Source organism: Schistocerca cancellata, chromosome 6, assembly GCF_023864275.1.
Source record: "Schistocerca cancellata isolate TAMUIC-IGC-003103 chromosome 6, iqSchCanc2.1, whole genome shotgun sequence".
Classification (NCBI taxonomy): Eukaryota; Metazoa; Arthropoda; class Insecta; order Orthoptera; family Acrididae; genus Schistocerca; species Schistocerca cancellata.
In genome coordinates, this window is record NC_064631.1 from 583,559,729 (window position 1) to 583,631,817 (window position 72,089).

Genomic DNA, 72,089 nt, shown 5'->3' on the forward strand with positions numbered 1-72,089 from the left:
TTAGGCCTACTGACAATGACCGAGGGGTTTAGAGGGGCATACGGCACCAAAACATATTTTTTATGTTATGATAAAGTTCAAAGTATGAGGGGCGAGCTACATACAGAAAATACATAGATACAAATATTAGTTTTGAGCAATATGTACAAGCTTAAAACAACTAATTACACTTACTAACTACAGCGTGTAGCCTTTTACAAAACAAATATTTAAAAAGTAAACTGAACTATGCCAGACTCTATCATAATGAAACTTCCCAGCAGATTAAAACTGTGTGCCGGACCGAGGCTCGAACTCGGGACCTTTGCCTTTCACGGGCAAATGCTCTACCAACTGAGCTACCCAAGCACGACTCACGCCCTGTCCCCACAGCTTTACTTCTGCCAGTACCTCGTCTCCTACCTTCCAAACTTAACAGAAGCTCTCCTGCGAACCTGCGTTTGCAGGAGAGCTTCTGTAAAGTTTGGAAGGTAGGAGACGGCCCATGTGGAGTTTGCTGGTCTCCCCAGGTGGTGGATAGGGGAATGCTCACCAGATATGGTGGGTACCGGGGAAATAAAATACCGGAGGTGGTCCAAAACTAGCAACTGCTGCCTTGTAGTATGGTATTGGCTTATCAAAGGCTAAAGGAAGAAATCCTTGTGTAAAAATTAACTGGTCCTCCGGGTTTGGGGTTGTGCAGTGGGCCAGCTCCTCACTCACATAAAAACACAAAAATGCTAAAAAACCTAATAATATGCATCAGAAAAATTGGAACTTTGGGATACGAACTGGTGATGAGAAACGGAAAATGATGTTTTGATGCTGGAATGTGCAAGGTATTTCCACTAAAATAAATTTACTACCTGCATAACTTGACATGTTCAACATGGATGTTATCGTACTCTCTGAAACAAAGAAGAAAGGCCAAGGAGAAGAAGAACTGGATAATTATGTACATATTGGAGTGGGGTATCAAAAGCAGTAAGAGCCAAAGAGAGAGTCTCCATTACGATAAAGAAATCATTGAAAAATAGAATCACAAACTGGACATTCACCAATCAATGTATTATAATTGTTGAAATGACATTATTTGCTAGGGAAGTTGTGATTATTGCCTTATATGCACCCACAAACGACTCAAAAGATAATGAGAAAGATAGATTCTGGTCCATCCTCAGGGAGACTATTGAAAAAATTCCAAGAAGAAAGGAACTGGTTATCATGGGAGACATGAATGGAAGGGTAAGAATTAGAGAATCCTGTAGAGTAGTAAGAAAACATGGAGAGAACGAATATAATGACAAAGGGGAATGATTGATTGCAATTTGTGAACAATTTGATCTAAAAATTACCAACACATTTTTCAGTCATAAGGACAGTCATAAATATACTTGACAAGAGAACAGTAAAGAACTTCATTCTATAATAGATTATATTATCGCTAGTTGTTTTAAGGCAGTAGACCACTATCTAGTAAAAACGAAATCTTGTTGGCCATGGAAGAATGCAAGGAATGGTACAAGTAACATAAATAAAACAACCCAGACTGAGAAAGATAAAAATTTACCTTTTAATATTGACAGCCTACAATCAGAACACTCTTTGCGGCCAGGATGCAAAGGAAACTGGTTGAATCATTTGAAGGAAGGACAGAGGAAATATATGACTATATAAAAGCTAATGTGAAAATCATAGCAACAGAGATGTTGGGTAAAAAAGCTAGCAACCACAACCGTGCAGCAGAGTGGTGGTCAGAGGAAATAGAGAGGTATTTGCATAATTATAATTGTTTTGTATGTGTAGTAATTAGCAGTGTGAGTGTTGTATGACTGATGAAGAAGAGCAGTAAATGAAAATTGTTTTGTTTATTCACGAAGTACCAGTTAAACTATACAGGGGATGTACTATAATTAAATGTGCTGTCAGTTTATGGTACTAATAAATCGTGAGTAGAACACAAATTAATCGGTAATTTCAGAAGGAGTAATTTTGTATTTGATTCTTTTCTAAATTTATTTATTTAGTAATTGCCATAGAAAGAAATGTTTTACTATGATTTGTCATTGAAGTAAAGCGCGGGTTAGCGCGGGATAATACTGCGACCTGATTTGCTGTTTGTGATATCAGCCAATCAGATAAATGCAGGCTCTCGCCTATCTATGCTGGGAACAAAGCCTTTGGTGTGATCTAAGTCAGTCGGGGCTGGGGGTTGGAACTAGTAACATGTCATTGAAAGCAGCTCCGACGAAAGTACTATAAAATCGCGGAAAATTGCTAATTACGAGTTCGCGAAGTAGTACAAAGCGTATTTAAGTGCACGGTATAGTGGAAGTCGTGTGGAATTTCGGCCGGAATATCAAAATTATTGCTTTTGACTCTTAGTTAAAACCGCGTGGCGTGTTGTGCGATCTAAGACTGGAACAGCTATTACGTGTAGAGCAGAGTGCACAACATTTGAGCAAGCATTTTCATAACTAAATGATCCAGTGAACTCTATTAACTTCGGTAATGGGTGTAAATGCCATAAACTGGCTACGTGTGTGATTGTGGTGTGTGTAGGAACTTTACATTGTGTAGCCACTTAGTACGGACTTGGCAGTATTAACTGTGATCTTTATCGTAAAAATACACCTGAAAATTTACATTGCCAAGTTAAAACTTTTAGTTCAGTACTAGCCACATCCCGTCTACCGGACAATTCTATGTATGTTGCGACCTGCAGTAGACAGTAGTGGTCTAGTATTTTCTACTACAGCTTTTAGCTACAGAAATGAACATTGCTGGACACCGGAAGGTCGGTAAAATGTAGTGTGCCGCGCCGCACGTTGAGAACAGGAAAGAATGGTAAATCACCGGGACCAGGCAATATCAATCTGGAGTGTCAGAAATACGGTGGTGGCAAAATTGTGAAACTGATAACACAGCTATTCAACAAACTGATACATGGAGATTCAATACCCAACGAGATGAAGCTAGTTTACATTGATACCAAATTTAAGAAAGGAGATCGCAAAATTTGTTCGAACTATCGAGGAATTTGTAATGACAATTTTTGCGAAAATAATTAAAAACAAACCGAAAAAAATTTTAGAACCCAAGAAGAACAATGTGGATTCATGGCTGGGAGATCATGTGTAGACCATATTTTCACATTATGACCGATTTTGGATAAACATAGGGAAAAATCAAAAAATATAGGATTAATTTCCATAGATCTAGAAAAAGTGTATGATACTGTTCCAAGAAAATTACTCTGGAGAGGACTACATATGGCAAACATAAACCCTTCCTTGATTAAAATAATACAAGAGATGTATAAAGATAACATTTTCCAAGTGTAAGTTAGTAATAAACTTTCACAGAAATTTAGAACAAGCAAAGGCCTTTCACAGGGTTGGCCAATGTCACCATCTTTATTTAAAACCTATATAGATATTAGCCTTAGAACATGATCTCGTAAATGTAATAGTATGGGATTAGAAATAAGAGATGGAGTTTACCTACATCATTTTGTTGTTTGCTGATGATCATGTAGTCGTAGCACAAGATGGGGAGGATGCTAACTATATATGCAATCAACTAGTAGTAGCACACAAAACTTGGGGTTTGAAGATTAATTAACAAAAAACAGCATACTTGACTAATGATTCAGATGAGCTATATATTGAAGGAAAGAAAATAAAAAAGATAAACACTTTCCGTTATTTGGGATCCATTTTAGAAATCGAGGGAAAATCAGAGTCAGAAATCAGTAAAAGAATTAGTAGCAGATGGAAGGTCATTGGGATGCTTAACTCAGTCTTATGGAGCAGGAATGTAATGAGCAGAACTGAAAAATTAATATACAAATCCATATTAGAGAGTGTGGTTCTGTATGGAATGGAGACCTGGACAATTAACCTGAACCACATCAAAAAATTACAAGCTCTGGAGATTCACTTCTGGAGAAGATCGGCTAGAATCTCCAGGAAAGAAAATATAAGGAACACTGAAATAATAAGGACAATGGATATAAAAGAAAGAATATATGACATAATGAATAGGAAGAAATTACAATGGTACGGGCATGTACGACTAATGGAGAAAGCCAGAATACCAGAACTGATACTGGAGAGGGAACTGGAGGAGGACGACCTATGACCACCTGCCTCCAAAATGTACAACACACAATGAGGAGAATGGACGCAGAGGAAGAGGACATACAAGATCGAAACCCCTGAGGGATATTTTGAAAACATAGTTTAAGAACGTTTATTCTTTGTATTGTAATTTCGGAGTAAATTATTATGTTGGAGATAAGCCTCTGTAATGTGGAAAAGCTCAAAATAATAAAATAAAATAATCAAAAAGGGCTAATCCATGTTCAGTGAAAAAATAAACTCTAATAACCAGTCCTCATCCTGTGCTTCAAAAATAAAGAAACATATTCCCAGACCAGGGCATAATTCTAATAAAGTATGCAGAGAGAAAGCATAAATAATCTTGTTTGACATGAAAAAGAGTTTTCTTCTTACATCAAGATAAGATTTTTGTGATTTAAGATGGCTTAGACATAAAATGTGACTTGCATATGTACATTATAATAACTCTGCTGCATACTGTGATCAAAGGACTGAAACGATTGTATCCGGTATCCAGTGGGGCCACATACAATGTATCCAGGAAGGATGAGAGAAGAGAGAGTTTTTTTCTTTTTTTGACCATAAACTTTATTATTTTGTAGCTGCTTATAGTAAATTGTACATAGTCATAGGAACTGAGAAAACATAATACCTTTGAAGTCACAAGCGAAAGTCGAAGATCAGGCTACATTCAACTTTTTTCCGTTAGTTCTTCTGTCTATACAAGATGTTGCTGGAGTATGTAGAGCGAATCAGCTATATTAACGCTCTGTAACAAAAACTCCACTTTCATATGGAAAATATACGAGTCTTCATGAAAATAAAAGTTGTTCAATTGATTTCTTTATCAACCCAACACTACAAAAGGATTTCTAGTGGTTAACAGGAAGAGCATAGCGAGGTGAAAAGGCACGCTGTTCGCCAAATAAAAGCTACACAAGGACAATAGAAGATTCGTTTTGGCAGACCACGATTACATTACAGAGACTGGAAGATGACGAGGTAGAGGTAAAACGTCGATCTTAATTGTTTCCAGAAAAATCAACACCTAAAATTACATCAGAAACGATAATCCATAAAAATATCAGCTTTGTATGAAAACCTTTGTTGAAGATTTTTCATTGTTCTTTCAGTTTCTGGAGGGGATGCTTAATTGATTGGTAAATACTTCAACACTAACACTATACTGTGATCTTCATAGACAATGTATTACTTCAAAATCAAACTCACAGAAATGAAATTCCCATTTAGGTAACCTACTACTCAGATAATTAATTCCTCATAACCATTTGAGTGCTACATAATCAGTTATTATCTTAAAATGGCATCTGTCTATATAATATTTGAGATAAGTTATTTTGAAGGTGTCTGAATGCATATGCAAAGGGGCATTGCTGTCCATCTATTTCCTGACTCCAGATACAAAATAAGGCAAAACTGCTAGAGTCGTGGGACTGTATGAACAGTTTCTGAAAATCTGTGAATATTCTAATTTTAAAAATGTTTCTTCACAATCTGAAGACCAATGGAACTTTGTTCCTTTTCTTAACAAATACATGATGGGTCCATCAATATTAGCAAATTTTGGACTATATTTGTGATAAAAATCTACAAGGCCTAAATATGATTGCAGTACCTTTGCTATAGGGGGTGTCAGAAATTATTTTATGGCATCAACAAGTCATGACTTTGTGTGAATCCCCTGTTGACAGATAATACGGCGCAATTAACGAACTTCTTGTAAAACGAAATGACGCTTTTCCTCACTGATACATAACTGTGCTGCACTGAGACGATTGAAAACTTCCTGTAAACAGACTATACGCACCTGTGTATCTTTGGAATATACAATTATATCATCCAAATACAACCTACATTCCTTCAGTTGAAATCTATATTTACATCTATACTCTGTAAACCACCCTGATGTGCATGGCAGAGTGTACATCCCAATGTAAAAGTTATTAGGAATGAATGATTAATGATTATTTGAATGCCTCTGTGCGAGCATCAGGCATTTTAATCTTATTCTCACAATTCCTATGTGAGCAATATGTAGGGTGTTATAGTACATTCCTAGAGTCATCATTTAAAGCCAGTTCTTGAAACATTGTTAATAGACTTTCTTGGGATAGATTACATCTATCTTCAAGAGTCCTCCAGTTTATTTCCTCCAGTATATCTGTGACTCTCCCCACAGATTAAACAAATCTGTGACTATTCTTGCTACCCTTCTCTGTAGACGTTCAGTACCCCTGTTAACCCTATCTGGTATGGGTCTCACACATTCGAGTAATAGTCTAAAACTCACTCCACCAGTATTCTACCAATAATCCAAAGTCTACCACTTGTTTTGCACATTATAGTTAGAAGAGGGGCTAACACAGCCACAAATTCAGCATAGAATCTTGACAGAGATTCCACTGGGCTCTGGAGCTTCGTTCCATTTTAACAGTTTCAGCTGCTTCTCATTACTGCAGACACTATTACTTATTTCATTCGTCTTTTCAATGGTATAAGGATTAACTTTCGGCTATTCTCCTGGGTTTTCCTTTGTAAAGGAACATTTGAAAACGAAGTTAAGCATTTCAGATTTTGCCCTGCTACGCTCAATTTCAGTTCCTGTCTCATCCATTAGGGTCTGGACACTAACTTTGGTACAACTAACAGCCTTTACATATGACCAGAATTTCTTTGAGTTCTGTAAAAGATAACTTGACAGTGTTCTACTGTGGTAGACATTGAAAGGATCACGCATTGCTCTCTTTACAGCCAAAAACGTTTCATTCAGCATCTCTCTATCTACAACCCTACACTTTGTTTTACACCTATTATGCAGTAGTCTCTGTTTCTTTACAACTTAATAGTGACTGTATACCATGGAGGTTCCCTCTCATTATGAACTGTTCTACTAGGTACATATCTATCCAGTGCATGGTCAACTATTTTTTTAAACTAGAGCCAGGTTTTCTCTACATGTTTCTGCCCTGTGCTGAAAGTTACATGTTCATCATTGAGACATGACACTCTAGATTTTTTTAAAATCTAGTTTCATGAACATATACATCTTTCTGCTTATTTTAGTTGTCCTTTGGTAATCACTTTTGCCACCACCACTTCGTGATCACTGTTACCAATTTCGATGAGGACATCCTCAAAGAGTTTAGATCTATTTGTTACCATTAGATCCAATATATTTCCATCATAAGTCGGGTTCCTAACTATCGGTTCTAGGTAGTTTTCAGAGAAGGCATGAAGTATAGTTTCATGGGATGTCTTATCACACCCACCACTAACAAAATTGTAATTTTCCCAATTAACTGGTGGATGATTGAAGTCTCCACCTATAATTACAGTATGATTTGGGAACTTCCATATGAGTGAACTGAGGTTTTAAGTTTTTGGTTACATCAGGAGATGAGTCTGATGGGCTCAGAAGGATCCAATAATCATTTAATGCCCACACCTGATACTAAGTCTTCCAAACAATCTAACATGCAACTTCAGTTTCTAACTTAGTGGATTTGAATTTCTTTTCTATTGTGGCAAATGCATCAGTTCCATTTCCCATTTTCCTATCCTTTCGATATATACTTAAATTTTCCCCAAAAATCTCACTGCTCTCAATTTCAGGTTTCAACTAGCTTTCTGTAGTTCACAATACACTGACTAACAAATGGTGAAAAGTGACTTGTGCATTTTTCAGTCTAGAAGGCATATGGCAATATTGATAATGGCCAGAAGAGGAGGAGAATGCCGTCTTTGAACATTCCTCAGATCTAATTGATGGTATCCACTTTGTAGGTCTATAGTTGTAAAATATTGACAGTGTTCCAGATTATCTAATAGTTGGTAGAAAGTAGCTGGTGCCTTTTTCAGCCCATAAGACATGCATCAGTATTGATAATGACTAAAAGAAGTTGAGGATGCTGTCTTAGGATGATCTTCAGTCGCTGCCTCTAATTGATGTATCCACTTTGTAGGTCCATAGTTGTGAAATATGAATACTGACAGAGATTTCTATTGTTTCAGGTATATTTGGCATTAGGAAGGCATCTGACACTGTTTTTTGATTTATGTAGTAATAGTTGCAAAAGAACCGAAATGACTTTCTGTCACCTGACAATATTTTCGTCATGATGATGACCAATGGTGACCAGGGGCTATTATTTTTTTCTGTGAACCCATCTTGAAGCTGTTGACTTGTAAAGTCTTCCATGACAGGCTGTAAGGTTTGAGGAGCACAATATGGTTTCATATAAATAGATGCTTCATTTGCAGTTTGCTTTTCCAAAACGGTCTTGAGATGTTGAGTTAGTGAAGTGGCAGCTAATTTCTTCTGAAAGTTTTTCCATGTCGTCCTTGTCCTGTCCCTTTAGATATACTCCTTTATTTCTCAGTGGAATAAAGCTGACAGACTGTCCCAGGGTTGTGTAATTCGACATGAAATCGCTGTCCAGTTCATCTTCATCTGGTATTTCTGAATTAAGTATCAGGGTACTGTGTGTTAGGTGCACCTACTCAGAGCTAAATTTATCGATACTTACTGGCACTGCTTTGTTCTTTTTGCAGTTTCCTGTATGTAGGATAAACCGTGCTGTGCAAAACGCTTCATCGTGTACAATTCTTAATTTTAGATCAAAGTTTAACACTGAACAAAGAGTTCTGCAGCAGATCAGCTCCTATGTCAACCTATATAATCTTCCCAGTACCTTTTGGTATGATATCCCATGAGTTGATTTTTAAGAGGCCTTATATGCAGTTTAGATGGTGACCACTAGCCAAGGGTGAATCTTGTGACAGTAATGGTATTTCAGCCGTATAGCCAAGATGAAGCTATGCTCCATCCAATTCCATTCCAAGTCAATTTTGGCGAGACATGCAACCAGGAAATCTAAACTGAGAATATTTCGCACTTGTGCTAACTCTTACTGGAAGCATTATAGAGTGGACATACTGCCCTCCATTCCATTTATCTGTGAGGTGTGAGGGCTGCCGTGAGGCTTCATTCCACGCCTCTGCGAATTTCTCTCCATACATTTCCACTCAGAAAATCCAAACTGTCCACATATCAAGCTCTGCTATTAACTGCAGTCATGCCTCATATAACCCGTATGCTCCATCTAAAACATTTATTATCTATATTAAATACGACTTTCTTTTCCTGAGGCTTGGTGACCATGTGGATTTTGGTTAGCCCCAACACTGTTTCTACCACTTTGTTTGGAGTCTTTGGAAATTCTATCTAAACTCTTTGAGGCATTTCTGGATGTAAACGACATAAAAATGCGTCAAGTGTTCTCTGCTCAGCTTCCTGCAAGATGGCTTCATGAGCGCTATCATCTTCAGTGAGCTCGTAAGTACTGGCACTAATTTTGCCAAAACAGTCTTCAAAACTTTCTACTGTTTCCCCAAGCTTTTTCAAAACAAACTGTTAAGCTGCTCAAAGTAGTATCTCGGTGTATTCTTCCTCCTATACTTGTCTACCAACCCTTTCCTAAAGATTTAGAACAACTGTGTCCCCTTAACTTTTGTGGCATATCACATATGGCCTAGCATCCATGGATAGTTTCAGTTTGGCTACACTAAAAAATTGCTCATTACTCCGTTTTTCCTAACGTAGTGGCTGTGTGAAAATTATCGAAAAATGCAAAGATATTCTTCCCTAGTTTACCTGAAAATGGTGTAGCCAATGCAGCAGAGTCGATAGCGAGGATAAGTGTACCGTGAAGTGTCTGTTCCCTCCTTTCCTTCGTTACTTGCCCTAACTGTGTCTGTGGCTGATCTATTTGATTCATTAATTGTTGCAGAGACGAACGTTGTCCCTCCACGCTGCCTACTTACTAACAACCCCAATATCAGTAAACCAAAATAATTAAAGGATGAAGAAAGGATAGGAAAACAACCATACAGGCACGGACTAAACATTGAATTCGATACTTACTCGTATTGATATACAGGACGCTCCTGCTGCAGGAAATCCAAGGTTCTGACAGCTGACTTCTAGCTGTCCATGTTTTTATGTTCATCCTCAGCAGTCATCCTGACACCAGTGATAACAGGCTTGCCCTGATAGCTTAGTATGTGCTGCGAATCTTTGCTGACATCTACATCTACATGGATACTCTACAAATCACAATTAAGTGCCTGGCAGAGGGTTCATCGAACCACCGTCACAATTCTTTACTATTCCAATCTCGTATAGCACGTGGAAAGAATAAACACCTGTATCTTTCCGTATGTGCTCTGATTTCCCTTATTATACCGTGGTGATCGTTCCTCCCTATGAAGGTCAGTGTCAACAAAATATTTTCGCATTTGGAGGAGAAAGTTGGTGATTGGAATTTCGTGAGAAGATTCCGTAGCAACGATAAACGCCTTTCTTTTAATGATGTCTAACCCAAATCCTGTATCATTTCTGTGACACTCCCATACTTCGCGATAATACAAAACGTGCTGCCTTTCTTTGAACTTTTTCGATGTACTCTGTCAGTCTTATCTGGTAAGGATCCCACACCGTGCAGCAGTATTCTAAAAGAGGATGGACAAGTGTAGTGTCGGCAGTCTCCTGAGGCAGTCTCCTGAAGGCAGTCTGCTGAGAGAAGATGGTGGGCAGCTGAGGGTCTGACGATGGTTACAATGATTTCTCTGTTGAGGCTTGATTATAATCATTAGTGAGCAGTACAGAGAATGTGGTGGTGTCTCCACAGAGGGTGAACAGAGCCCAATTCTGCCTGCACGAAGATTTCCACAGTGCGTTCAGCAGCTGCATGAGTCTTGCTCTTCAGCATATGTTGACGCATATGTGTGTGGTCTGTGAGAAGCAACCTGTTTTTCCACTGGACCATATGTAACAAGTACCATTTCTGCTGACGTTATCTGTGCATAGTTATTGAACGAATTCCCTGCGCTGACAGACCCAGTTAAAGCATAGGAAAAACGCTACCACAATGCACGGCATCAGTCAAGACCATACCCAGTGTGAGTTGCGGCAGGAGTTCAGAGCGGCAGTTTCTCGCCGCAGAGCACGTGGCTGGCGGTTGCTACAGGGCTGAGGCGAGCGCCTAGTGTCTACGTGGCCTTGGAAAAACCCGAGCGACGGTCGGTGGGGTGCGTATGGCTGTGTTTGGTGCTTGGGGAAATTTATATCCCAGAGAAAAATTGATAAAAACAAAACTAAGACTGGCACGGAGGTGCGAGTTGGCACTCATGGACAGAAAAATATGTAAAATTAAATTATCTAGACAAGCCACAAAAATATATAATAGTTTAAGAGTTATCGTTGTCTTAAAAATTGTAAATTTATGAACGTTCAACAGCTAATATCTGGGCAATGCTTTGGCCAATTAATATGAACAAAGTGTCTACAGATGTGGACAGTAGAGCTGCATCGAGCAATCATAGCCGATTTATCAAAACATGTACCAATTTTGAATAAGAGGTCGGAATATGGGATTCGACTGAGAGAAAATCTGTTGTTGGTAATAAATAAATTTAAAGAGGCGAAACTAGCTGCAGCATTCTAAAGTTTAAAGGGGTAGATGAGTAATCAAGTATGTATTTTTATTTGTTTAATTATGTTTAGTATCAAAAATCTGGGAAAAGCAAAATCACACCACAAGAACATTATTTGTGCAAAAACGGTGGCAGATACAAAAAACTGGACTTTAAATTGGTATTCCCCGGAAAATGTCCATGTTTTTAGTATATCATATATGTTTTTGTGTTTAGTTTTAGAATATTCGCAATTTTTGTAAAATATTGTTTTGAGTTAGGCAGTCGTTTTGATGGTGGATAGGGCAGCGATCTTCGAGGGCAGTTGAGTTTGAGCGAGGCTAAGAGCCGGACATGCCACACATCTGAGGGGAGTAGTGGGTTGGTAACCACATTTGGGAACAAGTATGTATGTAGCGACGTTCGAAAGCGATCAAGTGGAGCGCAATATAGTGGTTTAGGACAGCAGACAAGACTGTATTTTGTGAATTGTAAACAGACTGTCGAGTGCTGTGATCGCAACATATGGATTTTATAGTAGTGTTGTAGTGTCAGTTATTAATAGCCGCCCTTATGTAAGAACCCCTCAGACTGCATTTTGAGTGTTTGTGAATACATTGAAGGAAAATGAACTACTTGTTCAAATTATAGATCTACGTGGGTGACTCAATATTTTAAATTTCACCGCAGTACCTGCCTCAATTGTTTTGTTGTATTTTATTTAAGCTTAAAAAATTGAGTTTACAACAGGTGTGAGCTAGCACCCTATGACGAAAAACATAGCCAGACATTGAGACCAGCCACATCCCTGGGCCACTCAATTAAGGTGAGTGTAACAACTGTATATACACTCCTGGAAATTGAAATAAGAACACCGTGAATTCATTGTCCCAGGAAGGGGAAACTTTATTGACACATTCCTGGGGTCAGATACATCACATGATCACACTGACAGAACCACAGGCACATAGACACAGGCAACAGACCATGCACAATGTCAGCACTAGTACAGTGTATATCCACCTTTCGCAGCAATGCAGGCTGCTATTCTCCCATGGAAACGATCGTAGAGATGCTGGATGTAGTCCTGTGGAACGGCTTGCCATGCCATTTCCACCTGGCGCCTCAGTTGGACCAGCGTTCGTGCTGGACGTGCAGATAGCGTGAGACGACGCTTCATCCAGTCCCAAACATGCTCAATGGGGGACAGATCTGGAGATCTTGCTGGCCAGGGTAGTTGACTTACACCTTCTAGAGCACGTTGGGTGGCACAGGATACATGCGGACGTGCATTGTCCTGTTGGAACAGCAAGTTCCCTTGCCGGTCTAGGAATGGTAGAACGATGGGTTCGATGACGGTTTGGATGTACCGTGCACTATTCAGTGTCCCCTCGACGATCACCAGTGGTGTACGGCCAGTGTAGGAGATCGCTCCCCACACCATGATGCCAGGTGTTGGCCCTGTGTGCCTCGGTCATATGCAGTCCTGATTGTGGCGCTCACCTGCACGGCGCCAAACACGCATACGACCATCATTGGCACCAAGGCAGAAGCGACTCTCATCGCTGAAGACAACACGTCTCCATTCGTCCCTCCATTCACGCCTGTCGCGATACCACTGGAGGCGGGCTCTGCACGATGTTGGGGCGTGAGCGGAAGACGTCCTAACGGTGTGCGGGACCGTAGCCCAGCTTCATGGAGACGGTTGCGAATGGTCCTCGCCGATACCCCAGGAGCAACAGTGTCCCTAATTTGCTGGGAAGTGGCGGTGCGGTCCCCTACGGCACTGCGTAGGATCCTACGGTCTTGGCGTGCATCCGTGCGTCGCTGCGGTCCGGTCCCAGGTCGAAGGGCACGTGCACCTTCCGCCGACCACTGGCGACAACATCGATGTACTGTGGAGACTTCACGCCCCACGTGTTGAGCAATTCGGCGGTACGTCCACCCGGCCTCCCGCATGCCCACTATACACCCTCGCTCAAAGTCCGTCAACTGCACATACGGTTCACGTCCACGCTGTCGCGGCATGCTACCAGTGTTAAAGACTGCGATGGAGCTCCGTATGCCACGGCAAACTGGCTGACACTGACGGCGGCGGTGCACAAATGCTGCGCAGCTAGCGCCATTCGACGGCCAACACCGCGGTTCCTGGTGTGTCTGCTGTGCCGTGCGTGTGATCATTGCTTGTACAGCCCTCTCGCAGTGTCCGGAGCAAGTATGGTGGGTCTGACACACCGGTGTCAATGTGTTCTTTTTTCCATTTCCAGGAGTGTATTTTCGTGCCATAGCACGTGGGGGCTCCAGTCAGACTATTCAAACTTCAAAGTGTAGTGCCCAGTACTGCCGCACCAGACATCCTGTATTTTTCCATGCATGTCGCCTACCTCCAGAGAAATTTGCAGCAGCACGAAAAAAAATGGACATAATGTTAGCAGAAAGTCTGTGTCAGATAGTGATTGAGGATCTCTGCTCCGCATGGTGGAAAAGAAAGATGGTAAGCGGAGATTATGTGGCGATTAACGAGCATTACATGATCTCATGATACCACTGTCTGGTACCAAACATCACTGATTTTTATTATGCAGTTAGTGGTCCATCTGTACTGAGTGTTGTCGATTGTGCTAAGGTGTTGTCATAGACATAAAGAAAATGCCATCATCACAGCTTTTGGAACATTCATTTCAATTTTATGCCCTATTGATTAAGGAATTCCGCACAATCGTAGAAGACATTCATGTGGTGTTTTTAAGTGATCTCACATTTGTCTTCTATCTCGACAATATTTTGATCTTTTGTAATTCCTTGCAAGAAAATTTACAACATTTGTGCAAAATCTTCCAAAGCCTTGAAGATTTTGGCATCCTCATTAACGCACAGAAATGTGTGTTTGCAAAACGGAGATTTCTTTTGTGGGCTGCAAGGTCTGCTGCACTGGACTGGCACTACTGCAAGAAAAGGTTTCAATTATTCAAAATACGACACCCCTACTATACACGGCAGCCTTTGGGGATTTATTGGAATGCTGAGCTTTTATTTCCATCTTTGCTGCAAGCTGCAGTTGTGCAACAGCATTAGGATCTGCTCTCACTGGAAAAAAACATTTCCAGCGAAAGAAAAAGTGAACGACCTATAGAAGCATCTAAAGCGATTGAAGCTTAATTGAAGGCAGCACTACCTAAAGCAACACTGCTAACATGTCCAAAGCATGGTGCATCAATCATACTTATTGTAGCTGCCAGTCAGGTAGCAGTAAATGCTGTCTTATTGCTAACAGATCCATGGATCTTGGCAGCCCCCAGCATTTTCCCCAGGCATCTTGCAGAGGTACAAACTAAATGAAGCACTGTAGATAGAGAACTTTTCTCCACATACCTGGCTTTTCAACACTTCTGACCTATTTTGAAGGATCATCAATTTGCAGTTTTTACGGATCATTGGTCACTTACTTCTGTTCTACAGCAGTCAACTCAACTTATTTCGCCATGTCAATGTCGCCACACAAAATTTGTTGCAAAATTGACAACAGACGTTTGATACATCAAGGCAAAGGCAATATTTCAGCTGACTCTCTTTCGAGAAATTTAGTCAGCGTAACAACGTTAGAATTGGCTAAGAATGCAAATAGCCAGCTGACAAATTCTTTCATACAACAGTATGTCCTCAGCAGAACATCTACCCTGTTTCACCTGATGTGTTTACCGACTGACAGATCTGAAAATGAAATTTGGTGTGACTGTAGCTCCAATCTTTTACGGCCTCTGATCGCACAAGAATACCTCTGAGGAGTTTTCAATATCATTCACAACACGTTACACCCCAGCATCAAAGCAATGGTCAAATTTGTGACAAGCAAATTGGTCTAGCCAGATATCAAGAAAGACAGACACATGTGGGCATACAAAAACAAAGTTTCAAGGAATGTGCGTGCAATCATTCAGAATTTTCGCTACTGTTTTGCACACATCAACCTGGATTTTGTTGGCCCAGTACATGTATCGAGGGTCACTGCACCCACTAACAATCGTTGACCATTATACCAGGTGGGATGAAGCCATACTACTAGCAGAAAAACTGCACTTATTACTCCCATGCCTATTTTAGCCCAAATTCTCATTATCAGTGGATCCCTTTTTCTGGGCACGAATTCCTTGAGAAAGATGCCCAGCCATGCCTTCACTCCAGCTGCCTGCCATGAGTCTGAGTTTGTTGCTTCACCCAAAGTCCTTGGAAGGGAAGAAGACAGATGATGCACAACATGCCACTGGTCCGAGCTGTGCCACTACAGCTTTTCAATTGAGGGAAGCTACTGAGGTGACCACTAGATCGACCACTTGGCTAAGTGCAGAGCTAAGTGTCGTGTGAAGCGACATCTTTCTCTAAGTGCACGTTTGCTACTGATCTACTCAATCTGCATAAAACTTCAATAAATAGTTATTATGTTTTACATAATTTTCGGTTCCAGGCGCATCAGTCTGGAACCGCGTGACTGCTACAGTCGCAGGTTCGAATCCTACCTCAGGCATAGATGTGTGTGATGTCCTTAGGTTAGTTAGGTTTAAGTAGTTCTAAGTTATAGGGGTCTGATGACCTCAGATGTTGAGTCCTATAGTGCTCAGGGCCATTTTTTTTACATAATTTTCTCTTTGTAATAGCCGCAACAGAAAGGTGATTTTTGTCACCATGACTGTTGCGTCATTCTTGTCCAATTTGTGGACACATAAACAGATGTGTGCATGTCACGACATGGCAGCTAGTTGACATTTCCGTCTGCCAATCCGCTAACAAGCCTATGACGAAATTATCACTGCACTGCTAGGTTTTGATAGCTTGTAACCTCCCCGCAGAAAATGTGAAAATAAGAATGAGCCAAGTGTAACCTCCCCATACAACTATTAATTAAAAATGAAATTTTAAATATTGTAACCTCTGAACAAAATTAATCTTAATGTAACCTCTGAACAAAATTGGCTCCAATTTATAGTCTCTGTGCAAAGAATGCATTCACACTTAATATTCCTACAAAATTCTTTTCTAATTTAATGTCAAGTTCGAAATAGAAAAATTCCTAAACACCAAAAATAATAAAAAAGTTTAGTAACCTGATAAATTTTATGAGGACAGCAGCGCTGACCTTTGGCCCTGTATTCTAGATAAAAAAAGCAAAAATTCTTACCTCAATAAAAACCGCAATTATATCTGCTCTTAAGTTGGAATGTCTCGACACAGCTTCGTGCAATGCTGGGATATATTTTTTTTTATTATTGGAAGGAATGATCATGCATTTGAAATATTCTTTAAATTGAAATGAATGCTTTTCTTTAAAAGAGTTGCTTTATACTATAAAAATTATTATTGGGGTATTTCTTTGAACAAATTAAATTACAATTAACATACATTATTAAATATGCACAAGGCTGCTTCTTTACCTTCTACAACAATACTCGTCCACCAGAGTCCTGACCAGAGTCGCGAGCAGAGCACACAGCCGACACATGCCGACTCCCGCCGACTAGCACGGACCACTACCGACTTGCTACTACTACCAGACTAACTACTGTCGACTCGCGCAGAGAAGCGCAGACTAGCCACAAGCAACAACTATCGATAAACTACTCTCTGGTCAGAGATTCTGTCATGCCTCACCCATCACCGGCAATACACACATCTTTCATAACCCTCCACTGGGGGGCAAAAATTTGGCAGCGATGGTGAGTCAATTGGACTTGCCATGAGCAACAAATTTTTCTTAACTAAGTTTACAATCACAGAATATATACATATATATAGGTGCAGAACATGAAATAAAATATAGTGCACATGCACTGAGTACAGAACAGATCAAGCAAAGACAAAATGTATACACAATGAGTACAAAACATATTAACAAATAGCAAAAGTGCACACGCACTGTAAAACTCTTTAGCATTTTTATAACAAATAAACATAATGAGTACAAATCATATTGACAAATGACAAAAGTGCACAAGCACTCTAGTACAGAATATATCAGCAAATCACAAAAAGTATATGCAATGAATACAAATCATGTTAACAAAATGACGAAAGTGCACACGCACTGTAGTACAGAACATATCAGAAAATCACAAAAATGTATATGCAATGAATACAAATCATGTTAACAAAATGACGAAAGTGCACACGCACTGTAGAAGTCTTTAGCATTTTTTTTTTTTACATGACATATCATGGAATGAAATAAAGTGCACACGCACTGTAGTATACTGTTTAGCATTTTTAGGACAACTAATCTTATTAACAAATGAAATGAAGTGCACATGCACTGTATATGTCTTTAGCATTCTTACATAACATATCATGGAATGAAATAAAGTGCACACGCACTGTATAAGTCTTTAGCATTTTTACATAACACATCATGGAGTGAAATAAAGTGCACACGCACTGTATAAGTCTTTATCATTTTACAAGAATTTAAACACATTGTATAAGTGTTTACCATTTTACAAGAACTAGGAAAGGAATGGGAAGGATTGCGTCATGGTTGTAGCACTTTAGGTTGCACGCAGCTATACTGAAAGTCCATATCTTTCTACAGAAGCACAACACCAAGTGAGACAATCTGAAGTTCTTTTCCTTGAAGTATTAATCAGTGTAGCCAAGACACTGAACTGTCGTAGTAATATTCATGTTATCATTTTGGTAGTACATTAGGTACACCAAACAGTGGGACTATTATAACATCTCCATCGCTCAAGATGGTGGACAGCATGTCAACACCACGTTCTTGTAAGGTACACCAACGTAGAATTAGTGCAAAAACCAAATATAGTGCTCCATGATCATGAGGATACACAGGACAAACGGATATTGCAGTAATTCCAGGTAATTAGGTCAGAAGGTGAAGGACATTAAGTCACATACTAGTCTTCATTGAGAATTACACTAGTCTAACAATTGATTTGAGTAATTGGTGGCACTCATCGCCCAATTACTGAACATTTCTGTACCATGTATGTAGTATTACAGAATAATGTTCATAAATCGTTTGTTTACATAGAACATTGGCACTCATTGCCCAGCTACAAACCATCAAAAGTCATCATTCAAAACAGGAGCTAATAAATGGCATAGTATTACAGAATAATGTTCATAAATCGTTTGTTTACAGAGAACATTGGCACTCATTGCCCAGCCACAAACCATCAGAAGTCATCATTCAAAACAGGAGCTAATAAATGGCATAGTATTACAGTATAATGTTCATAAATCGTTTGTTTACAGAGAACATTGGCACTCATTGTCCAGCTACAAACCATCAGAAGTCATCATTCAAAACAGGAGCTAATAAATGGCATAGTATTACAGAATAATGTTCATAAATCGTTTGTTTACAGAGAACATTGGCACTCATTGCCCAGCTACAAACCATTAGAAGTCATCATTCAAAACAGGAGCTAATAAGTGGCATAGTATTACAGAATAATGTTCATAAATCGTTTGTTTACAGAGAACATTGGCACTCATTGCCCAGCTACAAACCATTAGAAGTCATAATTCAAAATGAGTTAATTATTGGCATAGCATTTGTACATAATTAATTTAATTCTAGTAATCATTGGCATCATAGGTCATCTTATTACAAAAATCAGTGGCATTCATTGGCCGGTTACAAAGCATTTTTTTTTTTTTGCATTATTCAGAGGTCATCATTCAAAATGAGTTAATTATTGGCATAGCATTTATACACAATTAATCCAATTATAGTAATCATTGGCATCATAGGTCATCTTATTACAATAATCAGTGGCATTCATTGGCCAGTTACAAAGCATTTTTTTTCTTTAAAAGAGCAGCTTTGTATTATAAAAATTATTATTGGGGTATTTCTTTGAACAAATTAAATTACAATTAACATACATTATTAAATATACGCAAGGCTGCTTCTGTACCTTCTACAACAATACTCATCCACCAGAGTCCTGACCAGAGTCGCGAGCAGAGTACACAGCCGACGCATGCTGACTCCCGCCGACTAGCACGGACTAGCATGGACTACTACCGACTCGCTACTACTACTGGACTGACTACTGTCGACTCGCGCAGACAAGCGCAGACTAGCCACAAGCAATAACTAACGATAAACTACTCTCTGGTCAGAGATTCTGTCATGCCTCACCCATCACCGGCAATGTAGACGTCTTTCAAGCTACACTCACGCAGATGACAAAATTGTCAATTGTCATGCATTATCTACTCCTCATTTTCTTTCTGACTATGAACACAGTGACAATTCAGTTGTGGTATCAATGCTTCAAGCAACTTAACTGTGCAGTAAGACAATACCGATAACGCTATTCTTACAGAAAAAGTGGAGACATGGCCACCACTTTTCTACAAAAACTTGAAGGATTATTCAGACCTACATTCGAAAATTAAAGTATGTGAAGAGATCAGTCAAATAATATTTCCAAGTATTTGTGACAACTTGTTTCAGCTGGGACGGACAATCCCATGTTCTTATTTTTGTGTGCTACTGAAGACAAAATAAGTAGTAATTCATCAAAACTTTCGATACTCATTCGAAAACATTGAAAAAATTTCTTTGTTTGTTGCTGAAGTTTATGCAACATTCTGTATACCTTTCCACTTACAGGCTGTCACTCCAAAGAGGTTGTACCCACTATTCTTGTTTATGATATTTCCTCTTATGTTTCATGAGTTCACAAGTGAAGACCATCTTTCCAGAATCCATATCGGCAAATGACGCTTAGATTTCGAAAAATGTTTCTTGAATATCATTTTTCGTGAGTACGCACCAGTCTGATGATGTAGTGTGACAGTGACGGAAAGTGTTTTGTCATCGTGACAATAAACGTCCATGTGCACTGCTCCTGAAACTTAAGCCCTACATTTTCATAGGAAATTTGCGATTTGCCTCGAAAACAAACCATAATAATAAGATAAAGATTAAGAAGGCACAAAAGACAAAAGCCACTATTATGAAACGAGTGGGCACACAAAAATTGGTTGAAGCCCAGTTTACACTGGCACCATCATGTCAAGTCACCGTCACATCAGGTTCTACTCATACTATTCATCACATCACATCAATTTACTTAACCTAATACTGAACAGTGAGTGAGGTTATGAGTCACCATCCATCTTACAAAAATTCGATGCATAGTATTGGAATTGAGATACTAACAATGATAAAGTTCATTAATGAAGAATTTTTATTCACTGTTGATGATTTTACAATGAAATAGGCTTTGCTTTGTGGTATAATATGGGGTGTAGTAATACATACACAGTAATAAGCATGGAGGTATACCTCCATGGTAATAAGTGTCAGTTGTACAATCTCTGCTTAGCAGCCAGTTAAGCTCTCAGAATAGAGCAAGAAACGCGTTATACAAACACAGAATAGTGTGTAACCAGAGACTAAACTCGGGCTGACTTAACCGATGATTTCTGGCCAGTTAGCGATCCTAAGCAGAGAATAAGTTTTCAGGATGTCAGGCAGTGATGACGAGATTTGGCTGAACTTGTGATGGGCTAAACTGCGATTTTCCGATCTCAGAGATTTATGTGAGTGCTACTTTTCAGTATCTGTTATTCGTAAGTGTGATTTGTTGCAGTTAAGAAACGTAGTTAACAAATCCAGTTCTTGTATCTCTCCGCACTCTACCACTGCTATTTTTGAGACTCCTACTACTTTTGCGATTTCTGCGACTTCTGTAGTTTCTGTGACTCCTGCGATTTCTGTAATTTATCACCATATGAAAGAGTTACACTTGTCCACGCAGAAAATTGCATCACAACGAAACTGTCAGTAATAAGTATGTTTTACATTCGTTCTTCTGTTAGCTTTCATTTTGTATTATAGAAATAAATGTGAAAATATTAATAGTATAATTAATATGTAAAAGGCCATAAAGTACCATGACAAGTTTAAAAACATAAATTCTTGTCCTGTTGAGAATGGTCTTTCTGATCATAGTGCTCAGCTAGTTACAGTATATGACACAGCTCCATTCAGTAATTCAAAACTACCCTCCAAAGTTGTGCATTCAATTGGTGACTCAACATTTAGAAAATACATTAGACTGGGATGACGTGTGCAAGGAACCCAATGCTAATTTAAAATATAACTTACTTCAGCATACACTTGTAAGAGTATTTCAAAACTGTGTCCCTGAGAAAGTAGTTAAATCTAATTATACCATGCAAAAAACCTTGGCTTACTGAAGGAATAAAAATATCTTGTAACCACAAAACGGAACTGTATCTAACAACAAGAAAGTGTAATGACCCAGAAACAGCCACATATTATAAAAACTACTGTGCTACATTAAGAAACGTTATTAAAAAGTCCAGAAGCATGTGCGTCATGTCTGACATTAATACCTCTGATAACAAAATCAAAACAATTTGGAATGTTGTTACATGGGAGTCAGGCCAACCAAGAGTACAGGAATATGGCATCACCATCAAAGTAAATGGAAACTTGATAAACAACATGCCGGAAGTCGAAAACATTTTGAATAATAATTTTTTAAATGTTGTAGAGAAAATAGGATCTAAATGTTCATTAGAAGAAGCAAGGCAGTTAATGGAAGAGGCCTTACCCACACCATTTGATACAATTGAAATTCCACCCATCTGTCCTTCTGAAATTTAAGCATATAGTAAACTCTCTCAAGAATAAAAGCTCACATGGAATTAATGGCATTTCCAGCAGGATAATTAAAGCTTGTTCTCAAGAAATAAGTGGGATTCTTAGCCACATATGTAATAGCTCTCTGAAGCAGGGAATTTTCCCAGATAGACTGAAGTATGGCATTGTTAAACCTCTTCATAAAAAAGGGGATACATCTAATGTCAACAAGTACCGCCCAATCTCTCTTCTGACTGCCTTATCCAAAATTCTTGAAAAAGTAATGTATTCTAGAGTAGCTTCACAATTTGTAAAAATAAAGTTTTAACAAAATGTCAGTTTGGTTTCCAGAAGGGTATTTCAACGGAAAATGCTATATATACTTTCCCTAATGAAATATGAAATGCTCTGAGTAGCCGGAAGTCACCCGTTGAGATTTTTTGTGATCTTACAGAGGCTTTTGATTGTGTAAATCATGGAATACTTCTAGATAAGCTCACGTACTGTGGTATGAAGGGGACACTGCTCAAATGGTTTAAATCATACGTAACTGGAAGAGTGCAGAAAGTTGAAATAAGCAGTTCACATAATATGCAAAAAACTGGTGATTTCTCAAACTGGGGAACAATCAAGAATGGGGTGCCACAGGGTTGGTCTTGGGTCCTCCGCTGTTCTTAATATATATTAATGACTTGCCATTCTATATTCACGAAGATGCAAAACTGGTACTTTTTGCCAATGATACAAGCATAGCTATCACACCCAACAGACAAGATTTAAATGGCGAAATTGTAAACAATGTTTTTCAGAAAATCATTAAGTGGTTCTCTCCAAATGGACTCTCATTAAACTTTGATAAAACACAGTATATACAGTTCCACACAGTAAATGGAATGACACCATTAATAAATACAGACTTTGATCAGAAATCAGTAGCTAAGGTAGAATATTCAAAATTTCTTGGTGTATGCACTGATGAGGGGTTGAACTGGAAAAAACACACCGATGATCTGCTGAAACGTTTAAGTTCAGCTACTTATGCTATCAGGGTCATTGCAAATTTTGGCGATATACATCTGAGTAAATAAGCTTAGCACGCCTATTTTCATTCTCTGCTTTCATATGGCATCATATTCTGGGGTAACTCATCATTGAGTAAAAGAGTGTTCATTGCACAAAAGCGAGTAATCAGAATATATAATCAGAATATATATATATATATATATATATATATATATATATATATATATATATATATATATATATATATTCACTTATTAAATTTGTTATTAACAATCTGAACGAATTCAAAAGTAATAGCAGTGTTCATGGCTACAACACTACGAGAAAGGATGATTTTCACTACTCAAGGTTAAATCTAACTTTGGCTCAGAAGGGGGTAAATTATGCTGCCACACAAGTCTTTGGTCACTTACCTAATAGCATCAAAAGTCTGACAGATAGCCATATAGCATTTAAAAGGATATTAAGAGAATTTCTTAATGGCAACGCCTTCTACTCATTAGATGAATTTTTGGAAATAGTAAGTGGGTAATTTCCCCAACCCCCGCCTCCCCCCCCCCCCAAAATTAAAAATATTAAGTGTCATGTAATATTTTGTGTAATATAATATCTTGCATAGACACCTTTTATTAACCTGTCACGTTCCACATCTATACAAAGTGTTGTATTCATGATCTATGAAACAAGTGCTAATCTAATCTAAACTCTCTAATAATTGTCCCAAAAATCGAAAAAATTTCCATCATTTGTCTTTCGCCATCCGTCATAGCAAAATATCTCTTTTCTGACACTCACAGTGGCCACATTAGGTTTATTCTCATTGGTAATAAGTTTTATCGCAGCGTGTCAGGGCTTTTCCATTATGCACCTATACAACTGGGTCCTTGCAGAGCACCTGTGCTAATTCCAATTAAGGACGAATTTACATTTCTCACTGAGACAAATTCTTTCCTGTGTTTAAATAAGAACTCATCACAGATAATATGCAATTACATATCCCATGAAACATCATTTTCTTTACTAGATTATAGAGAGGAATGTAACTGAACATTTTGCTTTGACCTCATAAAATGCGTGATACTATGCTTTTGTCTTCAAGAGCTGTTAAAATCTGGGCCATAATTTCAAAAACGTCTACTGTTGTGTTTCTCTCCTTGCAAAAACCACATTGATTGTTACGTAGGGAATGTGGTTTCAGAGCAGCTGCTTAATCATTTGTGTAGCAGTGCTTCAAATACATTTGAAAATAATGGTGCAATTGAGACTGCTCTGTAGCTTCGGGGAAGTTGTTGGTGCCTTTTTAAAAACTAGGGTAAGTTATGATAACTTGAGTAAATTACAAATTCTGTATTCTACACATTTATTAAAAATAAAAGCTTGTATGGGGAACTGAGTGTAACGTCTTTTTGATGACATAATTTGACAGAAATATCATTCCATACTTTAAAAGCTTGAACATTTGAAAAGAACTTTGATAACATGAGGAGATGTGATAGTGCTCCATCGAAATACCTGATCTCCTGGCAGTGAGGCTCTAATCAGGTCCATTGGAGACGAACTTGTCAGATAAAATTGTTTCCTATTTCTTTAACCAATTTTAAAAAAGGAATGATTTATTTGCTCAGGACCAAGCAGAGCTGCTTGTATACATTTTGGTGTGTCACCTTGTTTTATTATTTGCCATGCTGCCTTGCATTTACTGGGAGTCCTTTCTATATAGCTTTCCACTGCTAGGTTTTTGCCAGCAGGAGCTTAGCTTTTTAGAATTTTTGCATTTAAGATATGACCTATGAATGGAGTCATTCTAGTCTGACCCTATGGGAAAGGCAAGTTTATGCATCTTGTGGAATATAAGCATGTTACATCTTATTTCCGACAGTTCTTCTGCTTTCCTACCGGCACCACTTTACATTCTCTGGTATTAACTGGTTACCTCTTACAGAGGGAAAGGACTGGAGGCTTATGTCAGCCAGGCCTCCTGCTAGAACTCTGTAAAATCTTTCCTATGGAAATTCATGATAATTTAGTCTATGCATGCATTCTTCCATGTAATGTCGTTGTTTGTACAATATAGGCCCAGTGATCTTAGTATATTCAGAAATGTCTTTGTGAATTGCCCCTTTGTGTTTGCCATTTCTACGTTAAAATCAAAAAAGTTAACAATTCTTGACTTAATCTTGAGGCAATCTTCACTATGTATATTCTTGATCGATTTTGTTGATACAGTGCTCAGAAGTTAAACAACATTTCAAAATATCGGCATTGTTTGCTAAGGGAAAGTACAGGATGATTCACGAAGATATACAAATATTTTAATATGTTATTCTACCAGTGAAACTAAAGAAAAATTTCATATAAAAATAGGTTCGCAAATGCTTCATTACCTTTCATTGCCTTTTAAATTATCGGACACATTCATACAGTTTCAGTTAACGTTATTACCATATTTTTTTCAAAATTTAATTCTCTACAGCTTCTGTTGAAAACTTTGTGCAATTGTCTGGAATTTACAACACAAATTGCACCAAGTAGCTAATAAATTAAAAATTTTACCAAATTACTTCTTTGCTTCTCTGGATGTTCTGGAAAATTACTGCATATACACGACTAGGACATGTTTTATTAGATTCACCAGATCATTAACAACCAAATAAATGGAAATCATGCTTCAAGTTAACCTTGTACAATTTTGCAATGGTTTCAAATTAGCGAAGTTGCTTAATTTCAGGCTAAATCTTTTATTAATGTTAACTCTGTAACTAAACATTTGTGGACCTTTGTTTATATGAACTTTTTCTTTAGTTTTACCTGTAAAGTAACATATTAAAATTTTTGCATATCTTCATGAATCACCTTTCATATACATATAAACAGATCAAACAACATTTATATGGCAATAAATAGAGCCTGTTTACCTTACCCATTACATTTTTTTCTCTTATGTAACACACAATGTCCTGCAACTGTATTTTTCTCCTTCAACAGAAGCGAATTTTCCATTTGAAACGTTATTTAATGAAAACTGCTGCAGCAACTTAAGTTTTTATTTATATATTGTTTTTGGCAGCAGCTCTGTTATGTTACTGTACAACCTAAATAATTTTTTGCTTTCAAATATCTGACCTTGCTTGTGCAAAAACGCTCAATGGAAAAAATATCCAAGTTGTCACTGAAATTACCCAGTTCGCCACAAAAATACATTACAATAATAGAATGACTATTAAGAACGGAAAATAAACACAATATGAACTGCTACAAAACGAATGAGCAAGGTGCAAATAGGTCATCTTCCGATGTTAGCAGACGACACACCGTCATAACATTCCTGAGGACCCTTAATGTGTCGTGACAATCCATTGATGGTGTCTGTGAATGCTCAGGGTGGACAAGAAATTGCGTATCTGTTATACATCACAGTGATTGAGAAGTCGCCCATATCATATTAGAACGTTACGGAATCTGGCTGCTTTTTCAGTCACAACTAGGTGTTGTAGCCTTTAACATCGAACACCATGTGCCCTCTGTTGGCTGAATTCAGTTCTTCTTCCTGTCAACCTATTGTCTAGCTGTGTGTTTCAGTGACAAGTTTGATATTTTAGAATCTATGCCTCCTTGGTGTGTGAATATCTTTTGTGTTGCTACAGGCAACTACAGATGCTATAATTTATTTTATTCCGTGTATTAAGCTTTATGTGTGCTTTCATGTAGCCTACTTAATGTATTAATAAATTGTTCGAATCAGAAACTGCCCGTAAATTACTCTGCTAACAGGTTATGGGCCCAGAATTATAAATCGGCCTAATATTCTAAAAAAAATTACGAGATCACCGGCTAGGGAAAATTAGCAGCAGCGTGCGGTAATTTGGAACGACGTAATCGCTAAAATCATGGTACCAGTAAATGTCAATTCATTGCCTACGATCGAAAAACTGATGGGAAGAGTAAACTACAGTACATGGCAGCTCGCTATGAGAAAATATTTAGAACAGGAACAATTGTGGGGATGTGTCAGTGGCGAAGTACAGGATGCAACTAAAGTTTGTACAGCAAGAGCCAAAATTATACTCTACATCCATCCGTCGATATATGTTCACTTGCAAGTTACTTCCACAACAAAAGAAGCGTGGGACAAGCTAAAGCAAGTCTACGAATATTCTTGTCTCTTCAGACAGATAGGGTTATTAAAAACGTTATTGTCAATCAGACTGGAGAATTGTTCATCAGTAGTACAATATGTGTCAAAGATAATTTTCATGTCACAAAAATTAAATGGATTGAATTTTGAAGTTAAAGAACATTGGATTAAGTGGATTCTGTTGCAGGCTTACCAGACAAATATGGTTATAAGCTTAGAAAATTCAAACATGCCAATCACAGGAGACTCCATAAAAAATAAATTACTGCAAGAAATAAACGATGAAGCTTGTAATAAACAATTGATTAGCGATGTTGCTCTGTGAGTCAACAAGAAAAAGGGTGGTGTAATATTCAAAAAAGGTACCAGGTGCTATGGCTGCTACAAGTACAGGCACCTGGATAAAAATTGTCTCAGCAAGAAGAAAACCGGCCAAGACAGCCAGCTACTGGCCGTTTCTCACAACAGTATCTGCAGGTAATGATACACAGACAGAATGGTACATAGACTCAGGCACATCAGCGCACATGTCTAAATATCCTTGTAATGAAAGTAATGTTGAAGCACTGACAGGCTTGCTAGTTTTAATAGCAAATAATGAAAACTTACCCGTAAAAGGTATAGGATCTTCATTTGAGGATGTCCTCATTCGTAACAAGAAAGCTAGAATCAAAGAAGAGGATATTCTCTATGTGCCTCAGCTAAGCACAAATCTACTGTCTGTTAGTAAAATAGTAGAAAAAAATTGCTAGTGCGTCATTAGCAAACGGAATGTACCAACTAGACCAACCACATGATCGAAATTTTGAAGCAAAATCCGTATTGCAGGCAAATAGTGCAGAGTTGTGGCATAAAAGACTAGGTCTGCATTCTGAATCTATGGATGCACTTTGTAATGACCTGGCTAGTGGAATTTCATGTCAGGGAACAATAAATACTTCCTGTGCAATTTTCTTAGAGGGAAAACAAAAAAGACTTCCTTTGCCACGATTTAGTGCAAGAGCTACAGAAATTCTCGAGCTAGTTCACTCAAATTTGTGTGGGCCGATGCAAACTAGATCATTTGGAGGAGCCAAATACTTCCTTACTCTAATGGATGATTATTCCAAGGAAAGTATTTGTATTCTTCCTCATCGTCAAGTAGCACAATTGAAACGAGGCTTCAAAAATCTAGTAGAAAGGCAAACTGGTAAAAGGGTCTGCACTCTACACACCAATAATGGCACAGAATATGTGAATGATAATCTTATAACATTTTTCAGAAAGAAAGGAATCCGACATCAGACTACACCGCCATATACATCAGAACAAAACGGAGTGGCTGAGCGTTACAGTCATACAATAGTAGAAAAAGCAAGGTGCCTGCTCTTTGAAGCAAATTTGGCAAATAAATTCTGGGCAGAAGCAGTCTCCACTGCAGTTTATGTAATTAACAGGTCCCTGGCTAACGCACTAAAGAACAAAAACCCAGAGGAAGCTTGGACAAACAAGAACACGAATCTTTAGCATCTTACAATATTTGGAAGTAAGGCATATGCTCACATCCCAAGAGCCAATAGACGAAAATGGGACAAAAAAGTGTTGAGTGTATAATTGGTAGGATACTGCGAAGATTCAAAAGCATACAGACTTTTTGAACCTAACTGTCAGAGAATCATAAAAACTAGAGATGTGATTTTTGCTGAAGATACTTCAAAACAGTGTTAAGAGGGAACTGAGTCAAAGGAACCAAGTCGACTGTTTCTCCCACTGACAGAGAAGAAGCAAGATGAAGTAACTACAACTGAATTAGAATAAATTGAACCTGAACCTGAGAGTTTAACATCAAGTAGTAGTGTGAAGTGTACTAGCAGCGATGATGAAACAAGTCCAGACGATCCGATTAATGATAATGAGCAACTGCAAATTGTTCCAATAAGAAACTGCCCGCAAATTACTCTGCTAACAATAAGTCTCAAGTAGAAGTCGCAAGTAAAAACTAAAAAACGCAGTTACCATTCAACACGGTGTGCCATCTTTGGTAGAATTTCGTATTTATTCCTCTGAACCTCTTGTCTAGCTGCGGGATAGTGCCACTAGACGTAGCCAAAGCCTTTGATTCAGTATGGCATAGAGGGCTACTCTACAAGTTGTACACACAAGGATTTCCTGGGAGCATAGTTCAGCTGATCAAGAGCTACCTCACGAATAGGACTTTCTCCGTCAAAGTAGAAACTGCCACCTCCACCAGAAGGCGTATTCGTGCCGGGGTGCAACAGGGATCGGTCCTGGGGCTTGTATTGTACAGTTTGTACACTGCGGACACTCCAACGGCCCCCCTGGTGCACACCGCGCAGTACGCGGACGACACAGCCTTCTACACAAGAAATGCGAACAAGGACCTGGTCATTCGTAGGCTACAAAGGGTTTTAGACGACACAGAAACCTGGGCCCGTCGCTGGCGCATCACCATCAATTCTGAGAAGACGCAGGCATTGCTGATTACCCGAAGGCTCGGAAGGCGCGAACCTCCTCAACGTCCCCCCCCTCCACCTCCACCTAAATGGAACCCAACTCCCCTGGCGCAGAACCGCCAAGTATCTTGGCGTAACCTTGGACTCTCGTCTTACGTGGAAACCCCACATAGACGAGGTCCACAGGAAGGTCTGCGCCAGAATGTCCATCCTATACCCAATCCTGAACACAACCAGCTCCCTTCCCTGCCCAGTAGCAGTAAATGTATACCAGGCCCTGATCCGGCCAGTAATGGAGTATGTGCGCCCTGTCTAGGGATACGCGGCAAAGCAGCACCTGGACAAACTCCAGAGGCTGCAGAACCGCGCCCTCAGAAGGGCACTGCATCTACCTCTTGGATTCCCCATAGACGACCTGCACGCCGCAGCCGAAATCCCACTCCTGGGAGAGCGTTTGCAGGATCTGGCAAGGGCCTTCTATGAAGGTTCCTCCAGATCTGGAAATGCACTCATCCACTCCCTAGGTCGGTATGACATGTCCTGCGATAAGCACAAACGCCCTATGACGATCTTCGACGATTAAGTCGAAGAGAAAATCCCAATACCCAGTTCCTAATCCAGTTCCTTCCCATATAACACCAATCATCTCGCCTACCTCAGGCAAGTACCAGACACATTCACAACAATTCATCACATATCACAGACGCCAAAAATATATAGAAAAATCACACACACATGTACACAGGGGAGTAAAAGCCGAAAGGCTACAAATTCCCCCTCACACTTCCCCAAAGAGGGGAAAGTAATAGATGAGAGCAGCAGCGTGTCTAGCTGCGATTTCAGTGACAAATCGTAAGTAGAAATCGCGAGTAGCAACTAAAAAGCGCAGTTAACATTCAACACTGTGTGCCATCTGACGGCCTAAGCTCATACTACTGCTTTTTGTGACACGTTATCGAGTCTTAACTGCAATTTCCGTGACAAATCGCAGCTAGAAGTAGCAAGTAGCAACTAAAAAGAGCAGTTAACATTAGATGCCGTATGCGATCCGTCATACGTCTGTACTTCGTGCTGAGAACCTTGTCTCTCACGATATGGATGTATTACATGCTTATGGTCGAAGAAAATAACCAACAAGCTACTTTGCTCTGAGAAAAATTTTATACTCAGTTGAGAATTCGTGCCACCAAGGAATATGAAGGCCAAATAAAGGTTGTGCTAATAGACAGACCTAAAGCGTACCCTGGAATTTTCGTGACATATATGAACAAATTCTCGAGTTTAAAAGCTAAAAGTGCATGGTAATTTCAAAAACAGATAATGGATAAGTCTCCGATATGTGTTTTGATGCGTATTACATATACATATCGCGCATAAACTACTAAAAATGCAATCTGGTGTCCACTTTGTAACTTTTACCAAATGTTTGGCAGCTATATTCACAAGATGGATATTTTTCCGGCAGAACAATACACAGTTAAACTTTTATCTGAATTTTAAAAAATTGTATTAGTACTATTCACAATGTCAACTTGCAACTGTAAGAACAGTGTTTTCCACTGTTTTCACTTGCTCATCATCAATCATAAAACACACAATCTCCCAACATAATCTATACCTTGGGCTACACTACATGTCAGTCCGTCATCACAACTAGCATTCATTGTGGGAGGGATAGAGGGATCAGTATCATACTCTAGCAACTATTTATCATTAAATACATGGCTGAAAATTTTGGGGTAATGGGGGATGAAAGGTGAGAACGGAATTTTCTCACAGTATAGTTCACATTTATTTATCATCCTTTTCAAATCGCATAATGACTTCAATGACACACTGCACCAATACTCGTGTTGCATACTTATATTATCAATTATGGCTCATTTACGCTGTGAATTCTTCAAGCCTCATTATGAATCTTCTTGATTATCTCTTCTTGATGTGGGTGGATACATAGAGCAACCAATAATCGAAATGGGAACTGCATATCGAAAATCATGAGGATTATTAAACTTTTATATTGCTACCAATTACTAGCAATATAATTCACATTATACAACTGCTAATACTTCTTGTAGTGAAAGCACTTGAGTGGGGTGAGTTTTCACACTTTGCATAAACCATGCCCCTACTGTCATTCACAAACTTAGAAACTAGCCTTACTTCTAACAGAGATGGTGTAAAGACCCTGTGGCAACTTTTCCACTTCTGCTGTCACTGATATTTTTGAATTGTCGCTATATCGAGTGATTGATAATGTGGTTCATATACTTGTGAAGGAAGCAATGAGGCTAAGAGTCTGTATTTTAAACATGAGCTCCTATAATAAGGTGTGGTAATTTGTGTTATGATTCTCAACATCACACTATTAATATTTTCATAATTGTTCCATTAATTTAATCTAAAGCCAATGAAAGAATACAGGTAAAACGTACTTAAGACTGATTGTCTTGTCTGAGGGCAAGCATATCTTTCGCATATCATGTAACAACTGAGGAAGAATTGTTGGAAATATTAATAATACCATTTGAGGTAACTTTTTACTGAAAAGTTACATTAGGCCCTCACAAATAATAGCCTTTAGAGGCGACAACATATTTCTGCGTTGCATTGACGAAGTTCACTTCTTACTTGCGACTAATGGCAGAGTAACATCTATGGTGATAATCTCGTGAAGTGTAGAAGTGGCATTAGTCACAGAAATCGCGTAAGTCACAGAGATTGCGTAAATCGCAGGAGTAGCAAAAATGCTAGAAGTCTTATAAATATCGGAGGGATACAAGTGTGAATCCGTTAACTACGATTCTTAAAAGGGGCAAATCACTGTTACCGAAAAGTAGCAGTCACAGAAATAACTGATATCGGAAGGTCGCAATATAGCTCATCCCTACAATGCTACCATTTGAAATGTATTGTGGAGTAATTTGACATGGCGTCACGGAACGACTAGTGTGAATTGGCATTGACTTCCAATATTAGCAGACAACTACACTGTTAAAATTTTCTTCCTGAAAAAGGCTGATGTGTCGTGATTGTCCATTGAGGACCTGTGTGAATTGGACTTCATACTGCACATGTTGACAACATATTCACATACATATGTTATATTTAAATGAAACTATATTAGTATGTAGGATCATCTTTGGGGCACATTCTTGTAATTTGCGGTTTGTCCCAATCATTGAGATCGGAAATAGAGATTGGACATAAATTACAACTTTCTTCATTTGTCGTCTCAGTTCTAATAGGAAGTTTCCATAGATGACAGTCTAATATAACAGTCGCGACACTCACTGCTGTAAAAGTTGCTACCGTTTGATAGCTGGAGCGATACTAGCGCTCCCAGTGGCGAGAAAGGAGAACTCGAGATGCGCCATAAGGACAATGTTTGTTTTTCATTCCTTTACTACGTGATTTACGCAATATTTAAACTATGTTTTTGCGTCCAAGAGTTTATGTAATAGCAGAAAGATATACATGTTTCTAAAAATGATTCTAAAATATGCGCAAGTACGGATAAAAATCATTAATCCAGTGGGAAGTTACAACACATTCGTGAAGAAACACTAGTAATTTTGGCTAGGGCTACAGCTTACCACCTTGATATCAACGGAATATAAACACATAGATTCACACATTAGAAACACAGACATGTAACTCCACATGCAAAACGGGTCGGCGCCCCACTTGTCGTTCCATAGGCCTACTGCGTTTTAGTCATTGTCGCCTGTTGCCACAAGTACAACCTTCATCTTTATATTATTCTAAGTGGGACAAGCAACTGCCAAATAGTGGGAGAAATATTCTGTGAGTGTAAACCCCAAGTCCTCAGAGCCAATAACACAGTCAGAAGTGCTATCAAATGTTAAATTTTCCATTAGAGACTTTTCATCCAATGATACATGCACTAGTTTACCAGTATCAGAGAAGTGCTGAACCTTCTGCTTTAAAAGGTGGAACATATTGTCACTTATCCCACATTCTATTTATATGCCTTCCACATACCTCTCTAATGTACACATTGATGGAAACATAAAACATTCTGGCAAAACCTGTATGCCTGAGTGCTGTAATACAATAAATTTAGAGCAAACAGCTTAGTTTCGTCTTTCCATCTTGCAGATGGCAAGCGAATCTGGTTTAGCTATAAGTCTAGGGCATATTTTTTTAAAGATCGAGATCCTATAGTCTTCAAAATTTGATTGTCCTCCTTCACTTGATCCTTCTGATACAGTTTCTGTTGCTGTCTGTACTTAAAATGATAGGTACTTCTCTTGCCCGATAACAGTTTTGGACGAAGTCTAGGGATCTGCACATTCTGATACACCACACACTTTTTCTAGACACGAATAACTGCATTTATTTGTACCACGTGATCGTCAAAGCAGATCGGTGTTGACGATTCAGATGAATCTGGCACTGATATATATGGAGTTGATCTGGCTGCTTCTGTGCCGTAGGAGTGTTTTACAGTTTTAGAAGGATGGTCAAACCCTTGTGGCAATTTCCTCTTCATCGTCAGTTGAGGTGGCTTATTTGGAATGACAAACAATGTGGTTAACTGCGTTCCACACGAGTTTATTAGGTCGTCTATATTCATGAACTAGTTTCGACGTGCAGTGGACAAAACACAAAGTTTAGCAGTGTCTTTTTTCGTAAGATCTTCTCGTCTGCTATTCACTAGTCATTTACTGCTCCTAAAACGAAACATTAATAATTAATATACATGTAGTTTGCAAGCGGACCCTGACGATACAGTTTAGTACCATGATGGTATATACCGCTCAGGAAACTTAAAAAAAGACAGATGTGTTATCCTCTTCTTGTTGCTGCAATCTATTGCGCTCCGCTACGATCCCATTTGTAAAAAGCCATTGTACAAACCAAAATTCACAACTAGTATTCGGTTTCACGTTCACGCCGATCTCAACAGTTTAATTTACTCGTTCCGTGGCACGCTGTGGATGCAGTACGCAACAAAATCGAGGCGAAGTGTCGCGACTGTTATGCTAGACTGCCATAGATCTTCATACTTCATTTCTTGTTATTAAAACTCTTTGGGTTTGTTGTATAGTATACTTTGATTGTCGTTTCCGTTTTCTTTCGGTGGTGGCTAGTTCTTCCGTTTGAGTGGTGCATATGTAAGCATGGTGAGTTAAACTGTGCTGTTAAACTAATTTTGATAATTAAATGTACTGCAAATACTACTTTTCGGTGTCAATGTCTGTATTTAAGTTCTTGCAGTACCGCTACTGTCCTAGATTGAAAACGAGTGAAATCCAATTGCACATGGTTGTACGCGTGGTCACCAAATGGTGGGAGTTTGTAGAAAATGCTCTAACGGGATGTTCACTTGTATTTTACTCATAGATTGTGTTTGAACCGAGAACATTACTAATTGCTAATTATTTGTCTGATAGCTTGCATGATTCTTTGTTGATGCTGATTTGACTTTAGATTCACCAGTGTTAACTGTTGTAAGTTGTTATGGAATCTTAATTCGCATTTTGTTTGCAGACGAAGGGAACATCCAGTTTTGGTAAAAGGCGTAACAAGACTCATACGCTTTGCAGACGATGTGGTCGATCGTCATACCACATTCAGAAGTCTAAATGTGCTCAGTGTGGATATCCAAGCCGGAAACTCAGGAGTTGTAAGTTTATTTTGAAATATTAACCATATGTTGTCTAATATGCTATCTGTAGTGGGATTCCCCAGATGTTAAATTGACTCGGTTGTCTAACAAATATTTGTTAACAAATATTGGTACTGATGTTTCAACAAGTAGCTTCATTAGGTAAAGGACATTATTATGTTGTGTGTTCAAGAAAGACATTTCTCTTTTAAGAAAATTGTAATGGAATGTAAAATTGTTTGTTGTAGCCTAATTTAGACTTTGGTCATTGTCAAACAAGCAACAAAACATACAAAATACAGGAAGATGTAACTGAATTTGTTTAACATCTGTGAGACTGCACCAAATGAATGTTCAGTTTAATCTAGGATAGTGTTGACTTCTATTGAGGCTGTCTTTCGAGTAGGCGTACATAATGAATTTAATCCTCTTGTATTGGCGAGATTTTAATCTTAGAAGTTTCTGAGATGTCTGTAACGCGGTGTGGTTGTGCGGTTCTAAGTGCTTCAGTTTGGAACCGCGTGACCGCTACGGTCTCAGGTTCGAATCCTGCCTTGGGCATGGATGTGTGTGATGTCCTTAGGTTAGTTAGGTTTAAGTAGTTCTAAGTTCTAGAGGATTGATGACCTCAGTAGTTAAGTCCCACAGTGCTCAGCCATTTTTTGTCTGTAACGTTATGTTGTGAACATTTGAAATCGCCAAGGCTTTTCTCCGGTCACTCATTGACTGCTGTGATGTGGCACAAGGCTGCAAAGTGAAGCCAAAGTATTAAACTCTAAGAAACCATTCCTACAGAATTATACAAATAAATCATTCCATTATCACAGACTGTTGAAATAAGCATCCATGGTGTAGAGAAACAATAGTTGAAAGCAGATAAGTTGCTAGGTTTTTATGAAATCTAATTTGTTTACAAAGAGTACTGTACATCATTGGCCCTTTAATTAGCTTGCTTTTGTCATCTTATCCAGCACAGTCCCATGTAAGTGGAAAAAAGTGCAAGTGATTCCTATGTATAAAAAAGATAAAAGGATGCAGCTGCAAAATTACTGTAGAATTCTTGAACATATTCTCAGTTCGAATATAAATTTTCTTGAGATGGTGAAGCCTTTGTCCACAAATCAGCACTTTTTTTTTTAGAAACATTGCTCAGGCAAAACTCTGCCTGCCGTTGTCTCAATGAGATCCTGCAACCAATAGATGAAAGACAGCGGGCAGATTCCAGGTGCCTAGGCTTCCATAAAGCATTTGACTTGATGCCACACTGCTGACATTCAGAAGGTGCAAGCATACAGTATAGGTTCCCAGACATTAGTGGCTTGGAGTCTTCTTTAGTAACAGAACCCAGTATGTTGTCCTTGATGGTAAGTGTTCATTAGATAAAAGGGTGGGGTGCCCCAGGGAAGTGTCGTTGGTCTGATATTTTAAATATACATAAATGTGGTCGGCCAATGTCTGATGCCACCCGTCGGCTTTGATCCGTGACATAAGGCTGTTGTGGTGTGACGTCATGATGGCGCGGAGTTTGGTTTGTGTGTGTGCTGTGTTAGTAGGTGTCATTGTGTTGCAGTTCATGGCGCCCTCCGGTGGTGTGTTTAGGGGTTTGGTGTTGTGTGGTGTAATGTGTTCAGTTTGGTCTTATTGATTATAGTGGCTGGTTCGGGTTTTGGCTGTGTTTAGAGTGGAATTGGTTTCAGTGAATTAATGATTTAGTGGTTTTGTGTGAAAGTTCCTGTAGTGCTGTTCGCTGTAGGTCGTATGTTAATGTGAGAAAATGAATTTGTTGGTCTTGTTAGGTATGGTCATGACAGATAAAATAGTGTGCGACTCCATGCTATGATGGGTGCGACTGAGTTGGAGCTGATCAAATTTCTACAGCGTTTTGGGTAGATTGTGGAGGGGTCAGGTGTGCTGTCTGTCAGAAGGAAATGACAGTTGCAAAAGTTTAGGCGTCTCGGACCAGGGGCGGTTATATGTGGCGGTGCCGTAGGGATAACCTATGGTGCTCCACATGTTGCGGTTACTGGTTCAAGAAGTCTAGGTTGGGCATGCACGAGATTGTGTTGATCTATTACTGTTGTTATGGATCCTTTCAAAGTTTTTGCATGCATGAGACTGGTGTGAGTGAGAGTAACGTGCTTGGCCAATTTTCGTTTTTCCGTGAAGTATGTTCTGAGTTTATTAAGTACAGGGATAAGCTGGGTGGGTCTGGGGTTGTGGTGGATGAGTTGCATTTTATGAAAAGGAAATATGGCAGGGGTAAGTCTGTGGTTGGTCTCTGGGTTTTGGGAGGGGGGGGGTAGGTGTTCAGAATGTGTTTTCAGGGTTGGAGGAGCGGTCTAAGGTGGAATTAGTGGGGTTAATTGAGGAGTTTAAAGAACAGAGTTCCACTGCAGTTTCAGATGCTTTTTCTTATAGGGGGTTGGGTGATAGGGGGTACAATTATTTGGTTGTTAACCATAGTTTAAAGTTTAAATATTGAGATGGGGACTTATACGAATACTATAGAGGATATGTGGGGAGCCGTTACGTCAGTTCTTGGGAGGGGAAGAGGCGCTCTTCCAACCTTCAGTCTCATTTAGATGAGTACTGTTGGCAGAAGTGTCCCTGAGGGCTTTGTTTCCGGGTTTTTGAAGGGCTGTTAGTAAGATGTACAGGCTGAAGGTGGTTGGTTATGGTGGTTTGGGTGGGTGGCTGCGGATTGGAGGGGGTGGTTTAGTTGTTGGTACTGTTTCGGGGGGTGGGGGGGGGGAGTATGTTGGTTTGTGATTTAGTTGTGGAGGATCTATTTTGTTGCAGTTTTTGTGGAGTTGTAGTGTGTGATTGAAAGTTTTATTTTGTTTGGTTTTTGTTTATTGGTATTTTTCTTTTTGTGGAGATTGGGTTGGGGGGTGTGGGCGGGTTGGGTCTTTCTTCTGGTAGTTTGTGTGTGTGTGTGTGTGTGTGTGTGTGTGTGTGTGTGTGTGTGTGTGTGTGTGTGTCGATTTATTATCGTGTTTATCATTTTTACGTAATGATGTCATAGATACTGCCTACAGGAAAATTAGAGACCTTTGGAGATAAGAGAACCACTTGTATGAACATCAAGAGCTCAGATGGAAAACCAGTTCTAAGCAAAGAAGGGAAAGCAGAAAGGTGGAAGGAGTATATAGAGGGTCTATACAAGGGCGATGTACTTGAGGACAATATTATGGAATTGGAAGAGGATGTAGATGAAGACGAAATGGGAGATAAGATACTGCGTGAAGAGTTTGACAGAGCACTGAAAGACCTGAGTCGAAACAAGGCCCCAGGAGTAGACAACATTCCATTTGAACTACTGATGGCCTCGGGAGAGCCAGTCCTGGCAAAACTCTACCATCTGGTGAGCACGATGTATGAGACAGGCAAAATACCCTCAGACTTCAAGAAGAATATAATAATTCCAATACCAAAGAAAGCAGGTGTTGACAGATGTGAAAATTACCGAACAATCAGTTTAATAAGCCACAGCTGCAAAATACTAACGCGAATTCTTTACAGACGAATGGAAAAACTGGTAGAAGCCGACCTCGGGGAAGATCAGTTTGGATTCCGTAGAAATATGGGAACACTTGAGGCAATACTGATCCTACGACTTATTTTAGAAGCTAGATTAAGAAAAGGGAAACCTACATCTCTAGCATTTGTAGACTTAGAGAAGGCTTTTGACAATGTTGACTGGAATACTCTCTTTCAAATTCTGAAGGTGGCAGGGGTAAAATACAGGGAGCGAAAGGCTATTTACAGTTTGTACAGAAACCAGATGGCAGTTATAAGAGTCGAGGGGCATGAAAGGGAAGCAGTGGTTGGGAAAGGAGTAAGACAGGGTTGTAGCCTCTCCCCGATGTTATTCAATCTGTATATTGAGCAAGCAGTAAAGGAAACAAAAGAAAAATTCGGAGTAGGTATTAAAATTCATGGAGAAGAAGTAAAAACTTTGAGGTTCGCCGATGACATTGTAATTCTGTCAGAGACAGCAAAGGACTTGGAAGAGCAGTTGAACGGAATGGACAGTGTCTTGAAAGAAGGATATAAGATGAACATCAACAAAAGCAAAACGAGGATAATGGAATGTAGTCAAATTAAGTCGGGTGATGCTGAGGGAATTAGATTAGGAAATGAGACACTTAAAGTAGTAAAGGAATTTTGCTATTTAGGTAGTAAAATAACCGATGATGGTCGAAGTAGAGAGGATATAAAATGTAGACTGGCAATGGCAAGGAAAGCGTTTCTCAAGAAGAGGAATTTGTTAACATCGAGTATAGATTTGTGTCAGGAAGTCGTTTCTGAAAGTATTTGTATGGAGTGTAGCTATGTATGGAAGTGAAACATGGACGATAACTAGTTTGGACAAGAAGAGAATAGAAGCTTTCGAAATGTGGTGCTACAGAAGAATGCTGAAGATAAGGTGGGTAGATCACGTAACTAATGAGGAGGTATTGAATAGGATTGGGGAGAAGAGAAGTTTGTGGCACAACTTGACTAGAAGAAGGGATCGGTTGGTAGGACATGTTTTGAGGCATCAAGGGATCACAAATTTAGCATTGGAGGGCAGTGTGGAGGGTAAAAATCGTAGAGGGAGACCAAGAGATGAATACACTAAGCAGATTCAGAAGGATGTAGGTTGCAGTAGATACTGGGAGATGAAGAAGCTTGCACAGGATAGAGTAGCATGGAGAGCTGCATCAAACCAGTCTCAGGACTGAAGACCACAACAACAACAACAACGATGTCATAGGCGCCATATCGGAGTTGTGGTGTATGGTCGTTTCCACCATATTTGTGACATCATGGGTCAAAGCAGACGGGTGGAATCGGACGCTTCTGTATTTCCCATAAATGATATGGTGGACAGGTTAAGCAGCAGTGCCTTCATTTGCTGTTGATGCTGTGGTGGATGGGAAGGTGTCATCGTTGAGTGACTGTAAGATCATATAAGATGACAAATGAAATTTGTAGTCTGTGTTGAATGGCAGCTAGCTCTAAATTTAGGAAATGTAAGTTAATGTGGATGAATGGGAAAAGCAAACCCATAACTTTCGAATGCATTAGTGTGCTGATTGAGAGATGTCGATTAAATATGTTGCAAAGCAATATTGACCCATTGTCGACTACTGTTAATATTTTGGATCTGCATCATTACTTTTTTAACCTACTGTTTCTCTCGTGGAGAGTGCACAGGGAAAAACTAATACTTTAATATTGCTGTGTGAGCTGTGATTTCTTTTATCATTTTGTTTTCAGACAGAGTAGAAAGTTGGTGATTAACGTTTCATGATAAGGTCCTGCCGCAGTGAAAAATTGTTTTAATTATTTCCATTCACACTTCTTTAACAATAATATAAAATTAACTGCCCGTCCTTGAACTTTTTCGATGTACTTTGTAAATCCTATCTGATGTGGGGTCCCACACTGCACAGCAATGCTCCAGAAGAAGATGGAAAAGAGCAGTGTAGGCAGTATCTTTAGTAATGTTTCCTGCCAATAAATCACAGCCTATGGCTTGTTTTCCCCACAGCGTTGTCTATATGACTGTTCCAATTTATTTGTAATTGTATTTTGTTGGGTTTCGAGCCTTCAGATTTGTGTGATTTATTGTGTAACAGATATTCAGTCAGGGTGTATACGACCTGGGAGATCCGGGAAAAACCCGGAAATTTTTCGGAATTCCGGGAATTTTTCATGGTTTTAGTTTTCAGTTAATTTTTTGTGATTTTGACAGGTAAGAACCAAAACTCTAACAAAGGATATTACTGTATCCCGCTACTGCAGAATAATACTGCAGCAACAAAACTTGAACAAGAGGAGAAAAATGAAAATAAAACTTAGTCGCAAAGGAAATACGCCATATACAACAATAAAACAGTGCTCATGCAAGTGTTTGCAACTGCAAAGTATGTCAAAGGCTTTGGGAAGACTATGCAATGCTTCCTAACAACAAATTGCCTCCGATGAGTGTGACGTCACAACAGTTTACTGTATTTCAGCAGTTGCGGGCAGGCTCTTGTGCCTGTGCAGTTGAGTCGCATATTAGTAGTACCTTCTCCTGCTTCTGGCTGCAGACGTGCGGTTTGGCGCCACTATTTAACATTGCCCCGGTTCGGAAATATTGGAGATCGGGGTTGGTCGACAGAGAAGTCAGAGTTGTAGTGGGGAGTCTCCACGTGACCAATGTTTGCATCTTGTGATTTTGCTGTTTCATCTTCATGTATTGCTCTAGCCGCGTACACACTGCCACTGGAAACATGTTTCTGCCGGAAACATTGTTTTCTGCGATGTTTCGCAAATGTTTCCGACTTTGTTTCTGGTCTCTGTTTCCGTCCACACTGGCGGCAAACATTTCTCGTGTGTTCATGCCGTCTACAGTGCCCCTTGTGTTATTGTGTTCGTATCGTCTGCTGCTGCGTTATGTCTGGTGTCGAAGAAACAATAATTATATGTGGAGCTGCATTATTAATTCTAGAAGGTTTACACAAACAAAATGAAAGGCGTCCTCGTCGTTGGTGGAGGAAAACATTCTATAGAAGAACTGGCGGAAATAACCTGCTACGTGAGCTGAGTATGGAAGACGGCTCCCAATAGTCGAAATGTGGTTAAGATTGAGTGCCTGTAGAGACTAGGCTTCCATCCAGGTGCAGTTGGTTGGTTGAAGGATTAAAGGGACCTTTCTCTCATGTAAATCGTCCAAGAACTGCAGCAGCCGATAGCCGAACCAGTTTGTGTCATATGCAGTGTCTGCACCACTACCAGATCGTCTGCTGGCAATAATTTTTCTTTTCTCGCTCCTATACGCAACCACGAGCGATCGTATTTTCTTCTCAACACTTCCCTTGTCCGTGCCAAAAGCTGCTGCAGTTTTTGCAAGTGCATCGTGTTTAACGGTATTTTTGTAATCCTTGCTCCGGACGTTCCATAAACAATCCTCCCCCTGGTACATTGCAATTAAATCGGCAATTTGTTGCCTTGACCACTCCATTATTCTACAAAAACAAAGCGAAAACGAAAACGACAGTAAACAGAACACCGCTAAAAAGTTGACACACACACACACACACACACACACACACACACACACACATGCTAGCGCCGTGCAGCGGTGACAAGTGGTAGCTAGCCGGAAACATTGTTTCCTTTCATCTGTACCGACACTGCTACGGATAGATGTTTCTGTGTTTCCAAACATGTTTCCAAATGGTGTCCACATCAAGCTACCGGAAACATGTTTTGAAAACCTGTTTCAGTCTCAGTGTGTACGCGGCTTCTCACATTAAATGAAAACAAAACTGATATCTATGGCTGGGAGCTATCAAATGAATTAAAATATGTTCACATAATTAGAGAAGGTTCTAGTTTAAAGTTTCATCACCACCTTTCTGACAGTCGAGCATTAATCGCCTTGCAGAGCAATGAAGTTATTTTCGTCGATTTGCTAAGGAAATTTGGCTTTTATGAATCTTTTCCGCTGGGGCAGTCAATTTATCTGAAACGAAGCTTTTAATTCCATACTATGGGTTAGTTTCAACTGTTCGCTGCATTTCAGAAGTGCATGTTTTCATCTTCTAGCACGTATGGCATTATGCCATAATAAAGAACCAAACATGAGGTAATACAGTACCGGTACCCAAGAAAATTTACATCAGAATCTGGACATACGAATGTGCACTTTAAGCCGAATTACGCATTTTAGTATGGTTCACGAAATTCCGATGTTCTTGGAGTATCCACTGATGTCTTGTTTCTTTTATGACATAGTTTAAGATCTTTCAATGTTTTGACGCCTGTTTCTGGCGCTCTCTGGCAACTACCGAAACAAACCTATTTCTAACAGGTTACAGGAAAATATTCCGAATGGTTGTTCGAAAAGTTACTTTCAAAGTAAATTTCCTTTTATGCAAGATGAATTATGTGCAAGAATGTACGATGAATTTATCAAATCTCATTTAAAAATAGTCTTTCGAGGACGTACATTTAGAAAAATTTCGAGCTCAGAAGATCAGACATTTTATTAAAAATTTTACTGACACGCACACAAAAACTCAACATTATAGGGTATGTGAAAGCTTAGCTTCTCTTACAGTTTATTAATCTTAGAGGCCAATATTGTATGTGAAAGCTTTGCTTTGCTTGTAGTAACGCTGTGTATGTCAATTAAAACCACCAACTTTTCCTATTTGTGTGTATGCGCTACTTAACAATGATATCGCTATCGGCTGACTACATCACATATCCTACGCTAGATGATCTGTCATCGGCTGGCGAGATCATGTGACGAGCTGTGACTGGCTACAAAAGCACATTGCAATCTTAATATCAGTTCTTCGGAAAGTAACATGTGGCGTTTGGTGGAATTTCAATTTACACTTTCGTAATACGAAATTATGCAGCATCCATGTTTCATCTTTCCAAACGTTATATAGGTACTGAGTTTGGTCTTCTGAAGGTCTGAGAAGTTCTACGCCGGTGTATACAACATAACCATTCAAAGGATTAAGTTTTACAGTTCCGAGGAAAAGTATACTGTCACTTAACATGGAAAAAGTGTATTTTCACCCGGGAGAAAGTGTAATTTTAACCAGGAAATCCAGGATTTTTTTTTTTTTCTTGTCTGCGTGTACACCACGTTAGTGTTTGTATGGATGTCTTTGCACTTTAATCATTTAGTCAGTTGCCACTTTCTGTGCGTTACTGATATCTTGGCATAATCTTTTTGCAGTTGGTTTTGAGCATCTGATGACTTTACAAGACAGTGAATCATAACATCTGCAAACGGAGGGTTGCTAAGGTTCTCCTAATCATTGATGAACATGATGATGATAGTTACTACACTCAGCATGTTTTTCATTTTATCCTTGCATCTGCAATGCTTGAAAAATATTGCCTTGTGAATTACCTTGCCAGTGTATACACTTGTGGCTGTTAAAACACTATTCAGATATGTGGTCTCACATGAAAGCTGTGGACAAGTCCATATTTTTATTTTCAACAACAGTTTCAATAGTATTTTTCATTTTTCCCTGTGCTACATAAACAGCAGATCCTATTGCAGTGTTGTTGGTCAGATCTTGAGGGTAGTCTAGGGAGGTTCATTGCACAGCATAACAAAAGTACCTATGCACAACATAACAAAGTACCTATGGTACTGATCTTAATTGTAAACCATAACATCTGCTACAGTATTTCAAATTTTGTAACCCAAGCATTTTTGTTGTATTGTTAGATTCCAGGTAGTTCTTTAAAGTATGACAGCATCAGTGTACATACACCAGTGTAGAGGCTAGGCACTATGCAGATGTTAGATATTGATGTAGATAAGACATTCAAAGTACCCTTTACTATCTTGCATTAATGCACACTTTTTAAATACCTTCACAGTAGTTCTTTGCATGTGGAAGGTGTGAAAACTCCATGCCTTCACCATATATGACTCTAACATATGGACTTACAAAGAAAACTATACAAATTGTTAAAAACTGTCAACTCTTTCAAGGTAGCCAACAGAAAAGTTAACTATCTTGTGCTTGATCTTACCTCTGGCAAGGCATGTTTAGTGTCTCATGAACAGGGAGCAAAACATAATGTGCTGCAATTAAAAAAAAAAATAATACTTCCAAGTACATCATATCAGTGTTTTAGACACAATTCTAAATGGGAGACTCTATTTTCCCAAAATTCTATTCCGCCATTGAAAAACTTATTCTGCATGCCCTTGGCACGGCATGGCCGGCACGTAAGCAATAAAGTTCAGCCGTAGGACAGTTGCTGGCTGTGGGCTCCTCACTGTTGTGAAGCTTGTTGTTAAATACTGCTTTGTGATATGCAAATTAAAAACTGTTGTTTTAAATTGTGCCTTTTTAATATTCACTGAAGTAAGATTTATTCCTCCATTCATGAGCCTCTGTATCCAAATATCCTTTGTACAGCAAGCAAAACCTTTTGTAGAAAACTGTTTTACATTAATGGCTGCACATGACAGATTTGGTGAACACTTGGTGGATAGATTTGAACATTTAATATACTTCATTGAATAACAGAAAGGAAGTTTTTATGGACTTTGGTAATATGGTGTGAACTTCCAAAAGTGTATTAAACTAGAAATGAGAGAAAAAATGGCCAGGCCATGGAAGTAGTAAAGAATGACATGTCACTTAAAACTGGTACATAATATTGTCGTATAACAAAAACAATCAATTTTGACATGCAGTAAGTCTTCACTGACCCACGGTTCTGGGTGGCTATCCTGAAATGTACCCCTTTTTGTAGCCCTCTCTGGTCCTTTCCGTTCACTCTTCTTCCTTCCCAGTCCATGTTCCCTTGCTGAGGTAAAGGCATCTTGTACAGTTACAGTAGACATGGGATGATTGAGATTGGGCAGTGGCTCCAAAAGCTTACCTAATCATCTCACCTTGTGTGTTCTGCTGCCACTTGGCAAGTAGATTTTATCTAAATTAGATTATTGTGGTATGGATGATTCTGCTTTGACAGGCGAAGAAACAGTAATAGTTTGTTAGCTTGAGAAGGGTTGGTCCCCAGGGGATCAACTTTTTGATATGCAGTATTGCTGATGATTCAAGGTATTACATACAGCAGGTGTCATTCCCTACCCCTGTGGCTCCTGGGGTTAGAATAGGCCTGAGGTGTTCCTGCCTGTCGTAAGAGGTGACTAAAAGGAGTCTCGCACTTTTTGATTCTGTAAGTTAAGGTCTTATTTTAAGGTTGGAACTGCCATTTTCCAAATTCTACAGAAGTGCGAGCCATATGAGGAAGGGCACCTTACATGGTGCATGAGTTATCCATAGTGCCCTTAGATTTGATCTCCTGAACCTCTTGTCTTGGCTTTTCATATCCGCCCGTAATTCAACTATTTGGGTGAGGATGCTTTCTGGGGTATGTCATCTTCTGTTGTCTCCTGTCCTGTTTCGCCCCATGACAATATTGGACAATATTGCATGTATCATATTAAATTTTCCTGATAATACAGTAATGTTGGTGATTTAATTGGCATTGATATTTGGTAGTTGGACTGGTCTAAAATTTAGTGCTGTATGCTTATCAGTGATTACAAATTTTTTGAGGATTGTTTTTAATATATCACTGCTTTAAATTTTTATGGCTGCTTACCTTACTCCCTTGTATGAGAGCCCAAGGTTTAGTTGTGAATAGTGGTGGGCAATTTTTCTTGCCAAGACACTGTAGTTGTTAGTTACTTCAAACTCTTAAGACCACAAATCTTATGTTAGTTTGTTTCCTGAATTGTTTCTCTGCATCTGCGGGTGGTTTTTTTAAGTCGATGTACTAGGGTCTGCAATAATTCAGAACTGATGATACACATTGATCATTAGCTTTCAGGTGCTTTGTATGCTTGGTTTTGGAAATGCAAAGATTTTACCAAAGTTACTGTAAGTCTCTTCAGTTTTTACTGTTCAGTCAGCTGCCTTGAAATCAAAAACCTAACTAGTTCAGTATCTTTGTAGTTATGTACTATTTTCTTACTGTGCATTATTTTAATCTAATAGAATTATAACATACAAATCTGTGAATTTCGTTTCTGTAATGTTTGGGTAAATTTCTGTTTAACTTAATTCTAAAGACTACCTATAGTGCTTTGTTTCTTTAACCTCTTTTGAAAATGTTTTATTGAATTTTAACCCTACTAAAATATGTATTACTCGACATTGTTTATAGATAACTGGAGTGTGAAAGCTAAACGCAGGAAGACTACTGGCACTGGCAGGATGCGCACATTGAAAATTGTGCGGAGGAGATTCAGGTATGTTACCTAACTAGCACTTCCAAAGTTTTCTATGTAAATGCTATTTAAAAAATTTATTGATTGCTGGCTGTGACTATATACTTCTGTCTTATTTTCCAGGAATGGTTTCCGTGAAGGTGGAAAACCAGCTCCTCGTAAAGTTTCAGGTTAAGTTCATGTAATGAAGTATTGAAATAAAGTTAATTTGTACATTTGCTGTGTCTTTCAATCTGCCTAATTAAAAGTCCCAATACATTTGTGAAAATGTTGACACTCTTATCAGAAGTGAGATAAGTGGGAAACTGATAGTTTCAGTGTATAAAGTCACTTTCTCCACCATCTTATTGTGCAGCTTCCTGTGCATTTACTTACAGCATCTTTTACATTTGTCTCAAAGTATTTGCTTACTTCAAATGATAGTAGTGCCTGACCAAATTATTCACGAGCAAAGAAGCTGCAACTGTTTTGTGTGATGAATACATTTAAACTTGGAGGAATTTATCAATGTTATAGTAAGCTTAGTAACATAACTGCAACACCAAATTACAATTAGTGTAGCTGTCTGGGTAATACATTTAAATGATGAATATTGCTAGATCACAGGCTAATGTAAGAGTGAGATAAGCCATTGCAAATGTGAAATGCTGGTACATTAATAATAGATGTAACCACCAGAAAGTTAAATTCAAGTATGCAGATGTGTGTGCATTGTGTTGAACAGGTGCTGGGTGTCAGTTTGTGGGATGCTGTGCATGCCTGTTGGACTTTGTTGGTCAATGCTTTGTTGGCTAATGTTGTTTGTGGATGACGCTGGAAATGGTGTCCGATGTTCCGTTTGTGCTCGATTGGAGTCGGATCTAGTAGGCCGAGGCAACCTGTTGATACTGCACAGCATACTGGGTTACAGCAGTATGTGGATGAGCCTTATCTTGTTGTAAAATAGCCTCTGGAATACTGTTCATGAATGGTGTGGCACAACCAGTTGAATCATCAGATTGTGCAGTCAGGGTGTGTGGGAAAACCATGTGTGCTGCTGCTGCTGTCAGAATGAAACTGCACACCAGACCATAACTCAAGCTGTAGGTCCATTGTATTGAGGCCACAGAAAAGTTGGTTGCAGGTACTTGCCTGGCCTCCACCTAACAAAGACACAGCTTTCATCAGAAAGCACACAGACCTCCACCCTGCCCCAAATGAGCTCTCATTTGACACCACTGAAGTCACAGATGGCAGTCGTTTGAGGGCAGTGGACTGCATGCTAAAGTGCATCTGGCTCAGAGCTGTCCTTGAAATACCTGATTTGTAACAGATTTTTGTCACTGAGGTGCCAGCTGCTGCTCATATTGCCACTGGAGGTGCTGTAGAGAGCACCAGAGCCATATGCCGAAGACAATGGTTATTCCTCATGGTACTGCCCTCCTGGCCGCTTAGAGCCCAGTCTTCTTGCTGCTGTACATTTTAGTGCGAACACTGCTGCCAGCAATTACGTACAGTGCCTACATTACTGCCAAGTCTTTCTGCAATATTGCCAAAGGAACATGCAGCTGTATGTAGCACTATTACCTGATGTTCAAACTTAGTTAGGTATAGTGGCATCTTTGTCCCCTTTAAGGCATTCTTGACTTAAATCAGCTCTGGTCCAGTCTAAACGTAACTAACACTCATGACTACAGCATGTATTTATAGGAAGCCTAATTTGCAAACTCATAGTGGTGTTACTAGTGCCAATTTCGTGAGACTGGCTACAAATTTAAAATGACATGTTTCAGATGTAGAAAACAAGCCAGGTAGTGCTGAAGGCCATGGCTACTTGGCTGTGGTGGCCATAGGCTTAAATTGCAAATTGTATTCTCAATTTGCAGTGAAACCTCTACAGCTAGCTTTACCAGCTTCAGTCCCAGCCAGGTGCCCACCAGCAGAGGTGGACAAATGGCTTTGTGGAGGCAGTTAAGCAGCTGTGCTGCACTGGCAGAGTGCACAAGGGCAAAAGTGATAAAATGCCTCACATGCATAGAATGCATGCAATACAGTGCTTCCTCTTGTGACATGTACTAGCTGTACTTAATTGACTTAGCAGAAGGGTGCCTGCATTGGAACAGCATGCTCTATACAGTAGATTAATGTAGCATGTTGCTGATGCCAGTTCTAAAAGATTGCCTTAGTTCCAGTTTGTGCAGATACAAATTATTGCAGTTTGTGTTCACATTTACTGGTCCAGGCAAGAAATGATACCTAAAGCAAGTCCAGAGCAAGACAAGTGTTGCTTGTGAACACTAAAATTTGTTGCATTTCAGTGAAACTGCTAGTCTGCAAACTACTTAGCACTATTCAACTGCTACATGGTGTTTACATTCAAAATACCATCAGTTGCCAGCTACCACAACAAATGTGAACTAATTTTAACATGTTAAGTGAACTTGAAAGAAGGTTGTATACATGGAAGAACCCTGGAGATACTAAAAGGTATCAGATTATATAATGGTAAGACAGATTTAGGAACCAGGGTTTAAATTGTAAGACATTTCCAGGGGCAGATGTGGACTCTGACCACAATCTATTGGTTATGAGCTGTAGGTTGAAACTGAAGAAACTGCAAAAAGGTGGGAATTTAAGGAGATCGGACCTGGATAAACTGAAAGAACCACAGGTTGTACAGTGTTTCAGGGAGAGCATAAGGGAACAATTGACAGGAATGGGGGAAAGAAATACAGTAGAAGAAGAATGGGTAGCAATAGGGATGCAATAGTGAAGGCAGCAGAGGATCAAATAGGTAAAAAGACGAGGGCTAGTAGAAACCCTTGGGTAACAGAAGAAATATTGAACTTAATTGATGAAAGGAGAAAACATAAAAATGCAGTAAATGAAGCAGGCAAAAAGGAATACAAACGTCTCAAATATGAGATTGACAGGAAGTGCAAAATGGCTAAGCAGGCATGGCTAGAGGACAAATATAAGAATGTAGAGGCTTATCTCACTAGGGGTAAGATAGATACTGCCTACAGGAAAATGAGATACCTTTGGAGAAAGGAGAACCACTTGCATGAGTATCAAGAGCTCAGGTGGAAACCCAGTTCTAAGCAAAGAAGGGAAAGCAGAAAGGTGGAAGGAGTATATAGAGGGTCTATACAAGGGCGATGGACTTGAGGACAATATTATGGAAACGGGAGAGGATGTAGATGAAGATGAAATGGAAGAGGATGTAGATGATGAAATGGGAGAAGATGTAGATGAAGATGAAATGGGAGATATGAAACTGCATAAAGAGTTTGACAGAGCACTGAAAGACCTGAGTCGAAACAAGGCCCCTGGAGTAGACAACATTTCATTAGAACTACTGACGGCCTTGGGAGAGCCAGTCCTGACAAAACTCTACCATCTGGTGAGCAAGATGTATGAGGCAGGCGAAATACCCTCAGACTTCAAGAAGAATATAATAATTCCAATCTCAAAGAAAGCAGGTGTTGAGATGTGAAAATTACCGAACTACCAGTTTAATAAGTCACAGCTGCAATATACTGACGCGAATTCTTTACAGACGAATGGAAAACTGATAGAAGCCGACCTCGGGGAAGATCAGTTTGGATTCCGTAGAAATGTTGGAACATGTGAGGCAATACTGACCCTACGATTTATCTTAGAAGAAAGATTAAGGAACGGCAAACCTACGTTTCTAGCATTTGTAGACTTAGAGAAAGCTTTTGACAATGTTGACTGGAATACTCTCTTTCAAATTCTGAAGGTGGCAGGGGTAAAATACAGGGAGCAAAAGGCTATTTACCATTTGTACAGAAGGCAGATTGCAGTCATACGAGTTGAGGGGTATGAAAGGGAAGCAGTGGTTGGGAAGGGAGTGAGACAGGGTTGTAGCCTATCCCTGATGTTATTCAATCTGTATATTGAGCAAGCAATAAAGGAAACAAAGGAAAAGGTCGGAGTAGGTATTAAAATCCATGGAGTAGAAATAAAAACTTTGGGGTTTGCCGATGTCATTGTAATTCTGTCGGACAGCAAAGGACTTGGAAGAGCAGTTGAACGGAATGGATAGTGTCTTGAAAGGAGGGTATAAGATGAACATCAACAAAAGCAAAACGAGGATAATGGAATGTAGTCGAATTAAGTTGGGTGATGCTGAGGGAATTAGATTAGAAAATGAGACACTTAAAGTAGTAAAGGGGTTTTGCTATTTGGGGAGCAAAATAACTGATGATGGTCGAAGTAGAGGAGATATAAAATGTAGACTAGCAATGGCAAGGAAAGTGTTTCTGAAGAAAAATTTGTTAACAGAGTATAGATTTAAATGTCAGGAAGTCGTTTCTGAAAGTATTTGTATGGAGTGTAGCCATGTATGGAAGTGGAACGTGGACGATAAATAGTTTAGACAAGAAGAGAATAGAAGCTTTCGAAATGTGGTGCGACAGAAGAATGCTGAAGATTAGATGGGTAGATCACATAACTAATGAGGTATTGAATAGAATTGGGGAGAAGAGCTTATGGCACAACTTGACAAGTGGAAGGGATCGGATGGTAGGACATGTTCTGAGACATTGAGGGATCACCAATTTAGTATTGGAGGGCAGTGTGGAGGGTAAAAATTGTAGAGGGAGAAATACACTAAGCAGATTCAGAAGGATGTAGCCTGCAGTAGGTACTGGGAGATGAAGCTTGCACAGGATAGAGTAGCATGGAGAGCTGCATCAAACCAATCTCAGGACTGAAGGCAAAAGTTAACAGAAGTGTGTTGTTCCCTATAGACATACTATTTACAAATTTGGTTGGGGTGTGATTTTTGTCATGTCTTGGCTGTCAACAACAAAATTATTTACTGAATGAGGTTCATGTAAATTAGATTAAGTAAAATGGTGTGATTAACTGTGACTTGAGTTTCCCTGCAGCTTGAAGATCTACAAGCAAAGCACCTAAATTTTTTTGCCTTGTAGACAATGTGCCTATTTTTTCAGTTTTGGGTAGATAGTGTTGCATATATTGAATTTTTACAAATTCATCAACTTATAATGGTTTAACAGTCCATACAGTGAGAATAAGAGAGAATATCGAAGTAGGAATAAAACTTAACGGAATGAAAATAGATATGTTGCGATATGCAGATGATATCGCCATAATTACAGAAAGGAAAGAAGATTTAGAAGCCGCACTCAATGAAATGGAAAACACCTTAAAAGAACAGTATGGAATGAAAATAAATAAGAAAAAGACTAAAGTGATGGTGAGTGGCGCCCTGAACTACAATGAACCCATACGAATAACAATAAAGGGAGAGAAACTAGGGCAGGTTACAGAATTTAACTACTTAGGTAGCAAAATAACAGCAGATGGAAGGAGCAAAAGTGACATTAAAAACAGAATACAACTTGCCAAAATAGCATTCAATGGAAAAAGAAACTTACTGACGAGTAGAAATGTTAGTTTAGACGTAAGAAAGAGAGTCATGAAAACCTATGTGTGGAGTACAGCCCTTTACGGATGTGAAACTTGGACTTGTGGAAAAGAAGAAAAGAGAAGATTAGAGGCATTCGAAATGTGGTGCTACCGGAGAATGGAAAAAATCAGCTGGCGAGACAAGGCTACAAACGAAGATGTCCTCAGAAGAGTGAAAAAAAACAGATCTCTTTGGCGAAATATACAGAAAAGAAGAATAACCTTCATAGGTCACATTTTACGGCATAACAATTTCATTAAGAGAATATTAGAAGGAATCATTGAAGGAAGAACTCGCCGAGGACGACCTAGATTAACCTACATTCAACAAGTAATAAATGACATCGGGTGCCAGACCTATGCAGATATGAAGAAGAAAGTTGACAAAAGAACGGAATGGCGTGCTGCTGCCAACCAACCTGTGGGTTGATAACCGAAGAAGACAGTGGTACTCACTTTGATAGGTTTAACTGTGAAGAAGTGTAGACCGACATTTTTATGCATTTATTGCTTTAAATGATTAAATATGCAAAGCTAGTAAAATTACTTCATAAATGCTTTTAATGGGAGGGATTAGCCTGAATCTTTGTTAGCAAATATCCAATATTTGGCTTAAATTTAGTTTTAACCTTAAATCGTCTTGTCAGTGATTTACACGTTTTTGTAAGAAGATTGAGAACACAAACCCCCCCCCCCCCCCCCTTTCAATGAGATATGAAGGAGGAAATGTTTTCAAAAACCTTTTGCAGATGTTCCTCCTCCTAGGATATTTTCAGTCATTTGCTTAACACTTAGTTTGACAAAGATAGAATGAATCAAACTTCAAATAATCAGTACTGTCTTTACTTGTAGTATATTATCAGTTATATACAGACTCAAATTTAATTATTTAAGTAAATGACATTGCAGTCAAAATCAACCTTCTCAACATCGATTCATGATCAGCACATTCTAGTCAAAGGAACTACGAAAAGAACATTGATAAATTGTTTACCTATTGTTATATGGCTCTCCAAAGTGTAACTGATCCAATTTGACTTGTATGGTACGTAACTATAGTGTAATTGGAGGTGAGGGCTCCCTATTTCTGGATTAGAAGAAGTTAATCTTTGGCTCACTTGTTTTGTTTGGTGATTTGGCGAGTGACAGAATGGTCCCTGCTGCATCAAAGGACAAGTAATAATACTTTGAGTGAGGCTAGAAAAATAACTTGAGCAGGAGAGCAAAAATAAAGGGTTGCTCACCTGCTCCTGTAGCAGATGAGATGAACAGTGCTGTACACGACAGGCTTTAGCTCCCTGAGAATAACTTGAAATTTTGGTTGTGACCTGCCTGAATGAGACTTATACTTGTGGCCATTTGTACATGAAGCTGCTGTAGGGCTAAAGCAGAGGGCAAAGAGGGTCACTAAAATATCTGCAGCTTTAAAAGCACAAGCAAAGAAATGACACTTTTCTTCCAGTGCTCTCATTAATGCAAGAGTTTACCAGACATTACATTAATATCTGGAAAGCATTCAAAGAAAATGCTGTGCAAACTGACACAGAGCACCCTGTCCAACACTGATTTTGTAGAGGTGATGTGTGTGTAAGTGTTGCTCTCATACCTTCTTCCCACTGCCCATAATCATTGCTGTTCTCTACCATAGACAAAAAGGTAAACATGCTGTCCTTACTCCTGCAAGATAAATTTTTAAAAATCTGACACGTTTCCCATGCTAAAAGGATACCCGGAGTGAAAAGTGTAAAGTGCTTTAGACATCTTAACTGTTATTGCCATGTGCCTACTAGCAGTTCTGTGGCTATTCAGGTGTCACTTTGAGATTTTCATGCATCATAAATTATTTACTAATCTGACACTGAGTTAGGGCAATCTGTTGGTCTCAACCCCTCAAAGAGCATTGTAATGACCAACTTGAACACATGCTCCAGGAATTGAGATTTTTATACACTTGTTCAATTAGAGGACAAATGCATTTTGTTCAGAGAACAAATAATCCATTTCAGCTCATCTGGGTTATTGCCTACTAAACCTGTTCATATGGTCACCAGACCATGCTCAGTAAGCAGTTGTAGTCCTTTCAAACTACAACTTCTCAGTATGATTGTGTGGGAAATGAGAGCACATCTCAGAAACTTGATGTTTTACTGTTATAAAATGTTCCTGTAAGGATCTTGTCTGTCAAGAAGAATGCAGAGAACTTAACTTCTTGCCCACTGAGGTCAAAGTTACATGTCTGTCCTACTTATAAAGTGAACAGCATATGATCAAGCAGGTATATCTTAGATACCATACAATGCACATGTTTAAATTGAGGAGGCACGACATCTGGCTGAAGTCAGAAAGCTGTCCATGATGTCCCTCACTTGCCAATTTTGAGTTGCCATATTGGATTTGTTGTATTTTGTTTTTTCATATAACAACTTGTGTGTTAAGAGGGTTTCATTCTGTGGCAGCTGTGCCTTGAAAAATTTATCACAAACATGTCACACAGGATATTTGTTACAGTTAAATGTCGGTTATTAACACATCAGCAATAGAAGCCTTTAGTAGATCATAAGCTAACAATAATTCACTCATTTGTATCTGATCGCTATGATCTTGTATATAGAGAAGTGCAGTTATGAAATCAAAGGAAGTAGAATCATCCTGCTACATTCTAATACTTGCCCCATCTTCACATTTGTAACACATTCTGGAACCTTCTTATTAAGGTAATAGGTGTATGTTCTGTAGTATTAGATCTTATTTGCATATATGGACATGTTTTCTTAGGAATGAGTATCTGATTTTGCGAATTGTCTGATATAACTGATAGCACAATGGGGTGTAGGGCTTTACATCAGGAAAGAAATGGAACCCAGCGTAGTAGCAATAAGGTATGTAAACAAACGACTGATGTGGATAGATTTGACAGTGTCTAGTAAGAGAATTAGGATTGTGTCAGTATATTCGCATTGTGAAGGGACAGTTCAAGATAAGATGGATAGTTTTTATGACGCACTCAGTGATGTAGTCGTTAAAGGACAAGGACAGTGTTCTGCTCATGGGTGATTTTAACGCCAGGATTGGAAATCGAACAGAAGGGTGTGGAAAGGTTATGGGTAAATTTGGAGAGGATATGGAAGCCAACAGGAATGGGAAACAACTCTTGGATTTCTGTGCCAGCATGGGCTTAGTAATCAAAAACTCCTTTTTTAAACATAAGAACATTCACCGGCATACTTGGGAAGGCAGGGGAACCAGATCTGTCACTGATCACTATTTAATCTGCAGTGAAATTGGTATTGTGTGGCCGAAAGTGCATGTGGTCAGGTCCATATGTAGGAGGATAAGAGTGGAGAAACTTCAGGATAAGGAAATCGGGCACAAGTACATAACAATGATCTCAGAAAGGTACCAGTTAGTTGAATGTAGTCAATTACAGTCATTGGACAAGGTGCAGGGACACAGTACTAGAAGTCGCTAAAGAATGTCTTGGAAGAGTTGTGTGTAAAGGTAGGATGAAGCCAACAGCTTGGTGGAATGACAGTCAAGGCAGCCTGTAAAAGGAAAGAGAAGGCGTATCAAAAATGGCTACATACTAGAACTCAGGTAGACAGAGAAAGTTATGTTGAAGAAAGAAAGAAACAAAGCCAAACAGATAATTGCAGCATCCAAGAAGAAATCTTGGGAAGACTTTGGAAACAGGTTGGAGACTTTGGCTCAAGCGGCTGGAAAACCATTCTGGAGTGTAACTAGCGGTCTTCGAAAGGGAGGTAAGAAGGAAATGACTTTGGACAGGTCAGGAAAACTGCTGGTGAATCTTGTTGATGCCTTGGGCGGATGGAGGGAATATTTTGAAGAGTTGCTCAATGTAGGTGAAAATACGATCAGTAATGTTTCAGATTTCATTGTACAATGGGATAGGAATGATGATGGAAATAGGATCACATTTGAGGAAGTGGAGAAAATGGTCAATAGATTGCAGTGCAATAAAGCGGCTGGGGTGGATGAAATTAAGTCAGAACTCATCAAATACAGTGGAATGGCAGGTCTTAAATGGCTACACAGGATAATCAAAATGGCGTGGGAGTCGGTCAGGTTCCATCAGACTGGGCGAAAGCAGTAATCACACCAATCTTTAAACATGGAAACAGAAGAGATTGTAACAACTACAGAGGTATCTCTTTAATCAGTGTTGTGGGTAAAATCTTCTCAGGTATTGTTGAAAGGAAAGTGCAAGTATTAGTTGAGGACGAATTGGATGAAAATCAGTGTGGGTTTAGGCCTCTTGAGAGGTTGTCAAGACCAGATCTTTAGCTTACAGCAAATAATGAAGTGTTAAGAGTAGAACAGGGAATTGTATCTATGCTTTATAGATCATATGACTGGGTTCCTAGGAGGAAGTTAATGTCTGTTCTACGAGATTACGGAATAGGAGGGAAACTTTTGCAAGCAATTTACATAGATAGTCAGGCAGCAGTTAGAGTTGATGGTAAATTGAGTTCATGGTTCAGAATAGTTTCAGGGGTAAGACAAGGCTGCAATCTGTCTCCACTGTTGTACATATCATTTATGGATCATATGTTGAAAATAAATAGACTGGCTGGGTGAGATTAAGATATGTAAACACAAAATAAGCAGTCTTGCATATGCGGATGACTTACTTGTGATGGCAGATTCGATTGAAAGTTTGCAAAGTAATATTTCAGTGCTAGATCAGAAATGTAAGGACTATGGTATGAAGACTAGCATCTCCAAAACGAAAGTAATGTCAATGGGAAAGAGATATAAACGGATTGAGTGCCAAACAGGAGGAACAAAGTTAGAACAGGTAAGTACTAAGGATGCGTATTCTCACAGGATGGCAACATTGTGAAGGAACTGGAAGCGAGGTGTAGCAAAGCTAATCCAGTGAGCACTCAGCTACGATCTACTCTCTTCTGCAAGAAGGAAGTCAGTACCAAGACTAAGTTATCTGTGCACCGTTCAATCTTTTGACCAACTTTGTTGTATGGGAGCGAAAGCTCGGTGGATTCAGGTTACCTTATCAGTAAGGTTGAGGTTACGGATATAAAAATAGCTACGATGATTGCAGGTACTAGTAGATGGAAATAATGGCAGGAGGGTGTCCACAATGAGGAAATCAAAGAAAAACTGGGAATGAACTCTATAGACGTAGCAGTCAGGGCTAACAGGCTTAGATGGTGGGGTCATGTTACATGCATGGGAGAAGCAAGGTTACCCAAGAGACTCATGGGTTCAGCAGTAGAGGGTAGGAGGAGTAGGGGTAGACCAAGGAGAAGGTACCTGGATTCGGTTAAGAATGATTTTGAAGTAACAGGCTTAACATCTGAAGAGGCACCAATGTTAGCACTGAATAGGGGATCATGGAGGAAATTTATAAGGGGGGCTATGCTTCAGACTGAACGCTGAAAGGCATAATCAGTCTTAAATGATGATGATATAAAAATGAAAGATGAAATTGCTGTAAGGGAAACAACCAGCAATGACATATTCCTGATTATCACAAATAGTTAGCCATGATTGTATCTTTAACACTTTCGTAAATTCAGTGGGTCAACACGAGATATCACTGTATAGGGAGTGGGGTATCATGTGACTCGAATGCCACCTGCATGTGCTTGTGGCATCCTTGTTTTAGTTGCTCATCAGTGCACAAGAGGAGGGCCCTTTATTTATTTTGGGCCATATCACTTAATTTGTGGAAATATGTATGCTGAGGCGAATGAGTGCTTCCATTAGATGATGCGGCAAAAAGAAATAAAGTGAACCCCCTTCCCCTCCCCTCCCTCCCTTTGATCATTGTATGGTTTTAAACACCTGCTTCATACTATACTGTTCACTGTACAAAGAGCAGACATGTACCTGTGGTCCCCAGTGGATAAGAAATGGAAGGTTGAACTTACCAAGTAGATTGGAGGTAGTGACGTGCCCTTCTGTTTCCCTGGTGAGTGAAATACTTCAGTATTTCAAGTGAGTAGGATGTGAGAGCATGTAATGACTATTAGTGTGCTGGTGGAATACAATGTGTTGCGATGACATTGTGGATGCTCCATGCATGCGGCAAACCATCTGTAAAGCAGGTAGTGCTGGAGTTATCGCACATCACCGGTCACCATGTCAAAGATAATTAAGAACACCTTAGTTTGGGGAAGAACACTATCACTGTCCATTGTTGAACAACGACGACATAGGTCACCACCAACAATCGTGGATTGTAACTGTGTATAAAATGGTTCATAGTGCAGCAAATTAATGCCCTTTTCAATGTTGGACAAGTGGTGAGCAGCCATACCATCCAGTACCAACCCCTTAGTAAAGAAATCATGTGACCACGAATCACGGGTACAGAGATTAGAACACATAAAGTAAAGTTCCCTTTACACTAAAGCGAACATGCAGCAGTGAATGAGAATTCCTCCTGGCCTAAACAACACACTTGGGTGGCGTGCACAAACTGAATTCAGAGGTGTAAGCTTGTGATCTACTGGTTGTTAGTTTTCTGGCGAACCACATACACTTCCGAAAGAAGAAATCCATTTTTCACTGTCATGTTTACATGTTAAGGTCTGAAGCGGATTTCTGGCCCAGTTATGTGCCGCCAGAGAAACGGCTGATTCAGTCCATGCAGTCATTATTTCTCTTCACTTAAATATTACAGGTAGACAGCTTCATGCTAAGTCTAATATTTCAGCTTCTCCTTCATTGCCCAATAAGTCCGTATTAACTGAATACTCCAATAACAAGAAGTAACTTGACAACCCAAACACATTTCAAAACCTGTTGTGTTTACACGGGAGCGAAAATTGATTGCAGTACTGGAAAACATACAACTAGAGGCGGATTTCCAAAATCGATTTTGAAGTGTTTATATGGCCACCCAAAAGCAGTATTGGGAAATCGGTTTACAAAATCAGGTTTTTGGAGCTCGGTGAAAACAGGGTGAAAGGAAGTTCTATAGTGATGCACTACCTGAAAGAAGCTGCATGAATATTGTCAGTGGTGCAAAGACTGGCAAATTACTGTGTCTTTAAGCAGGATGTGGGGGATATACATCGCATTAAATGTATTTCTTTATCGCGTTTAAGGGAATGTGATACCACGTCCATACACTCCTGGCATGTAGTGGCAGTCAGCTGCACCAAGTGTATTTTCTGTTGGTTGTGAAATATAGCCTTCAGGACTTAGGGAGTTATATAATCACCAAGCAACACTGTTTTAATGGTTATTGGCAAGTATGGTTACCAACAAAGTAGTTTCTGAAAGGAGTTTGGGACGTATACTTACCACAAAATTAATCTGTCATTTGTAGTCCTTGGAAAGCATACTTACCACCGACTTAGCAGTATCCCAAAACTTTTGGGAATGCATTGTACCACCCCGTCTACGCCTGACATCTCATGATAGTATACTTCACCAGGTGCATGAGAACTGCTACGTTTGTCGTGGGATCACACCTATTGTCGGAACACATTGCTTTGCTTCTGCAATAAAAATTATTGTGACTTGTATCAGCTCATACTTTTATTGGGTGATAATGTTTCAAGAATTGCTTTCACATTGTGGTAAGTAAACTTTACTATCAGTTAACAATTTTTTAATAAAGTAAAAGAAAACTTAATAAAAATGGAAAACACTTCATTATTATTATTATTATTATTATTATTATTATTATTATTATTATTATTTTTCATTCTTTTTATTTTATTTTTACGTGTAATGGCAACACACCACAGCTCACAAAAGGGAAGTGGGAAATCCATTTACCAGCACTTACAAAGGTTCTGTGGTGATAAATGTAACACCATAGTTTTTGGTCCCAAATTACAAAAATAAAATTATCAAAAAAATATTCAGTTGATCACAATTCAACAGGACAGCAAAAAAATTATCTTCATCAATTGCTACAGTAAATCCTCCTGCGAAAGGGTAAAATGTTCAGAATTAAAGTTCACAAAACGTAAAAACGTAAGATCCTATGACTGATATTAGTGAGTCAGCATTTGAATCTGCCAACTCCTACAGACACCTGGTTGTAGCACTGTGTAGGGGTATAGGCTCAGTTGTGGGTATAGCAGGTGGCAGAATACTGGGAAGTACAGTCAGTCTACAATGAGTTTGCTTATAAGTAACTCGCACAACCAGTTCTAGAATATTGCTCAAGTGTGTGGGATCCATACCAAGTAGGACTAACAGGGGATATTGAATACATAGAGAGAAGGGCAGCATGAGTGGTCACAGATTTGATATGTGGGAGAATTCAAGAGATACTGAAGGAACTGAACTGCAAGATTCTTTAAGACTGACTTAAACTATCCCGAGAAAGTCATTTAACAAAGTTTCAAAAAGCAGCTTTAAACAATGACTGGGAATGTACTACAATACCCTGTGTATCGCTTACATAGAGATCTTTGAAGATAAGGTTAGAATAGTCAACATAAAAGTTTTCTGGTTATAGTACTGTGTCATAATATATAAAAGCAGCAGTAGTTTTATACATTGTGAATGGTACCACACCCAGAAAACTTTTACGTTGACTGGCCGTGGAATCCTACGCAATTAAGATTAGAATAATTACTGCATGCGCAGTGGCAGTCAGTCAATCAATCATTCTTCCTGCACCCCATACGTGAGTGGAACAGGAAGAAACGCTAATAACACAGGCCAATGAAAATTTTTTTTTGGAAAACTTTTTTACTTTGATAGCTGATCTTTATAGATTTTTGAAAACGACTTTCACCAGTATCAATGTAGGGCTGGGGCCCATGAATATACATATTTGGAAACATTCTAAAACGAAAGCATATGTGTTTTTTAACACAAACTTATGTTTTTTTTTTTTTAAGTGGACCTCCTATGTTTTTTTTTTCAGCAATCCATAACATGACAAAGCACACACATAATGGCGTTGATTGCATCGCAATATTCCCATTACATCCCGAGATATTAAGACACGAAGTTGATGCTTGAAACACCCGACATGTGCTGCTAGCGCACGTCCTGAGGCTCAGGCGTGAACCCCATGCTGCCCGTAATTGCGATGTGATTGACATGCGTAATCACACTTCCATACTTATCAAGAGGTCTGAAACGAATAATACGGTCTGCTGCCATCCTGCATTAACGTCGTACATTCCAGCAGGTATTTGTCCCATAGGGTAGGGGTGATGTGGTTCTGTAACATATCTGTGTACCACAATGTTAGTCACAAAGTTAACTTCACTTAACATTAATCCGTTACTAAAAAGCTAATGCCGTTCAATGTTAAAACTTTACTTTACTGTAGATCTAGCGCAAGTGACAGTCAATCATTCACTCGTAATAGTAAAATTCATGTTGATGGTTTTGGTGAAACGAGCAAGTGGACTAAAAGTTTTACCGTTGTTTAGGTAAAAATGTTTTGATTTGGGAAGGTCAGGTAGGACATAGAAGATGAATGTAAACATGTTTAACCAATTAGTTTTATTATCACATAATTATCAATGTTATGTTTATCTAATGCGTTAAATGACAAATTGTTGTAAACAAATGTTTCTTAACATCACTGGGTAAAATGGCCCTTTGTAGAAACTTCCACTGTGATACGAGCACTACATACTAAACATAGCGTTCACATCTCATTCTCAAAGTGATGCCCATTGGCTTACATACATAGGGTCACTCTGAGGATGAAGGATGCCCTACTTCGTGCTACTGTTTCCTCTTTGATGGCTGTACAAGCATCAATAATGTGTTGCTTCATGTCCTCTGGTGTTGTTGGTTCATGTTGGTAAACAGCATCCTTCACTGCTCCCCAAAGAAAATAATCCAGCAGTGTACGGTCCGGAGATTGGGCAGGCCACCTAACTGGGCCACCTCGTCCAATCCACCTACCAGGTTCAGAAGTCGTCGTGCTCATAAGGCGTTATGTGCAGGGCATCTGTCATGCTGATACCACATGACCATTCTCCGGTTCAGAGGTACGGTGTCCAAGAGAACAGGAAGATTGTGTCGTATAAATCTGGAGTATTGTCTGCAATTTTGGATGCCATTTATAAAGAAAGGTCCGATAATGGTATCTCCAATAATCCCACACCAAACATTAACTTTCCACGGACGTTGATGCTCTACCTGACGGAGCCATGTTGGATTGTCTGCGGACCAATAATGCATATTCCTCATATTGACAATTCCTTTGTTGGAGAATGATGCCTCGTCGGTAAAGAGAACACCTGCAAAAAAATTTGGATTAATCAGAAGTTTTTGCTGAGCCCACCGACAAAATGTTACCCTATTGCCGAAGTCATTTCCATGAAGAACCTGATGTAAATGAACATGGTAAGGATGAAATTTATGACATTTAAGAATATGCTGTGCACTTGATTTCGACACACCAACTTCACGTTCAATTTGACGTGTGCTGATTTGAGGATTCACAGCTATGGTAGCGAGCACAGCAACTTTAGCACGTTCATCTGTGCGTGTTCTAGGACGATGTGAAGGTCTTGGATTTAAGCTTCCCGTTTCACGTAGACGAGATGTGAGATGACCAAACATCCGGCGCGAAGGCGATGGCTTGTCAGGGAATCGTCTTCTGTACAGTCGTTCTGCCTAAACAGCATTTCGTCCACCTACAACAGGGTAAAATACAGGTATATAGAGTAGGGTGGAAAACTTAATAATCATAATGTTCGCTAACAGTACTATCAACAAACAAGAAATCTCATAACGTATTTCCCGTCAACGTACATTCTCCATAGGTCAGCAGCATTTCTACCATATCTTCATGTGTGTACATTATACTGTACAGTATAAGTTCCACAACACAACGTTTATTCACAATGTGTACTACCTCCGTGCCGTCACTAGATTACTCTGATGCACGGCTACACTGGCAAGCGTTGTTCTGCACGCCAAAGAAACAACAAATGGGATGCTCGGAGGGTGGTGGAGTACAGGAGTTTGCATGGGTCACAAGTCATAAACAGGGTGAAGTGGTAACCATGGCAGTAGTGGGAACTATGTTGGACACTTGACTAGGTAGAGCCAGGCCGTGCGCGACAGGCACAATGGATCATATAACGCATTAGATAAACCTTATTTTGGGTGTGCAGGATAAATATGACAACCTGACGGGTGTACACCGATCGGTACTGGTTCATATTGTGTGTGTAGATATGTAAAACGTGCAAGAGGGAAACCATTATGTGCTTATGAGAGTTGATGGTAGCAGACCGTATTATTCATTTCAGACCTCTTGATAAGTATGGAGGTGTAATTACACGTCAATCACATCGCGATTACGGGCAGCATGGGGTTCACGCCTGAGCCTCAGGATGTGCGCTAGCAGCACATGTCGGGTGTTTCAAGCGTCAACTTTGCGTCTCAATATCTTGGGATGTAATGGGAATATTTCGATGCAATCAACGCCATTGTGTATGTGCTTTGTCATGCTATGGATTGCTGAAGAAAAAATATAGGAGGTCCATTTAAAAAAAACATAAGTTTGTGTTAAAAAACACATATGCTTTCGTTTTAGAATGTTTCCAAATATGTACATTCATGGGCCCCAGCCCTACATTGATACCGGTGAAAGTCGTTTTCCAATAGCTGTTATTGTTCCAGAGATATTTTGGGTGGACAAGATAGCTGGGACACCCTGTATAGTATAAAAATCCTATTCTTCTTCTTCTTCTTCTTCTTTTGCGTACGCCATAGTCCTGCAGCGATCGCAGGGTTGGTGTGGTTACAACGGATTGGCAATGTTAGTTTTAGGGCTGGCCGGATGCCCTTCCTGCCATCACCCCGTACCCCCCAGGACGGAATCAGTGTACCCCAACTGTCTGTGTCTAGTGTAAATCGTCAAATAGTGCAGACATGTTTCAAATGTCTGCGATGCGTGTAATTGAGACGGAACGTGGGGACCATCCCGGTATTCACCTAGTGGGATGAGGAAAACTGCCTAAAAATCACATCCAGGCTGGCCAGCACACCGGCCCTCGTCGTTAATCTGGTGGGTGGATTCGATCCTGGGCCAGCACGCCTACCCGAGTCCAGGAAGCAGCATGTTAGTGCTCTCGGCTACCCTGGCGGGTTATAGTATAAAAATCCTATGCTATATGGTAAACAGGGAAATTAAATGAAATGCTTTGTTACAACATAAGCATGGTTCGTATTTGCAGTAAGCTACTTAAAACAATGATATGTGTTAATAGAGGTTTCACTCGTCCGCTGGAATTGGTTTGTATTTTCTTTCTCTTTTCTCTTTGAAAATTCTTGTGTAGCTTCTTCTACGATGAGTCGCTTACTGAACTAGGTGAAGTGACCAACAGTAGTCCCCCATCATGTTGGTGTTCAGCAGCCTTGGTAGCGTTTTTCCATCACTTTAATGTCCTGGTGAAAACACACTCCTTGCTCCTCACTAACATCTCCCATATTGTACAGGAAGTAATCAAGGTGAGTGTTCAAAAAGTGAGCTTTCAGTCTCATTAAACATCCTAAAGTTTAAAAGTACTTTAACATTGTAGCTATAATAGAAACATATTCTGGGTCTGTGTCCTAAGAACATTGTAACAACTTGCCTGAATGATATCCACACTTCTTTCTCCTTTAAGGTCATTGTGGATTCAAAGTTAACATCAAACATCAATTTTCTAATGTCAGGTCCAACAAAGACGCCTTCTTTTAGTTTAGCTTCTGAAACGTGTGGAAACTTTTGGCAGAGATACTTAAAACGTGGTCCATCTTTAGGCAAAGCCTTTACAGACTGTTTCATTAGGCCTAACTTTATATGTAGAGGTTGTAGGAGCACGTTTTTTGGATCTACAAGGTTTTTGCATAGAATGTTCTTCTCACCAGATTTTAATGACTCCCTCACAGGCCAGTTCTTTCTGCACCAGTGTTGATTACTATCCCAACTGTCCCATTTACACAAGAAACATGGAAAACTGGTAAAGCCACCTTGTTGACCAAGGAGCAAGCATGGTACTTTTAGATTGCCACATACCACCCAACCATGAGCAGAATAGCCTATTTCATTTAGCACTATTTCTAGGTTTTCATAGCTTTCTGTCATTTTATGTACAGAATGTCCAACACGTATAGATGCATACATGTTACCATTGTGTAATAAAACAGCATTTAAACTAGTTTTGGATGACTCAATAAACAGTCTCCAGTCTTCCTTTTTGTATTCAATACCAAACTCATTCATCAGATTGGGAATGTCAGGGCAGTACACTAAATCACCTTCTTGTTGAAAAACTTGGAAAACTGCTGCTTTCTATTTCTATACATGTATATTCTGGTTCCAACTGTTTTCTTTTAATCTAGAGCCAAGAAATTCAGCTTTTTCTTTTGTTAATCCCAGATCCCTAACCAAACTGTTAAGCTTGATCTGAGTAAACAATTTGGGTTCTAGACTTTCTGTGTTGTTGTTGTGGTCTTCAGTCCTGAGACTGGTTTGATGCAGCTCTCCATGCTACTCTATCCTGTGGAAGCTCCTTCATCTTCCAGTACCTACTGCAACCTACATCCTTCTGGATCTGCTTAGTGTATTCATCTCTTGGTCTCCCTCTACGATTTTTACCCTCCACGCTGCCCTCCAATACGAAACTGGTGATCCCTCGATGCCTCAGAACATGTCCTACCAACCGATCCCTTCTTCTAGTCAAGTTGTGCCACAAACTTCTCCCCAATCCTATTCAATACTTCCTCATTAGTTATGTGATCTACCCATCTAGTCTTCAGCATTCTTCTGTAGCACCACATTCTGAAAGCTTCTATTCTCTTCTTGTCCAAACTATTTATCATCCATGTTTCACTTTCATACATGGCTACACTCCATACAAATACCTTCAGAAACGACTTCCTGACACTTAAGTCTATACTTGATGTTAACAAATTTCTCTTCTTCAACAATGCTTTCCTTGCCATTGCCAGTCTACATTTTATATCCTCTCTACTTCGACCATCATCAGTTATTTTGCTCCCCAAATAGCAAAACCCCTTTACTACTTTAAGTGTCTCATTTCATAATCTAATTCCCTCAGCATCACCCGACTTAATTCGACTACATTCCATTATCCTCGTTTTGCTTTCGTTGATGTTCATCTTATTTCCTCCTTTCAAGACACTGTCCATTCCGTAGAATTTCTGTACTACAATGGAATTCATCATCATCTGGTTCATGTAAATGAGATTGTACTTTAGAAAATACTTCTGTTGGAATAGAATTTAAATTATCTGGTGGTTCAGGATCTGGCAAGTCTACACCATGCCCTACTGGTCGGATGGCAGGTGGAAGGTTCAGGTAGCTTATTACCTTCTTGATTTCTGAATTATGACTAGTAATATCAACACTGCAAAAGCAGCAATCATTGGAATGATTTCTTGGCTCCCTACACATATTATAGGAATAGCAAATGTAAAGGCTTTTTTCTCCTTTTTGGACCATTTTCTCAAATGTTCAACACACACAGAATATACCTTATGCAGCACCCAAGATTTGCCAGACAGTTTTCCTTCAACGCATGAAGCCAGCCTCGACGGTCAAGGAATCTGTACCAAACCCTCTCGAGTCAAATGTTCCTCCGTCAGGTGACGACTCTGATCTCACACAGACTGCTCGCTCTCCTGCGCCCCACCATGATCATACATGCAACAAGCCTACATCTGTGGGCAGCTCAGTTGTTGCGTGTGATGATACTCTCATTCTGGAACACTTACAATACTTATTATATACATAGTACACACTTTAACCTATTAACATCCTTATCTCTACGAAGCTGTCGTAACTTTCTCACTACGTTTTACACAACTCATTTCTCATGAACTAGTTTTAAAATGTCCTTTTCACTTACATTTCTGCTATAGTAGTTACTATTGTCCGAAATGCTTAAGGAATCATTATTTACACATCTTAAGAGTTACAAAATAATTATAAATTATTGGTCAACCATTACTAAAAGAAAGTCAAATTTAGTATACAGTTTACATTTTCAAATTATTCCTCAAATAATGTCACTCAGTATTCATATTATGTACAGAAAACTTATATTGCAGAGAATTGATAGTATTTACAGTAAGAGATAACGTCACTACAGGTTTATAGACCAGTGAAGGATGTAGCATCCAAAAACAAAAAGAAGAAAATGGAATGTTATGTAGCTCAGAGACCTAGTACTCGCCACACACTTGACACGAAGATGTGGTGTCCCCCTGGGGCATTTACATCATCTTTTTGAGATGGTTTCTCCATATGGTTTGATAAAAAATGGTTCGTGAGGTTTTAGATTTAGTCTACATTCATAGTTTTTCACGTTCCCAGGTTTCTCACTAAACACATTTTGTACTCCCACAACAAATAACCTACTTGATCTGTCTGTCCTTTATCTAGACTCCCAGATTCCTTTAGTTTGGTGACCACCAATTCATCACACTTTTCTTCACTTCATTTGCTCCCTTAATTTTGATTCCAATAACAGGATATTTTTCAAAGTCAGCGCCATGTCTTTTATCTGGTCTCTAAATTTTTTCAGAAATGGCACAAACAGGACTACCCGTGTCTAAGAGGCAAACTCCCTCATAATTTGCGTCTTTTATGCATATATACGGGCAACCTAAAACTTTTTCCTTCCTGCTTTCCTCATCTTTACAAATACTACTGACATCATCTTCTTCACTGTTAATTAAATCTTCTTTAACCTCCAAATACACCATGCCATCTAATTGTTCCTCCCATTCAACATTTTCACTATCAATACTACCACACTTGCTGTCATCTCCAATACTAGACACTTCTACAACATCTTTACAATGATCATCAGAATTGTTGACAAGTACACCAGTACAAGTATCATCACTGAAGTGCGACTTGAGATAGTTTCCTCCTCTAACGGAACCTCTTCAACATTCTTACAGATGCTAATACTTCTATCTTCAACACTTTCATTCATACTTTTCCAGAAGTTACTGTCAAACTGTAATTTGCTAATCTGATGTGCTCTTCTTACATTAGTTCTGTCATTTCCACTCCAATATCTTCATTTACTCTGTCTTGTGTAATTATTTTCAATGTCTCTAGACCAATGGTATTTAGCCTGATTTCGGTACTTATTTCTCGCCCCAAACCGACAGGCTCCCAATGAGGCATCCGTCCGTTTAAATTGCCTCGTCTGGATTGGTGATTATGTAATTGTCTGTTACTATTCTCCCAAGTCTCTCCCTATTGTCATGTCCTCTGTTTCCATTCCCATTACTATGGTTGAGCCATCTATTAACACTTCTATTGTAACCACTGTTGTTATTATTATTTTCATTATCACTCATGCCATGATTCCTGCTTTGATTCCACCCCCCAGATGGACGATTGCCAAATCTGCCATTATTTAGCCTCACATTTCTCTCAAAGGCTCTATCCAACTTATCTACATATCTCAAGAACTGATATACAGAGTCGTCTGGTCAATAAATTAACTCCCACTGTACTATTTTTGGTAATTTCCTTTTTTAAGGCTTCTATTTGTATTAATTTGTCAAAAGGTTTGTCTAAGTGCACTAATTTCCTCAATTGGCTTTCACAGAAACACTTCAAGCTACCATCACTTTCCCTATACATTCAACCATTCAAGACCTCAGTTTTAGTCCTAGCTTGCTAAGACTTTGAGCAAAATTCATTTAAGAACTTTCTTTCAGTTTCTTCATATTACATGTTAGAATTAACATTCTGATTGGCTCATAAGATTGCTTCTCCATCCAAAAATCTCTTAACAAATTTAGTTTTAACATTGTCTGTCATGTCATTACTAAAATTATCTTGACAGTGCTGTAAAAAATAAACTCAATGCAATTTCCCCATCTCCTGGAAAGCATTTTAAATGTATGCTACCCCATACACAATATTGCTAACAAAATTTCTTTGAGCTACACCCTCTTGTAATTCTACAATTTTCTTACTTAAATCTACAACATTGTTTTTATACAAATCTATTTTTTCATCACACTTTAGTTCTACATTACTTATTTGATTGGTAATGCCTGTAAATTTTAACTCAGAGTTCCTTTTGTAAGTTTCTACCTTTTCTTCTAAAATTCTCCTAGTCTGAACAACATCTACTTTAAGTTTAGAATTTTATGCTCCAACACGTTTATCTAGTTTTTCGAATCTATCCTTGTTTTTGGACAACTCTTGTGTGAAATTATTTTCTAATATATCTATCCTTTCTTCTACTGCTCCCGCACGAGTATTGAGTTCACCCTGCCCTGCCTCAACAGTAATTTTTAGTGCTGCCAAACCCTCCTGGATTTCCCTTATCTGATTAGTATTTTCAGTAACAGTATTCTTTAATTCCACCATTTGTTCACTTAATTGCTGACTTAACTGTCGACGATGCTGACCAGTATCCTGCCTAATCTGTCCCATCTGTTCCTTCATCTACTCTTCCCTGTGTAATTGGAGTACTCGTGGCGACAGTTTCACTGGAACCCTCTCCACCAAAACTTTGATCCACCCTTGGATTAGTGCTGGATGATAGTTGACTGATACTTGATCCTAGGTCCGAAGTGTTTCCTACAGATTCACAGCCTACAAGCTTCTCTTCATTCATTTTCGTGTTCTCGTTGTTATTCATCCTACACAAATGTCACACACTATTTAAAATTCGTAAATTAAAAAGAACAGTAACTCATAAGAATTCCATCTGAGAATTTGGCCCATTATCATCAACAGATGATTTTGCGATCTTCCGACAGCAAGTAATGATTTTTTCCTGGTCTTTCCACAAAGTCACCACAAACAATTCTCTGGGCAAAAATTGTAGTTTTTTAGATCCTGCATTCACATTTTTACATAACCCGAAACAATCACTCATTAAACACATTTCCAGTTTCAAACATCAGCCCCAGCTCTACTCCACCACATGTAATGATCTTTTATACGTTACTACTTAACTTGCATTGGCCTGTGGTTCATTGATGTTGTGGATGCTGCGAATAATGAGAACATCACGAAAATTTCAAGCTTGACAAATTATATATTGACATTGTAACGGAACATATTAAAGGCTTTACTTTACCGAAGTATGCGATACCCTCCAAATTCAACCAGTTTAACGAGTATTTATGATTATAGAAAAGTTATTGTGTATGTTAACAATGATTGCATAACATGTCTCCATAAACAGTTAACCCATTAAATTATACTGAATAACTGACCCACACAAAAGTTAATATCACTTGATCACTGATACAGCAAATGTCATCATGTAAAAACACTAAGTTCATCTTAAATAATTAATATGAAGTACGAAAAATAGTGCCCAACTTAGGTATTTTGGATCTCCTTAAATAAAAGTCACCCAGTGAAACCTATTTGTTCACTAGGAGCGTTTTCACTCAGTATTCACGTAATCAATCCTATTTTAGACGAAAACCAATGTAATTCTTAATAATTCATGTTATTTACTTATTTATGCAAATTAGAGAAGTCAATTGACAAACTTCTAAAAAACGGCCTTTTTGTAACAAAGAATTATTCTGTCGAGTCAACAAATCTGTCTGTCATTTTAATAACATGTTAAATTATGTCACTCGATGCAAATTAATAACTTTTCTGCACAAATTATGATAACAGATGTACATGTGACTTATAAACTATATCTCTTTTTAGTAGTTCTTTGACAATGTTATAAATACAAGCAGCAAGAAGGGTCGGGGCGCAGTCGGAATTTCAATGCTTTGCAAACAGAGAGGGATGTGTCTAAGTGTAGGAAAGAGACATTAGACTTAGGAACTAAAGAAATTGAAAATGATCTATTGTTTGGAAATACTGAAATAGACAAAGATGTTGAGCTAGGTTGTCCATATGTTACAGTAAACATTGACAAGTGGGAAGGTAGAGTGTTAGTAGACACAGGAAGTCCTGTTTCTGCCATCACTTCTAGACTTATAGATAAGCTCAGAAATTCTCAACATTTTCCTGGGATGCCAGTTGTTGGATTAAAAGTTCAAACCAGAGGACATTGTACTCGTCAAGACACAAGAGAAATCAAAATTATTGTCAGCCGAACTTACAAAGTTAAAATAAAAGAAAGCCCACATCCTAATGCATATAGACTTATCTTTCCCAGATCAAGAAGGTTATTTGGGTTAAGAAACATCACTGAATTGAAACCATATAAACATGATTAAGCACATTTCCCTGTTTGAATACAGTTACTTACCCATTTTCCGTAAAACATGTTATCAGCAAAGATTTTTACTGGGTGTGTCAAATAGCAACTACCACTCATCCTACAGACCCTGGAAAAGTTCCAGATCTCTGAGACAATGTTTTTATATTTTTATTGTCACTATTGAATATTAAATTTTGAGACATCTTCTTTACTTGCAATGGGCAAGTTTAACCATGCACCCAAA

General features: G+C 39.0%; 1 protein-coding gene and 1 non-coding gene across 2 annotated transcripts; one reads left to right on the forward strand and one right to left on the reverse strand.

The window, feature by feature from the left end:
- Nucleotides 1-274: 274 nt before the first annotated feature.
- On the reverse strand, nucleotides 275-349 carry Trnas-uga (transfer RNA serine (anticodon UGA)). The gene has a single exon. It is a non-coding gene; the product is annotated as a tRNA-Ser (tRNA).
- Nucleotides 350-34,859: 34,510 nt separating this feature from the next.
- Nucleotides 34,860-47,467, forward strand: LOC126190710 (60S ribosomal protein L37). The gene is made up of 4 exons (XM_049931181.1): nucleotides 34,860-34,997; nucleotides 35,365-35,500; nucleotides 47,186-47,270; nucleotides 47,373-47,467. Exons 1-4 carry the CDS (start codon nucleotides 34,995-34,997, stop codon nucleotides 47,422-47,424), a joined length of 276 nt encoding a protein of 91 aa, XP_049787138.1. The 5' UTR covers nucleotides 34,860-34,994; the 3' UTR covers nucleotides 47,425-47,467.
- Nucleotides 47,468-72,089: the final 24,622 nt, after the last annotated feature.

Bases quoted from the DNA above. Each gene is read 5' to 3' on its own strand.
- LOC126190710 (XM_049931181.1), top strand. The intron at 35,501-47,185 runs GTAAGTTTATTT...CATTGTTTATAG, and splicing joins AAGCCGGAAACTCAGGAGTT to ATAACTGGAGTGTGAAAGCT. The intron at 47,271-47,372 runs GTATGTTACCTA...CTTATTTTCCAG, and splicing joins ATTGTGCGGAGGAGATTCAG to GAATGGTTTCCGTGAAGGTG.